Source organism: Triticum aestivum, chromosome 3B, assembly GCF_018294505.1.
Source record: "Triticum aestivum cultivar Chinese Spring chromosome 3B, IWGSC CS RefSeq v2.1, whole genome shotgun sequence".
NCBI classification, from domain to species: Eukaryota; Viridiplantae; Streptophyta; class Magnoliopsida; order Poales; family Poaceae; genus Triticum; species Triticum aestivum.
This window is the reverse complement of record NC_057801.1, coordinates 707,944,200-708,010,321: the sequence shown is the minus strand read 5'-3', so window position 1 is coordinate 708,010,321 and position 66,122 is coordinate 707,944,200. Positions and strand designations below refer to the sequence as shown.

The window sequence follows — 66,122 nt, the reverse complement described above, 5'->3', positions numbered from 1 at the left end:
AATCGAACCAACGATCTCTCAGTTGATAGAAAACTCGACGGACCCCTACACCACTGACATGACTCGTGAATAAAGCCTCCTTTCCATCTTTTTATACCCTTTCTTTTTTTCTGTATTTGTTCCCCTTTCTTTTTTGTTTCCTGTTTTTTTTTCTTAAATGCATGAAATGTTTACAAATAGACAATATCTGTTTTCTAATCGTGAACTTTTTCTTTATATCGATGAACTTCTTTTCAATTTCAGTGAACTTTTTCAAGTTCAATGATTGTTTTTCAAACTTGATTAACTTTTATTTGAAAGTGAATGAACTTTTTCACATTTTTCTGAACTTATTCTAAAAACTAATGAACTTTTCTAAAATCAGATGAACTATTTTTTCAAATCCAATGAACTTTTTCTGATTCGATGAACTTTTCTTCCAAATCCAATGAACTATTTTCAATTTGATGAACTTTTCTTAATCTGATGAACTTTTTTCAAAACCGATAAACTTTTTTTGAAAACCGATGAACTTTTTTCGGATCCGATAAACTTTTTTCAGATCCGATGAACTTTTTTTCTAATTAGTGAACTTTTTTCAAATCCGATGAACTTTTTTTCAAATTCCATCGTATTTAAAAAATTCATCGAAAAATGACAAAAGTTCACCAAGTTGAAAATAGTTCACGAAAGAAAGAAAAGAAAGAAAACAGGAAAAACGAAAAATATAAAAAGGAAAAAAAGAAAAAGGAAAAAGGGAAGAAGAAACAAACAAATATTTGAAAAGATTCATCTTATCAGGTATGCCTAAGTGGCCGAGTGGCTAGCGCAGCGTAATAGTCAACTAGAGGTCGCAGGTTTGATTCTCTCTCTCGGCATTTTTTTTTTCTCTTTTCCTTGCGGTCGCGTCTCCGTTCTGGGCCGGCCCAAGAGCGTGGCAACGTAGGCGCTGGAACTGCTAGTTGGCGCCGAAGGCGCTGACTAGGAGCTCCCGGTTCCAACATGCACTGTGCCAAATAGGAGCTCCGCCTTCAATCCACTGGGCGGCCTTGGATCTTTTTCAAGAGATTTGTGTTTTTTTTTGTCACTGTCTAGAGGGGATCTTGGTATTTTCAAATACGGCACTGTTAAAAATCAGTCGACTGAAACTTCGCGACTGGGCAGCTTTCCAATCTACAGCAGCTTCTAGATTTGCGCTGGGGCACTTTTGTCCCTTGTTTCGGCCTGTAAAGGCGTGAACCGGCCCGCTTCTGTTTTTCTGTGATGCCCTGTACGCGAGCGCTGCTGATGCGCTGGGGCTGGGCTGTGTTTCGGTGCGGGTTTTTTTCTGTGTTTGTTTTGGGGCTGCATTAAACTAAGGAAGGGGAAGCGACCACCCCGTGGTGATTAAGAAGAGGGGAACGCCAAGTTAACTGCACTTTTTAGTGTTTAATTTCAGTTAGATTCAGTTAGTTTTTTTGTTTTCTTCTGCTTCTTTATTCTGAAATAATTGTAGCGATGTGTGAGTCAGCAACATGAGGTCCGGAACTGATGCTAATTGCATGTCTGCTGCACTGTAGGAGTTTGTCACTGTGCCCATGTATCCAGTAGAGTAGTTGGAGTTTTGTATATCCATACTTTCCCCCCACGCCTTTCTTTTTTGTTTGTATCAAATATGTGATAATAGTTTCAAGCAGAGAATCGCCCCCATAGTTTAGACCTTTTTTTTAGGTTTGATTTTTGTTGTGCATTCATGCACAATCGTGTCTCTTGCTCATGTGTGTCTATCGGCAATGTCAGTGTGGTAGATTTTTTGACGATGAAACTGGTTTCTTTGCTTGTAGGTAGATTCACTTACCTCGATAAATAAAGCTCCGTTTTAATGTGCCACCGTCAAGTGTTATTCAGATTTTTTTTGCCTTTTTCTGTTTATTTTGAGGTTCTTTCCAGTAAAAATTGTTTTACAACTAGTAGTACTAAATTTCTTTTAGTAGGCCAAGAGACTGATGATGAAGTGTGTTTCTCCGCTGGATTGTACTTGAAGTAGTACTTTTATCAACATATTTTTTTATGCTTGTACTCCCTCCGTAAAGTAATATAAGAGCGTTTAGATTACTACTTTAGTTATCTAAACGCTCTTATATTAGTTTACAGAGGGAGTACATACTTATAGAGAAATTTTTACACCCCCTTTGTACATCCTCAGTACAGAGAGTATAGTGCATTTTTTACACCCTCTGTTCATGAGTAGGTGACAAGACAGATGTGTCTTTAGGGTTTTGCTAAGTTGACATTCTTTTTTGTTTTTTATTATATAAACCTCTGCTATTTTTTTACACATTTTTTTCTTTTTTTAATCTGGTGAGTGCTATAATTTATACTGTTCTTTACTAAGATATTCTTTGGTGTCTCAAGAAGTGCTTCTCTCATATCCCCTCATACACATTATTAAAGCCATTAGCAAGAGTGATTCAATTCACTTGTTTTGTTTTATTCTAGTCTGACATTAGTAGGTCGAAGAATATGATTTTGCTGAAACATTACTTTCGCCGAAATCATATCCATGTTTTTGAGGATTATCTCTGAACTCAAATCCCCTCATATGTATTACTAGGCCATAACTAGGAGTTGTATAGCCCTTTTGTTTGTTTTACTTGGTTTGCAACTCGACTTCCAGTTTTGTTGTGCGGGAAGAGGCGCCAGTTGCATGTCCCACAATGGGCACGCAACTGCATGTGTTCTAACTTGGTATCAACTAGGGGGCCTTTGTTTGGTCGGAGGGGGCTACGTCGAGAGAGATGGGGCCCAGTTGCATGTCTCACACTAGATGCGCAACTGCATGTCTTCTAACTTGGCCGCAACTGCATGTCTTATAACTTGGTTACAACTCGACTTCCATTTTTGTTGTACGGGGAGAGGCGCCAGTTGCATGTCCCACAATGGGCATGCAACTCCATGTCTTCTAACTTGGTCGCAACTGGAAGGACCTTTGTTTTGTTGGAGGGGGCGGCGTCGAGAGAGATGGAGCCCAGTTGCATGCCCCACACTAGGCACGCATGTCTTCTAACTTGGTCGCAACTGCATGTCTTATAACTTGGTCGCAAGTCAACATCCATTTTTGTTGTATGGGGAGAGGCGCCAGTTGCATGTCCCACAACAGGCACACAACTGCATGTTTTGAGCATGGTCGCAGCTACATGTCTTATAACTTGGTAACAACTCAACTTCCATTTTTTCTTGTATGGGGAGAGGCACCAGTTGCATGTCCCACACTAGGCACGCAACTGCATGTCTTCGTCCATGGTCGCAACTGCATGTCTTATAACTTGGTTGCAACTCGACTTCCATTTTTGTTGTGCGGGGGAGAGGCGCCAGTTGCATGTCCCACAATGGCCATGCAACTCCATGTCTTCTAACTTGGTCGCAATTGGGATGACCTTTGTTTTGTCAGAGGGGGCGGCGTCGAGAGAGATGGGGCCCAGTTGCATGCCCCACACTAGGCACACAACTGCATGTCTTATAACTTGGTCGCAACTGCATATCTTATAACTTGGTTGCAACTCGACTTTCATTTTTGTTATATGGGGAGGGGCACCGGTTGCATGTCCCACCACGGGAACGCAACTGCATGTCTTTGAGCATGGTCGCAAGTGCATGTCTTATAACTTGGTTGCAACTCAACTTCCCATTTTTGTTGTACGGGGAGAGGCACCACTTGCATGTCCCACACTAGGCACGCAACAGCATGTCTTCGACCATGGTCGCAACTGCATGTCTTATAACTTAGTTGCAACTCGACTTTCATTTTTATTGTGCGGGGAGAGGCGCCAGTTGCATGTCCCACAATGGTCACACAACTCCATGTCTTCTAACTTGTTCACAACTGGGAGGACATTTGTTTCGTTGGAGGGGGCGGTGTCGAGAGAGAGTGGACCCAGTTGCATGCCCCACACTAGGAATGCAATTGCATGTCTTTCTAACTTGGTGGCAACTGCATGTCTTATAACTTGGTTGCAACTCAACTTCCATTTTTGTTGTACGGGGAGGGGCGCCAGTTGCATGTTCCACAATCGCACGCAATAGTATGTCTTCTAACTTGGTCACAACTGCATGTCTTATAATTTGGTTGCAACTCAACTTCCATTTTTTGTTGTACGCGGAGAGGCACCAGTTGCATGTCCCACACTAGGCACGCAACTATATGTCTTCGACCATGGTCGCAACTGGGGCAGACCCTTGTTTTGTTGGAGGGGACGCCGTCGAGAGAGATGGAGCCAGTTGCATGTCCCACAACGGGCACACAACTGCATGTCTTCTAACTTGGTCGCAACTAGGAGGACCCTTGTTTTGTCGGAGGGGGCGGCAGCGAGAGAGAGGTGTCCAGCTGCATGTCCAACTATACTCATGCAACCGCATGTCTTCTAGCATGGTCGTAACTTAGTGTCTTCTAACTTAGTTGCAACTAGGCGCCTTTGTTTTGTCGGAGGGGCGGCAAGAAGAGAGAGGGGGGCAACTAGTCATGCAATTGCAAGCGTTGTCCCCTGGACTATAACTACATGTCTTTTTACAAACATTTTTTGCAACTAGAATTTTTTGCTTGGTCAGAAGGGGGCAGCTCCCCCGTGAATCCCCTACCCTCGCTATGTGTCACACGAGCACCATAAGACCCCCGTTTTCTGCCATGCCTGCAAACACAAATCAAGCACCCGATCTCACAACCAGTTTGTTTTTTTCTTATTTTTTGAAATCATACACATTTTTTTCCTTTTTTCTATTTGCATTTTTTTGTTTTTCCAAGGATGAAGAAAAAATTATTTTTTTGTTTTTTGTATCTGATTCTGACAGTAGAGCTCATTTTCTAAAAAAAAGAGCATATTAAAGGAGAGAATAGTTACTTGTCCAGATCCTCAGACACATTTTTAATGCTGTTGTGAAGGGAGTTTGCTAGTAGGCACACAACTGCAAGCTTCGCCGGGACTTCAATTGCATGTCTTCCAATAGTTACACAATTGCATGTACATCTCCTGATTGTAACTCCAACTTAGTACTGTTCTGTCCGCATAAAGAAAGGCAATTGCAGTTGCTACTATGCACGTAAGTGCAAGCATCGCCCGACTATAATTGCATGTCTTCAAAGAGAGTGCAACTCTTTATTGTTTTGTGAGAGATGAGGGAAAATTCAAATCCGTATTTTAAATATTTGCCAGCAAACTTGAATGTTTTTCTTTTTTTAATATTTGCCATCAGGTGGCACACACGTCGTCCAGATGAGTTGCTTGTCCATCTACCCAGTTGCATACATGTTAGCCGCATGCAATTGCATGTCCTCAATCAAACGCAATTACATGTCGCACACAATTACATGTCATTCACATGCAAATTACTTTTTTCCGTTCCAAAATAATATTGATACCCATTTGCACACTAGTCGGCCGCATATAGTTATTCGTCGGTCACAGACAATTAAATTGTCTTCTTCGTTATATATTTTTTCTTTTTTTTTCTTTGTTGCATTAAATATTTATTTATCATTTAAAAATACAAAAAATTAAGAAAAAAATTAAGAAAAACAAGATGACACAAAAAGAAGGAACAGAGCATTAGCGATGATAGCGTAAAAATTAAATGCTAGCTACATTGTGCTGTGCAGCAATACACCAACGGGACAATGTTCTAGCAATTCCAGTAAAAAGCACAAAGAAAAAAACACAGGCACAACCAATGGAGAATGTCAATACAGCCCAACAAGATCCCACGTGGTGAGCCAACAAAGGCCAACGCAGGCCAACACAAAACGAACAGGAAACAGAGTTAAACGTGCGATCAATGTATATATGATGTCAGTCGACTTAGACTTTGTGAAGTCTAAGTCAACTGAAATCTAGACAAACCCTTTCAAATAAAGTCATTCTTGGTCTTTTTTTGGCACTGCGATGGAGATAGAGGTTCGTGTCATCATAGATCTAATTATTCGGATATGATGAATTTATGTTATTGCGGCATGTTGTTTTTGTTTGTTTGATTTTTTGTGGTGTTGGAATCTTTCCGTGCGATCGTGGTGAAATTCTTGTGATTCAACAACCAACATTTCTAGGGGATCATCCTCGGTCCAAATATGTTCATCGCTCGAGGCTTCCCATAGATAGGTCATGGAAACCAAGATTATGCAAGTAAAATATTTTCTATGTTGTATCATGTCTTTTAATGCGTTTTCATCATAATACTTGTCTCTATCTTTTTATAGACTGAAATTTCTGGCCAAAGTTAGATCTCGGTAGCGGCGAGCACCTGATAACAATTCTTTAACTATTGCCAAACTCTGGTAGTTCTAGATTCATTCTTTTGGGAAACAAATTTCCTTTTTTATTAATAGTCAAAACAACGTAAGCAGCAGTAATTACAAAGGGGAAATGGAGTAAATAAAATAAAAGAAAGAAAAGTATTACAACAAGGTGTAGGTGCATTTTTGGGCTATGGGCTGGACATGATCAACCCCTCACATGCAATGCATCATTGCCTGAGGCCCATTGCAATGTCAGTAGTCTTAGGCCATGCGGCAACCCCTCAAAAAGAAAAAGGCCATGCAGCGAGGCATGCCTGGGAATCTACCCAGGTTTAGATAAAAGCGCCAAAAATCTGCCCAAATTTAGGTAAAGAATGGCTTGGCTTGTCGTTTTCTCAAATTTCTCCACCCCGCCCGACGCGAGGCAGTATTTAGGTAGGTTTCCTGATCTGAGGCCCAGTATTAGGCTGGTTTCATCCACCATGCCTGTGTGAGGCGGGGTACTAGTGCATGCATGTATGTTTGAGCAGAAGCAGCTCATGCCACCGTAGTTGTATGAAGCTATTTGCTTGGTGCTTTTCATGCTCCGACGTGACCAAATTTTTGTGCTCAAGCATGGCTGTAGGAAACGCCAGTGACCAGGATGGGCTAGCCACACACACGAATAAAGGAGCCTCCTGAGACCTTTTTCTCGAACATCCAGGTGTTCCCCATATAGCCAATATATGTGAGGCCACATGTGGACGACTCGAGTTGAGGTCATCAGTGGAAGCAGACACCTTGCTGTGGCGCTCGGTGCGACCAAATGCACATGGTAGGAAATGAGTGAGGAACTTCCCCTATATCCTAGAATCAGTGGTTATGCATTGTGTATAGATTTATCATGAATATATGTTTGCATATTTTAAAAATTATTTTCTATAATTTTAAAAAACGTTTCAAAGTGTATTTGAACAATCTTCAACACGTATTCAAAATAATGGCACCCATGGACAACTTGAGTTGGAGGTCGTCGGTCGAAGCAGACACCTTGTTATGGCGCTCAGGCGCGACCAAAGTTATAACCCACTCCACATGACTCGTGTCATGGTAGAAGTATTCTGGGGCACGAGCCTGAAATCCCAATTTCAGCCCTTGGAACATCTCATATGTTCTGCGACATTTCTAAAACGTCTTTAGCACCTCAATTCTAAACCGTTTAACATTACTGAACTATCACGTAGTCATCAAAACGTGTATGTCAGATGTTCACAACATCCACACACGATGTTCGAGGTTCAGCACACCGAGCGGTGCATTAATGACATAAGCCTTCTACGCAGCAATGAGGACAATCCTCAGTTTACGGACCCAGTCCGCATAATTGCTACTATCAACTTTCAACTAAATTTTTTCTAGGAACATATCTAAAACAGTAGAACTAAAGCGCGAGCTACGACATAATTTGCAAAAACCTTTTGACTATGTTCATGATAATTAATTTCATCTTATGAACTCCCACTCACATGCAATGCATCTTTGCCTGAGGCCCATTGCAATGCCAGTCTTAGGCCATGCAGCAGTAATGCATGCCTGGAATCAACCCAGGTTTAGGTAAAAGTGCCAAAAATCTACCCACATTTAGGTAAAAAATGGTTTGACTTGTCCTTTTCTTGAAATTCTCTAGCCCGCCCGACGTGAGGCAGAATTTAGGATGGTTTCCTGATCTGAGGCCCAGTTTTAGGCTGGGTTCACCCACCATGCCTGTGTGAGGCAGGTTCCTAGTGCATGCATATGTATGTTTGAGTAGAAACAGCTCATGAGTCGACGAACATTTGTTCAAATTCATGAAGATTTGTATGTTTTGATGAACCATTTTTTTAAATGCATGAAAATTTGAACCAATTAGCAGTTTTTGAATTGAGGATTTTTTTTACAAAAATTTGGGAACATTTATGAAATTTGCGAACATTTTTTGTGGATATTTTTTAAAAGATTGAACATTTTTGAATTTACAAAAAATAAGAAATTCATGAATATATTTTTTAATATGTGAACATTTTTTAGAAATTATGAATATTTTTTATTCCCAGAATATTTTCAAAATCATAAACATTTTTCAACTTCACGAATACAATTTTCTCAAGCATTTTTAAAAATCTGCAATTTTATTACCTGAATTATTTTAAACTAAAAATAGAAAAGAAAGAACAAACGTTTAAAAAATGAAATGAAAATACAGGGGGCTTCCCGCCCCGCAGACGGGCCGGCCCAAAAGGATGCGCGGGGGTACCCGTGGGTGCGCGTTGGCTGGTTTCCAACATGCACTGCCCAAATAGGAGCTCCCCCTTCAATCCCCTTGGGGCCTTTGGATCTTCAAGAGATTTGTTTTTTTTTTGTTAGTGTCTAGAGGGGATCTTGGTATTTTTCAAATAAAGTCATTCTTGGTCTTTTTTTGGCGCTGCGATGGAGATAGAGGTTCGTATCATCATAGATCTAATTATTCGGATATGATGAATTTATGTTATTGCGGCATGTTGTTTTTGTTTGTTTGATTTTTTGTGGTGTTGGAATCTTTCCGCGAGATCATGGTAAAATTCTTGTGATTCAACAACCAACATTTCTAGGGGATCATCCTCGGTCCAAGTATGTTCATCGCTCAAGGCTTCCCATATTTTTGGATGATTGACTGAAAGCGACTTTTAGAAACTTTTATTGGTAATCAAGTTTGTGTGGGCGAAAGAGTGACGGTATCGCCACTTCAGTCTAACAGCAACATCTTTACTGAACATTTGAGAATATTTCATCTTGTAGAGAATAATACCACGAAGAAGATTGACTACAAGTAATAAGTACAACTGCACAAGGAAGCTGAAAGCATTCAGCTGTACAAATCATATATAAAAAGGCAATCTTTCCCCATGTGTTTCGCCCATTCTGTTCATGATCGGACGTCCGTCCATATCACAGCCAGGGTGTGTTGTAGAGTGGAGTGACCACTGTCTTGGTGTGCATGTACTTTTCGAGCGCATCCGTGCCCATGTCTTTGCCGAAGCCGCTCATCTTGCAGCCGCCGAATGGGGCGTCGGGGTCGAAGGCGAAGTAGCAGTTAACCCAGACGACACCGGACCTGACTGACCGCGACACGGTGTTCATGGTGTCGATGTTCTTGGTCACCACGCCGGCGGCCAGGCCATACCGGGTGCTGTTCGCCTTCTGAATCACCTCCTCCACCGTCCTGAAGTAAAAACAGTGCACACCCAGTAGTTTCAGGCCGTCAGATCAGTTCCATCCGTGTGTCGACTCAACTGTCAAGTTGAAAATGTTCAGGCGGACAAAATGTAAAAACCTACTTGAATTTCATGAGAGCCATCACCGGGCCGAAGATTTCCTCTTGCGCAATCGACATGTCATCCGTCACGTCAGTGAAAATGGTGGGCTCGATGTAGTAACCTTTGTCGCTGCAGGGCTTCCCTCCGGTGAGGAGGGTGGCGCCTTCGCTCTTACCAACATCGATGTACTTGAGGACCTTCTCGTATTGGTCCTTGTCAACCTTTGATGGATTTATTTATATGCATATAAGTGGTCGTTAATAATTAGAGCCTTCTTCTCTGAAGAGCATAATAATATACAGAGATGCCGGCAGGTCGATGGATTAATACCTGAGGACCTTGATGTACGTTGGGGTTGAAAGGATCTCCGACCACCGATTTCTTGGCAAGCTCGACCGACTTCTTCACAAAGGCGTCGTAGATCCCTTCCTGCACGTATATGCGCGTGCCAGCGACGCAGATCTCGCCCTGTGATGCGACAGTAGCAGAAACCATGAATGCGTGAGAGTTTGATCGAGCCTGTTGCTTGAGCTAGATGACAGCAGAGCACAGTATATATATACCTTGTTCATGTAGGTGGCCATGTTGACGAGGTTGACGGCCATGTCAACGTCAGCGTCGTCGAACACGATGACCGGGGACTTGCCCCCCAGCTCCAGCGAGACGGGCTTGAGGTTGCTCAAGGCCGCCGCCTGCATGACCAGCCTCCCGACCTCCGTGGATCCCGTGAAGCTGATCTTGTCGACGTCCATGTGAGAGGCCATGGCCGCGCCGGCCGTCGGTCCAAATCCCGGCACGACGTTGAGGACGCCGTCGGGGACCCCGGCCTCCTTGGCGAGGTAGGCATAGAAGAGCGCGGAGAGGGGCGTCTGCTCGGCGGGCTTGACGACCATGGTGCACCCGGCGGCGAGCGCGGGGCTTACCTTGAAGAAGAACATGGTGGTGGGGTAGTTCCAGGGGACGATGTGGCCCACGACACCGACGGGCTCCTTGAGCGTGTAGCCGTGGAGCGGGCGCGCCATCTTGAGCGTCTCGCCGTGGATCTTGTCGGCGGCGCCGGCGTAGTAGCGGAGCAGGTTGGCGCCTCCGGGGATGTCCATCATCTTACCCATCATGAATAGCTTGCCGGCGTCCACCGTGTCCAGCGCCGCCAGCTCCTCCACGTGCTGGTCCACCAGGTCCGCGAACTTGTGCATGATCCGGGCCCTTGCCTGCCCACGCGCCAAACAAAGAGACGTTGTTAGATATAAGCCCAAAATATCTATCGATGGGCCGAATCATATTGAGTACGTACACATCCGGGCATTCTGGGCCAGGGGCCGTTGTCGAAGGCCTCGCGGGCGGCCTTCACGGCGAGGTCGATGTCGGCCTTGTCTCCCTCGGCGATCCTGGCGATCACCTCGCCGGTGCGCGGGTCCCGTGTCTCGAACGTCTTGCCTGTTTGCATATAAGCGTAGTACGTGTTCAACTAATGAAATGAAATACAGTCAAAAAAAGAAGGAAATGAAATATGAAAAGAGCAAATGGAGGACGGGCTCCATGGCGGACTTCATAAAAAAACATATTTCTACATCACAAAACAAATCGAGTTTTTTGTATGCACAAATACATATATACCACGTTCAGTGAAATTTTCATACGTGGTGTATACACAAAAAACATATACATACATGAAAATGGGCCATTTTTTTATTGTTGTTGGGTCGGAATTTTGTGTTTTTGTGTAGCTTGAAATCATAATATTTTTGAACGAAATTTTATGGATACATCCCGAATATGTATATTTTTTTCACAATTTTTAATTTTATTTTAACTTGAAAATACCATTTTTGAATCATTTGAAATAAAAGTCATCCAATGTACCCGTCCACCAAAACTTCACACTCAATTAAATCACCGTATGACTATTCACCTGGATGAATCACTGAAGTTAACTAAACTGCATTCTGCAAACTGAACTAAAGGCAGGCCTATTTTTCTCGAACAAGTAGTAAAAACAAGCAGATTCTTTGGGGCAGCATGTATTATGTGATCCTAATGCAGAGCTTCCATGTACTAGGCTAAGAAGGTACTGATAGTCAGTACATACTACTACCTCTGTATACGTAGTATAAGATGTTTTTGCAACTCAAATTGAACTGCAAAAATGTCTTACGTTACGTTACAGAGGGAGTATGCTATTGCTAAAGGTGTCAATTATTTATCTTCATCGTACAGTTAATTGCAAGAAGGAAAGTTTGTAGTTTGACATTTATGTATGTGAGATAGTGCTACTGTTTGATATGGCTATTGTGTGTCTGGTAGTTTACACGGTGAAACTATAGAAGCTTCGACCAAGTTTGAAGGAGAATGCCGGTACGGACAGGACGTGGAATTTTTGAACCCGAGATCACAGTAAAATCCTGAAGAATAGCAAAAGAAAATAAAATTCTGATTTTTATTTGTGGCGAATCGCACGTCGTTATCAGTCGGGTGAAAGTACCGGTAATTTTTATTTTGTGGTATTATACCATGATAATGACGGAGAAGTTAGTCTTTTCCCACTATAAAAAGATGTGGTGATATGGCTCGAGCTACTCCCTCCGTTCGGAATTACTTGTCGCAGAAATGGATGTATCTAGATGTATTTTAGTTCTAGATACATCCATATCCAAGACAAGTAATTCCGAACGGAGGGAGTACGTCCGTAGGTGTAACCATCAAGAATTCCATTAGAGCAACAACATGGTTACAAAAGGCTAGCGATCGACTCGAGGACAAGACAGCGCAAAGCAACAAAAAAAACTCCCGAGGACAGCGCAAGCAACAAAGATGAGGACGGGCGCAGAGGAGAAATTGGCGACATGGATGGGGGCCGGCATGCACACGCATGAGGATAGTTACTCGTCGGATCGGACACGCTCGATTATCCCGAATTGATCGGGCGTCCATCTGTCGTAATCTCGTTGATCATGCACTACTAGTCCTTGGCCACCGCGGCCGCTGTACGTGTGTGCCTACCTCACCAGTCACCACGGACCACGGTCACAGGTGTGCTTCTCCTCCGGGCGTCCTCTCTCCTGCGCCGTCGCCGCGTCGGGTCCTCCCCTCTGGGCGCACGTGTTTTACCCATCCATCCAAGAAGATCTACGCTGCGAGCTCGGCCACACGCTGCTCATCCTCCCCGCTTGCCGCCCGCTCGCCCTGCTCCACATCTACCGGCGCGCCGTCGTCATTGCCATGCGCCACTGCTACCTCCCTCTCGTCTCTCGGTCTTTCTCTCAGTGTCTCACGCAAGTAACACGACGCAGCACACAGCAACAGCCTCGCGCCTCCCACGAGCAGCGAGACGCCTCCTCTCCGACGCGCTCGCACTTCCTACCGCCGGCCGCCCTCCAGGGTGCAGGCGCGCGCACGCTCCTCTACGCGGGTGGCCACCTCTGCCACGGGCGCCCAGCTCTGCCTCCCCTGCTCCGGAGCTGCCGCGTCGGTACCATCTAGCGCCGGTGCGAGCGTCCCGGATGGGGCGGCGACCAGGGCGGTCACCGATTCCCCGATACACAGGGGACTTCGGGCTTCAGATCGGAGAGACCGGTAAAACGGCGAGGAAATCGGAGCGCTGCTAACAGAGTTCTTTCGCGTTTCTCCCCTAAGATAACGACCGGCGGAGAGTCAGGGTGCCGCTGGACTTGCCCTCAACTACGCGACCGCCGCGGGAAAAGAAGATGGAAGCTCTGCGTACCGGAAGCTGCGTCGACGAACTGGCCATTGATGAAGAGCTTGGTGAACTTGATGTCCAGTTCCGGCACCTCGAACCCCTTGGCGCCGTTCGCTGCCGCCATCGCCCCGTTCCGTTCGGTTCGTCCCTTCCCTTGGCCTCGGTGGAGAGAATGAGTGAGGACTCTTGTGTTTGTGTGCGCTACGGTGGAACGGGGTTTGGCCGTTTTATAAAGCGAAAAAGGGGGATGGGTGAGGGGAGGGAAACGATGTGGCAAAGAGCCAGATATGGCAGACTTGTTGACCGTGGACTCTGGGTGTGTTTGTGTACGAGCCATGGGTGTATATGCTTCCTCTTCTCCTCGAATTATTCTCTTATCTTCATTATTACACGATTGTAATGGCGTGTTTGGTTGATCGCAGGAGATTCTTGTAGACTCTCACGAAAAAGATTTTTTGCCTCGCTTTTATATCTATCTGTATCCCTATCTCTATCTCTATATCTATCTATCTATACTAATTTATATCTATACCAACTAATAAAGAGAGGTGGAATTATTGCTCCTGCTGGTTCCATCAGGAACTATTTCTATCTCTAGCTTTTGCTTCTGGTGCAAAAGAGGTTCGCCTTCCAATTAATAGTCCCACCTCGCTGTAGTACATAAAAATCCACCGATTTATATACGTCAGCGCATAGACAATTAACAAGTCCTTTTGTAAATAAATAGTAAGGTGTGCGATTATGAAAGAGACTAAAGATAAACGTAATGAGGGCATAAGTTTTGTCCAACGTAAGCGAAGCTGGACATGACCACAATGTGAACGGGAAAAAAAATAAGACAACGGACCATTGCGAGACAGAGATCGAGAATCTCTTGGCTGCAAGAAGGAGACGCTGAAGATGAGATTTGGGGGGTAATCAAGGATTTACCTTTGGACAAGGCGCCTGGGCCGGACGGGTTCATTGGCCTATTCTTTCAAAAGGCTTGGGAGATAATCAAGGAGGATATAGTTGCGGTGGTCCATAAACTTTTCCTTGGCAACGGGAGGGGGTTTGGAAGGCTTAACCAAGCTTTGATCACACTTATACCTAACTCCCCGGAAGCGAGTGTTGTGTTTGATTTCAGACCTATATGCCTTGTGCACAGTATGCCCAAGATAGCATTCAACCTGTTGACTGCCAGACTAAGGCCACGCATGGGAGAGCTTGTTCAGACAAACCAGTCCGCTTTCATCAAGGGCAGATGCTTACACGACGATTTCCTCTTGGTTCGGCAAATGGCGCGTTCGATGCATAGGAGGAAAGCCAAGGCAGTGTTGCGCAAGCTTGACATTTCGAAAGCCTTCAACTCTCTGGCGTGGTCGTTCTTGTTTGAGGTGTTAAGGGCTAAAGGCTTCTCGGAGCGTTGGATCTCTTGGATTGCGATTTTTCTTACTACTACCAGCTCGAGAGTTTTGGTGAATGGCTGCGCGGGCGACAAATTCATGCATGCAAAAGGGCTTAGGCAAGGGGACTCGATATCCCACTTGTTGTTTGTTATTGCCATGGACGTTTTAACGGCTATCATCAGCAAGGCGCATGAAGCCAGAGTGTTGAGTACAATCAATGGATGTAGCCCTATGCAGCGCTTGTCCCTGTACGCGGATGATGTGGTGCTCTTCATAAAGCCAACTTGGCCAGATCTCATGTTCGTCAAGGAAATTCTCACCATATTCGGAGTGGCATCATGACTCAAAGTAAACTATGCCAAATCTGCGGCGATCATGATCAGGGCTGAGAGTGAGGATGAGGACCTTGTCAAGTCTGCTCTGCCATGGAAGATTGACACCTTTCCGTGCAAATATCTAGGGCTCCAGCTAAGCATAAAACAACTAAAAGATCCGAGTGGCAGCCCATTGTTGATACAACACTACACATTTTGCCAGGATGGCAAAGGGGCCTGGTGACGAGACCTGGGAGGCTCATACTTGTTAACCAAGTTATGAGGGCGCGTGCTACACATCACCTCATGATAGCGGAGGCACCAAAAAGGGCTCTGGAAAGAGTGGACAAAGGTTGTAGGGCTTTCTTCTGGGCCGGGACTGAGGCGGTGAATGAGGGCAAATGTGTTGTCACATAGACTAAGATGTGCAGGCCAAAGCACATGGGAGGGCTTGGAGTCATTGAACTGACAAACACGACATCGCATTAAGATTGAGATGGGAATGGCTCCGACGCACGGATGAATCTAGGCCTTGGCAAGACCTCAATTTGACCGCGGACAAAAAAGTGGACCAAGCCTTTGGGAGCCTAGTTAAGTGACAAGTTGGATCCGGAGGCAAGACCTTATTTTGGAAAGACCGATGGATACATATGGTGCAACAATCAAAGAGATTGCCCCATTGGTGGTGGCAAAGGTGCGGACACAAGTAGCAAACAGGAGACTCGTGCGAGATGCGATGCACATGCATGCATGGATGGATGATCTTGTAGGAGACCTATGTACGGAGGGTCTCACTCAGTTCATCGGGCTTTGGGAGATACTCATGGAGGTCCAGCTGGATGATCAGATTGAGGACCGTCCCATCTGGGCTTGGAATGCATCGGGCGTATATACTGCATCCTCGTCGTACAAGATGTTGTGTGAGGGAGGAACTAGATTTCATTCCTTTGGGGCCATATGGAAGTGTTGGGAACCTCTTGCGTGCAAGATTTTCATGTGGCTAGCTGTGCAATATCGCCTCTGGACATCAGACATGAGAGCCAGGCACGGTTTACAGGACCAAATCTCACAATGCTACATGTGTGACCAAGAGGACGACACGGTTGATCATATATTGCTGCAATGCGTCTTCTCGCGGCAAGTGTGGTTCCGTTGCATCGTCAGGATGGGGTTGACGGCAGACCTATGCCCAACTAACTGTTGGGGAACGTTGCAGAAAATTAAAATTTTTCCTACAGTTTCACCAAGATCCATCTATGAGTTCATCTAAGCAACGAGTCTAGGGAGAGAGTTTGCATCTACATACCACTTGTAGATCGCGTGCGGAAGCTTGCAAGGTGATGATGTAGTCGTACTCGACGTGATCCAAATCACCGATGACCAGCGCCGAAAAGACGGCACCTCCGCGTTCAACACACGTACGGGACGGGAGACGTCTCCTCCTTCTTGATCCAGCAAGGGGGAAGGAGAGGTTGATGAAGATCCAGCAGCACGACGACGTGGTGGTGGATGCAGGGCGTCACAGCAGCAGGGCTTCGCCGAGACTACGAGGGAGAGATGTAACGCGGGGAGGTGGAGGCGCCAGGGGCTGGTGTATGAAGTCCCTCCTCTCCCCCACTATATATAGGGGTGCCAAGGGGGGGCGCCGGCCCTAGTAGATGAGATCTACTAGGGGGGGCGGCGGCCTAGGGGAGGTTTCCCTCCCCCCCAAGGCACCTAGGGGTGCCTTCCACCACTAGGACTCCTCCTAAGGGGAAACCCTAGGCGCATGGGCCTATAGGGGCTGGTGCCCTTGGCCCATGATGGCCAAGGCGCACCCCCTACAGCCTATGTGGCCCCCCGGGACAGGTGGCCCCACCCGGTGGACCCCCGGGACCCTTCCGGTGGTCCCGGTACAATACCGATAACCCCGAAACTTGTCCCGATGCCCGAAACAGCACTTCCTATATATAATTCTTTACCTCCGGACCATTTCGGAACTCCTCGTGACGTCCGGGATCTCATCCGGGACTCCGAACAACATTCGAGTTTCTGCATATACATATCTTCATAACCCTAGCGTCACCGAACCTTAAGTGTGTAGACCCTACGGGTTCGGGAGACATGCAGACATGACCGAGACGCTCTCAGTCAATAACCATCGGCGGGATCTGGATACCCATGATGGCTCCCACATGCTCCTCGATGTTGTCATCGGATGAACCACGATGTCGAGGATTCGATCAAACCCTGTATGCAATTCCCTTTGTCAATCGGTACGTTACTTGCCCGAGACTCGATCGTCCGTATCCCAATACCTTGTTCAGTCTCGTTACCGGCAAGTCACTTTACTCGTACCATAATGCATGATCCCGTGTCCAACACCTTGGTCACGTTGAGCTCAATATGATGATGCATTACCGAGTGGGCCCAGAGATACCTCTCCGTCATACGGAGTGACAAATCCCAGTCTCGATCTGTGTCAACCCAACAGCTACTTTCGGAGATACCTGTAATGCACCTTTATAGTCACCCAGTTATGTTGTGACGTTTGATACACCCAAGGCACTCTTACGGTATCCGGGAGTTACACGATCTCATGGTCGAAGGAAGAGATACTTGACACTTGCAAAGCTCTAGCAAAACGAACTACACGATCTTTTATGCTATGCTTAGGATTGGGTCTTGTCCATCACATCATTCTCCTAATGATGTGATCCCGTTATCAACGACATCCAATGTCCATAGTCAGGAAACCATGACCATCTGTTGATCACAACGAGCTGGTCAACTAGAGGCTTACCAGGGACATAGTGTGGTCTAAGTATTCACACGTGTATTACGATTTCCGGATAATACAGTTATAGCATGAATAAAAGACAATTATCATGAACAATGAAATATAATAATACTTTTATTATTGCCTCTAGGGCATATTTCCAACAGTCTCCCACTTGCACTAGAGTCACTAATCTAGTTACATTGTGATGAATCGAACACCCATAGAGTTCTGGTGTTGATCATGTTTTGCACGCGAGAGAGGTTTAGTCAGCGGATCTGCGACATTCAGATCCGTGTGCACTTTGCAAATCTCTATGTCTCCATCTTGAACATTTTCACGGATGGAGTTGAAACGACGCTTGATGTGCCTGGTCTTCTTGTGAAACCTGGGCTCCTTTGCGAGGGCAATAGCTCCAGTGTTGTCACAGAAGAGTTTGATCGGCCCCGACGCATTGGGTATGACTCCTAGGTCGGTGATGAACTCCTTCACCCAAATCGCTTCATGTGCTGCCTCCGAGGCTGCCATGTACTCCGCTTCACACGTAGATCCCGCCACGACGCTCTGCTTGCAGCTGCACAAGCTTACTGCTCCACCATTCAACATATACACGTATCCGGTTTGTGACTGTTCCAACTCCGAGATGCTTGCACCAGTCCATAAATGGATCGCTGGAGCTTGCATACTTTGTTAGCGTTCCGAGGATCGACAAAACCTTTGATCATCTCATCAAAGCGAATGTTCCAACTCCGAGATGCTTGCACCAGTCCATAAATGGATCGCTGGAGCTTGCATACTTTGTTAGCGTTCCGAGGATCGACAAAACCTTCCGGCTGCATCATATACAGTTCTTCCTTAAGATGCCCGTTAAGGAATGCTGTTTTGACGTCCATCTGCCATATCTCATAATCATAGTATGCGGCTATTGCTAACATGATTCGGACGGACTTTAGCTTCGCTACGGGAGAGAATGTCTCGTCGTAGTCAATCCCTTGAACCCGTCGATAACCCTTAGCGACAAGTCGAGCTTTATAGATGGTAACATTACCATCCGCGTCCGTCTTCTTCTTAAAGATCCATTTGTTTTCTATCGCTCGCCGATCATCGGGCAAGTCTGTCAAAGTCCATACTTTGTTTTCATACATGGATTCTATCTCGGATTTCATGGCTTCAAGCCATTTGTTGGAATTCGGGCCCGCCATTGCTTCTTCATAGTTCGAAGGTTCATTGTTGTCTAACAACATGATTTCCAGGACAGGGTTGCCGTACCACTCTGGTGCGCAACGTGTCCTTGTGGACCTACGAAGTTCAACAGTAACTTGATCCGAAGTACCTTGATCATTATCATGGTTTTCCTCTTCAGTTGGTGTGGGCATCACAGGAACGGTTTCCTGTGCTGCGTCACTATCCCGCTCAAGAGGTAGTACTTCATCGAGTTCTACTTTCCTCCCACTTACTTCTTTCGAGAGAAACTCTTTTTCCAGAAAGCATCCGTTCTTGGCAACAAAGATCTTGCCTTCGGATCTTAAGTAGAAGGTGTACCCTACAGTTTCCTTAGGGTATCCTATGAATACGCATTTTTCCGACTTGGGTTCGAGCTTTTCAGGTTGAAGTTTCTTGACATAAGCTTCGCATCCCCAAACTTTTAGAAACGACAGCTTAGGTTTCTTCCCAAACCATAATTCATACGGTGTCGTCTCAACAGATTTAGACGGTGCCCTATTTAAAGTGAATGTAGCTGTCTCTAGAGCGTATCCCCAAAATGATAGCGGTAAATCGGTAAGGGACATCATAGACCGCACCATATCCAATAGGGTGCGATTACGACGTTTGGACACACCGTTTCGCTGAGGTGTTCCAGGCGGCGTGAGATTTGAAACGATTCCACATTTCTTTAAGTGTGTACCAAATTCGTGACTTAAGTATTCTCCTCCACGATCTGATCGTAAGAATTTTATCTTTCGGTCACGTTGATTCTCCACCTCATTCTGAAATTCCTTGAACTTTTCAAAGGTCTCAGACTTGTGTTTCATTAAGTAGACATACCCATATCTACTCAAGTCATCTGTGAGAGTGAGAACATAACGATATCCTCCGCGAGCCTCAACGCTCATTGGACCGCACACATCGGTATGTATGATTTCCAACAAGTTGGTTGCTCGCTCCATTGTTCCGGAGAACGGAGTCTTGGTCATTTTGCCCAAGAGGCATGGTTCGCACGTGTCAAACGATTCATAATCAAGAGACTCTAAAAGTCCATCGGCATGGAGCTTCTTCATGCGCTTGACACCAATGTGACCAAGGCGGCAGTGCCATAAGTATGTGGGACTATCGTTATCAACTTTAAATCTTTTGGTATCTACACTATGAACATGTGTAATATTACGCTCGAGATTCATTAAGAATAAACCATTGACCATCGGAGCATGACCATAAAACATATCTCTCATATAAATCGAACAACCATTATTCTCAGACTTAAATGAGTAGCCATCTCGTATTAAACGAGATCCTGATACAATGTTCATGCTCAAACTTGGCACTAAATAACAATTATTAAGGTTCAAAACTAATCCCGTAGGTAAATGTAGAGGCAGCGTGCCGACGGCGATCACATCGACTCTGGAACCATTCCCGACGCGCATCGTCACCTCGTCCTTTGCCAGTCTCCGTTTATTCCGCAGCTCCTGCTGTGAGTTACAAATATGAGCAACGACACTGGTATCAAATACCCAGGAGTTACTACGATTACTGGTAAGGTACACATCAATCACATGTATATCAAATATACCTTTGGTGTTGCCGGCCTTCTTATCCGCTAAGTATTTGGGGCAGTTCCGCTTCCAGTGACCCTTCCCCTTGCAATAAAAGCACTCAGTCTCAGGCTTGGGTCCATTCTTTGACTTCTTCCCGGTAACTGGCTTACCAGGCGCGGCAACATCTTTGCCGTCCTTCTTGAAGTTCTTCTTACCCTTGCCCTTCTTGAACTTAGTGGTCTTATTGACCATCAACACTTGATGTTCTTTCTTGATTTCAGCCTCTGCTGACTTCAGCATCGAGAACACTTCAGGAATGGTCTTTTCCATTCCCTGCATGTTGTAGTTCATCACAAAGCTCTTGTAGCTTGGTGGGAGCGACTGGAGGATTCTGTCAATGACCGCCTCATCTGGGATGTTAATGTTCAGCTGGGTCATACGGTTGTGCAACCCAGACATCTTCAGGATGTGCTCACTGACAGAACTGTTCTCCTCCATCTTACAACTGTAGAACTTGTCGGAGACATCATATCTCTCGACCCGGGCATGAGCTTGGAAAACTAGTTTCAGCTCTTCGAACATCTCATATGCTCCATGATGCTCAAAACGCTTTTGGAGCCCCGGTTCTAAGCTGTAAAGCATGCCGCACTGAACGAGGGAGTAATCATCAGCGCGAGACTGCCAAGCATTCATAATGTCTTGGTTCTCTAGGACGGGAGCGTCACCTAGCGGTCCTTCTAGGACATATTGTTTCCTGGCAGCTATGAGGATGATCCTCAGGTTCCGGACCCAGTCCGTATAGTTGCTGCCATCATCTTTCAGCTTGGTTTTCTCCAGGAACGCGTTGAAGTTCATGTTGACATTAGCGTTGGCCATTGATCTACAAGACATATTTGCAAAGGTTCTAGACTAAGTTCATGATAATAAAGTTCTAATCAAATTATGAACTCCCACTTAGATTAGACATCCCTTTAGTCATCTAAGTGTTACACGATCCGAGTCGACTAGCCCGTGTCCGATCATCACGTGAGACGGACTAGTCATCGTCGGTGAACATTTTCATGTTGATCGTATCTTCCATACGACTCGTGTTCGACCTTTCGCTCTCCGTGTTCCGAGGCCATGTCTGCACATGCTAGGCTTGTCAAGTTAACCCTAAGTGTTTTCGCTGTGTAAAACTGTCTTACACCCGTTGTATGTGAACGTAAGAATCCATCACACCCGATCATCACGTGGTGCTTAGAAACGACGAACTGTAGCAACGGTGCACAGTTAGGGGAGAACACTTCTTGAAATTTTATAAGGGATCATCTTATTTACTACCGTCGTCCTAAGTAAACAAGATGCATAATACATAATAAACATCACATGCAATTATATAGTTGTGACATGATATGGCCAATATCATATAGCTCCATTGATCTTCATCTTCGGGGCTCCATGATCATCTTGTCACCGGCTTGACACCATGATCTCCATCATCATGATCTCCATCATCGTGTCTTCATGAAGTTGTCACGCCAACAACTACTTCTACTTCTATGACTAACGTTTAGCAATAAAGTAAAGTAGTTTACATGACGTTATTCAATGACACGCAGGTCATACAAAAAATAATGACAACTCCTATGGCTCCTGCCGGTTGTCATACTCATCGACATGCAAGTCGTGAATCCTATTACAAAGAACATGATCTCATACATCACAATTCATCATTCATCACAACTTCTGGCCATATCACATCACATGATCAATCGCTGCAAAAACAAGTTAGACGTCCTCTAATTGTTGTTGCATCTTTTACGTGGCTGCAATTGGGTTCTAGCAAGAACGTTTTCTTACCTACGAATCACCACAACGTGATTTTGTCAACTTCTATTTACCCTTCATAAGGGCCCTGTTCATCGATTCCTCTCCAACTAAGGTGGGAGAGACAGACACCCGCCAGCCACCTTATGCAACTTGTGCATGTTAGTCGGTGGAACCGGTCTCACGTAAGCGTACGTGTAAGGTTGGTCCGGGCCGCTTCATCCCACAATACCGTTGAGCAAGAAAAGACTAGTAGAGGCAAGTAAGATGACAAAATCCACGCCCACAACAAAGTTGTGTTCTACTCGTGCAAAGAGAACTACGCATAGACCTAGCTCATGATGCCACTGTTGGGGAACGTTGCAGAAAATTAAAATTTTTCCTACGGTTTCACCAAGATCCATCTATGAGTTCATCTAAGCAACGAGTCTAGGGAGAGAGTTTGCATCTACATACCACTTGTAGATCGCGTGCGGAAGCTTGCAAGGTGATGATGTAGTCGTACTCGACGTGATCCAAATCACCGATGACCAGCGCCGAACAGACGGCACCTCCGCGTTCAACACACGTACGGGACGGGAGACGTCTCCTCCTTCTTGATCCAGCAAGGGGGAAGGAGAGGTTGATGAAGATCCAGCAGCACGACGGCGTGGTGGTGGATGCAGGGCGTCACAGCAGCAGGGCTTCGCCGAGACTACGAGGGAGAGACGTAACGGGGGGAGGTGGAGGCGCCAGGGGCTGGTGTATGAAGTCCCTCCTCTCCCCCACTATATATAGGGGTGCCAAGGGGGGGCGCCGGCCCTAGTAGATGATATCTACTAGGGGGGGGCGGCGGCCTAGGGGAGGTTTCCCTCCCCCCCAAGGCACCTAGGGGTGCCTTCCACCACTAGGACTCCTCCTAGGGGGAAACCCTAGGCGCATGGGCCTATAGGGGCTGGTGCCCTTGGCCCATGATGGCCAAGGCGCACCCCCTACAGCCCATGTGGCCCCCCGGGACAGGTGGCCCCACCCGGTGGACCCCCGGGACCCTTCCGGTGGTCCCGGTACAATACCGATAACCCCGAAACTTGTCCCGATGCCCGAAACAGCACTTCCTATATATAATTCTTTACCTCCGGACCATTCCGGAACTCCTCGTGACGTCCGGGATCTCATCCGGGACTCCGAACAACATTCAGGTTTCTGCATATACATATATAACCCTAGCGTCACCGAACCTTAAGTGTGTAGACCCTACGGGTTCGGGAGACATGCAGACATGACCGAGACGCTCTCAGTCAATAACCATCAGCGGGATCTGGATACCCATGATGGCTCCCACATGCTCCTCGATGTTGTCATCGGATGAACCACGATGTCGAGGATTCGATCAAACCCTGTATGCAATTCCCTTTGCCAATCGGTACGTTACTTGCCCGAGACTCGATCGTCGGTATCCCAATACCTTGTTCAGTCTCGTTACCGGCAAGTCACTTTACTCGTACCGTAATGCATGATCCCATGTCCAACACCTTGGTCACATTGAGCTCAATATGATGATGCATTACCGAGTGGGCCCAGAGATACCTCTCCGTCATACGGAGTGACAAATCCCAGTCTCGATCCGTGTCAACCCAACAGCTACTTTCGGAGATACCTGTAATGCACCTTTATAGTCACCCAGTTACGTTGTGACGTTTGATACACCCAAGGCACTCTTACGGTATCCGGGAGTTACACGATCTCATGGTCGAAGGAAGAGATACTTGACACTTGCAAAGCTCTAGCAAAACGAACTACACGATCTTTTATGCTATGCTTAGGATTGGGTCTTGTCCATCACATCATTCTCCTAATGATGTGATCCCGTTATCAACGACATCCAATGTCCATAGTCAGGAAACCATGACCATCTGTTGATCACAACGAGCTGGTCAACTAGAGGCTTACCAGGGACATAGTGTGGTCTAAGTATTCACACGTGTATTACGATTTCCGGATAATACAGTTATAGCATGAATAAAAGACAATTATCATGAACAATGAAATATAATAATACTTTTATTATTGCCTCTAGGGCATATTTCCAACACTAACAACTCGAGGCTGGTGCAGTGGTGGACGGAAGGTAGAAAACGAATAGATAAGCAATCCCGGAAAGGCTTTGACACTTTCGTGATGCTAATTTGTTGGACGTTATGGAAGCAAAGGACGCGAGGGTTTTTGGCACCGGAATGATCAAGAACGAATGGGATACGGTGGACATGATCTTCGATGATCTCAGGACATGGGCAAGAGCAGGAGCACTTGGAGGACATCTAGATATAGAGTAGTCAAGTAGACTTAGGGAGTGGTGTGGAGGGTTGGTTAGGGTCGACTTGTGACCCCTAACTAGCACATGTGTAATCTCTTGTACATATTTTTCTCCCTTCTATAAAGCTAAGGTATGCCATTGGCGTACCCTCGAAAAAAGATAAAAACGCATAGGAGAAGACAAATTGTGGCCAGCGCGCGGGAGAAAACAACCAATTTATTTGCATGATTTCTCTTGTGTTCGTAATTTTTTTTGCATGGAATTTAGTTTCCACGAAAGAAATTATTTTACCACTTGGTCTTGTCTAAACTGATACCATTTGGTCTTTAGATACATACATAGAGTAGATTAAATATATATACTTAGCGGAGTCTTCATATTTCGGGAGATAACAAAAATAGTTGGCACATACTGTATTTGGTCAAGAGAATAGTTGTCTCTTTATGCACAACTTAGAATTTCAAATTCTAAATTTCACTTTGTTTATATCTATATCTATCTCTATCTCTATTTCTATCTCTACCTTTATTTATATCTCTATATCTATCTATCTATACCGATTTATTTATATCTATACCAACTAATACAGAGAGGTGGAATTATTGCTCCTGCTGGTTGCAACAGGAATTATTTCTATCTCTAGCTTTCGCTTCTGTTGCAAAAGAGGGTTCACCTTTGAATTAGTAGTCCCACCTTGTTGTAGTACATAAAAATCCACCGATTTATATACGTCAGCGCCTAGACAATTAACAAGCCCTTTTTAAAATAAACTACTTCCTCCGTTCCTAAATATAAGTCTTTTTAGATATTTCAAATCGACTACAACATACGGATGTATGTAGACATATTTTTGAGTATAGATTCACTCATTTTACTCCGTATGTAGTCACTAGTTGGAATCTCTAAAAAGACTTACATCTGAGAACAGAGGGAGTAGAACAATGCCCGTGCGTTGCAACGAAATATAAATATTTTAGTACATTAGCTTGTGATTTATCTGGCAATAATAATGCGATTGTGTAAATAAATGTTCATCAAATTCTGTCCGTGAATTAACTTTTATTTTGATTAGAAGTTTGTAAGTAAATTAAAACGGAATTGGTTCAGAAGGTAAGTAATTAAGATGATTGATTATCATATACATGGAAGGTCTCACGAAGGGCTGGTAGAAAGAAAGATGAAATGGAAACCTTGTGTTCTTTTTTAGTAGTAGAGATTAAGTAGTAAAGATACTGAGGTGTGGGATTATGGAAGAACCTAAAGATAAATGTAATGAGGTCATAAGTTACGTCCAACGTCAGCGAAGCTGGACATTTCCACATAGTGAACGAGGAAAAAAAAGTAAGACGGCGGCCAGCTTACACAACATGCATTCTTATCGGGCGTGGCCGGATGGAGGTGGGAGCGGGCTTGTTCGCCTATGTACAAGGGCAAGTCACAAAACAATCAGGTTGGTAAAAAAACGCACATGAGAAGACAAATTGTGGCCAACGCGCGGGAGAAAACAATCAATTTTTTTGCATGATTTCTCTTGTGGTCGTATTTCTTTTACATGGACATTAGTTTCCATGAAAGAAATGGTTTACCATTTGGTGTTTTTTTTTAAATGGATACCATTTGGTCTTCAGATAAATACGTACTCCCTCCGTTCCTAAATATAAGTTTTTGTAGAGATTTCACTATGAACTACATACGGATGTATGTAGATGCATTTTAAATGTGGATTCATTCATTTTGCTCCGTATGTAGTCCACCTAGTGGAATCTCTGCAAAGACTTACATTTAGGAACGGAGGGAGTAGAAGATTAAATATATATACTTCGCAGAGTATTCATATTTAAGGAGGTAACAAAAATAGTTGGCGCATATTTGGTAAAGAGAATAGTTGCCTCTTTGTGCACAACTTAGAATTTAAAATTCTAAATTTCACTTTGGCAAGGAAAACCATTTTCAAAATTTTAAATAATCTAAGTACGCCACTGTTGCACAATTAAGCATAGATATTTATACTGTGAAAAAGTTTAATTTGTGTTGCGAACGATTGAACAATAAACAATTGTGTTACAAAAAAAGGGAGCACAAAAGAAGGACGACTGGGCTATGAGCTCGTGATATTTTTTTCCTTCCATTGCAACGCGCGTGCTTGTTTGTTAGTTTATAAATAAAACATGAATCACAAGTACACACTCGACGGTGATATATGGTGATGAGAATTACAGAAGGAGAACACAGAAAAACAGACAACATAGATTGAACAATGATGCGGCCGAGCAAGAATACAGGAGGACCTGGATACTACAGCACAACACGACCAACGACATCTGGGTTCCACGATCACACCCTTAAGAGAGAAATGGCGAAAAGTGTTGTCGTCGTCGCATATGAGGAACGAATAAAGGTTTTCACCTGAAACCATGTCAGGGGAAGCGAAACCGCGACAACATCGCCAAGCGGAGAGCGGCACCCATGGGTGTTGTCAACGTCAGCACCGAAGCATAGAGCTTTCCCCCGGTTGCATCCCTGTGCTATAAAGGAGCATCACATTCATCTGCCACACTGAAGTCGGGATCTCCAGAACCAAATTTGGGCCCCTCCCCTACAACAATAGCAACAGAGAAGGCGGCAGGGCCACCCACCGCGATGTAGGGGAACGTTGCATGGAACATAAAAAAATTCTACGCACACGCAAGATATATCCATGGAGATGCATAGCTACGAGAGGGGGAGAGCATCTTCATACCCTTGAAGATCGCTAAGCGGAAGCGTTTATCAACACAGTTGATGTAGTCGTACACCTCACGATCCGTCCCGATCAAGTACCGAATGTACACCACCTCCACGTTCAACACACGTTCAGCTCGATGACGTCCTCGCCTTTTTGACCCAGTAAGAGGGGCGAAGTAGTAGATGAGTTCCAGCAGCACGACGTCGTAGTGACGGTGGTGGTGAAGAACAATCTCCGCAGGGCTTCGCCAAGCACTACGGAAACTATTACAGAGGATAAACTAGAGGGTCGGGGTTGCCGACACACGGCTTGGTGTATCTTGATGTGTTCCGGGTACTAGCCCTGCCCCTATATTTATATGTTGAGCCCTGGGGTCGAAACTTGGAGAAAGAGCCTCCTCAAAGTCGGTTTTTTCCACAAGGAAGGGTCCTTCTCGGACTTCCAGGACCAGGCGCCACAGTCCTTGGTGTCTAGCCCAGATGTCATGGCATCGGTGTCTGGCACATGGCCAGACGCCAAGGTCTCCGGCGTTTAGTCCCTGACCTCTGCAAAACATCCTTTTGCACCGACCTAAAGCCCCGTGGGCCTTACCCCTTGGCCTAACCATATCATCCTATATATCAATCTTTACCCTCGGACCATTCTAGAGCTCCTCGTAATGTCCATGATCTCATCCGGGACTCCGAACAACATTCAGTCACCAACATACATAACTCATATAATACTATATCGTCAACGATCGTTAAGCGTGCGGACCCTACAGGTTCGAGAATGATGTAGACATGACCGATACGGTTCTCCCATCAATAACTAATAGTGGGACCTGGATGCCCATATTGGTTTCTACATATTTCACGAAGATCTTTATCAGTCAAACCTTTATGACAACATATGTAGTTCTGTTTGTCTATCGGTATGTTACTTGCCCGAGATTCGATTGTCGGTATCTCCATACCTAGTTCAATCTCATTACCAGCAGTTCTCTTTACTCATTCCGTAATACATCATCCCATAATTAACTCCTTAGTCACTTTTCTTGCAAGCTTCTTGTGATGTTGTATTACCAAGAGGGCCCAGAGATACCTCTCTGTCATACGGAGTGACAAATCCTAGTCTCGATCCATGCCAACTCAACAGACACCTACGGAGATACCTGTAGAGAACCTTTATGATCACCCAGTTACGGTGACGTTGGATGGCACACAAGGCATTCCTCTAGAGTCTGAGAGTTGCATGATCTCATGGCCGAAGAAACATTTATTTGACATTAAGAAAGCAGTAGCAATAAACTGAACGATCATATGCTATGCTAACGGTTGGGCCTTGTCCATCACATCATTCTCCTAATGACGTGAGACCGTTATCAAATGACAACTCATGCCTATGGCTAGGAAACCTTAACCATCTTTTGATCAACGAGCTAGTCTAGTAGAGGCTCACTAGGGACATGGTATTTGTTTATGTATCCACACATGTATTTAAGTTTCTGGTCAATATAATTCTAGCATGAATAATAAAGCTTTATCATGAATAAGGAAATGTGATAATAACAACTTTATTAATGCCTCTAGGGCATATTTCCATCAGTCTCCCACTTGAAGTAGAGTCAGTAATCTAGATTACATTGTAATGAATCTAACACCCATGTAGTCTTGGTGTTGATCATGTTTTGCTTGTGGAAGAGGCTTAGTCAATGGGTTTGCTACATTCAGATCCATGTGCAATTTACAAATTTCTATGTCTCCATCCTCAACATATTCGCGAATGGAGTTGAGGCGTCGGTTGATGTGTTTTGTTCTCTTGTGAAACCTGGGTTCCTTCGCTAAGACAATTGCTTTAGTGTTGTCACAAAAGATTGCCATTGGACCCGATGCATTGGGTATTACCCCTAGATCAGAAATGAACTCCTTCATCTAGACTCCTTCATGCGCTGCTTCTGAAGCATCTATGTACTCCGCTTCACATGTAGATCCCGCCACGACGCTCTGCTTACAACTGCACCAACTGACAGCTCCACCATTTAATATAAACACGTATCCAGTTTGCGACTAAGAGTCATCCGGATATGTGTTGAAGCTAGCATCGACGTAACCCTTTACGATGAGCTCTTCGTCACCTCCATAAATGAGAAACATATCCTTGGTCCTTTTCATGTACTTCAGAATATTCTTGACCGCTGTCCAGTAATCCACTCCTGGATTACTTTGGTACCCCCTGCCATACTTATGACAAGTCACACATCAGGTTTGGTACACAGCATGGCATACATTGTAGAACCTATGGCTGATGCATAGGGAATGACTTTCATTCTCTCTCTATCTTCTACCGTGGTCGGGCTTGGAGTCTTACTCAATTTCACACCTTGCAAAATAGGCAAGAACCCCTTCTTGGACTGATCCATTTTGAACTTCTTCAAATTCTTATCAAGGTATGTGCTTTGTGGAAGTCCTATTAAGCGTCTTGATCTATCCCTATAAATCTTGATGCCCAATATGTAAGCAGCTTCACCTAGGTCTTTCATTGAAAAAAAAATCTTATTCAAGTATCCTTTTATACTATCCAGAAATTCTATATCATTTCCAATCACATATAATATTAGAAATGCTACAGAGCTCCCACTCACTTCTTGTAAATGCAGGCTTCACCATAAGTCTATATAAAACCAAATTCTTTGATCACCTCATCAAAGCGCTTATTCCAACTCCGAGATGCTTGCACTGGTCCATAGATGGATCGCTGGAGCTTGCATACTTTGTTAGCACCTTTAGGATCGACGAAACCTTCCGGTTGCATCATATACAACTCTTCCTGAAGAAACCCATTAAGGAATGCAGTTTTGACTTCCATTTTCCAGATTTCATAATCATAAAATGCGGCAATTGCTAACATGATTCAGACAGACTTAAGCATCTCTACGGGTGAGAAAGTCTCATCTTAGTCAACCCCTTGAACTTGTCAAAAACCTTTTGCAACAAGTCGACCTTTGTAGACAGTGATATTACCATCAACGTCTGTCTTCTTCTTAAATATCCATTTATTCACAATGTCTTGCCGATCATCGGGCAAATCCACCAAAGTCCACACTTTGTTCTCATACATGGATCCTATCTTAGATTCCATGGCCTCAAGACATTTTTCAGAATCTGGGCTCATAATAGCTTCTTCATAGTTCGTAGGTTTGTCATTGTCTAACAACATGACTTCCAGGACAAGATTGTCGTACCACTCTAGTGCGGAACATGCTCTGGTCGACCTACAATGTCCAGTAGCAACTTGATCTAAAGTTTTATGATGATCATCATTTGCTTCCTCTCTGGTTGGTGTAGGCCTCACAGGAACAGTTTTCTCTGATGTACTACTTTCCAATTCGAGTGCAGGTACAATTACCTCATCAAGTCCTACTTTTCTCCCACTCACTTCTTTTGAGAGAAACTCCTTCTCTAGAAAGGACCCATTCTTAGCAACAAAGATTTTGCCTTCGGATCTATGGTAGAAGGTATACCCAATAGTTTCTTTCGGGTATCCTATGAAGACGCACTTCTCCGCTTTGGGTTCGAGCTTATCAGGCTGAAGCCTTTTGAAATATGCATCGCATCCCCAAACTTAAGAAACGACAGCTTAGGTTTCTTGCCAAACCACAGTTCATACGTGTCATCTCAACGGATTTAGATGGTGCACTATTTAATGTGAATGCAGCTGTCTCTAATGCTTAACCCCAAAACAATAGTGGTAAATCGGTAAGAGACATCATAGAATGCACCATGTCTAATAAAATTATGGTTACGATGTTTGGACACACCATTCGGATGTGGTGTTCTAGGAGGCGTGAGTTGTGAAACTATTCCACATTGTTTTAAATGAAGGCCAAACTCATAACTCAAATATTCTCCTCCGCGATCAGATCGTAGAAACTTTATTTTCTTGTTATGATGATTTTCCACTTCATTCTGAAATTCTTTGAACTTTTCAAGTGTTTCGGACTTATGTTTCATCAAATAGACGTACCCATACCTACTCAAATCATCCGTGAAGGTTAGAAAATAACGATACCCGCCGCATGCTTCAACACTCATCGGACGGCATACATCGGTATGTATTATTTTCAGTTAGTCATTAGCTCGCTCCATTGTTCCAGAGAACGGAGTTTTAGTCATCTTGCCCGTGAGGCATGGTTCACAAGTATCAAATGATTCCAAAATTCCTTCCGCATGGAGTTTCTTCATGCGCTTTACACCAATATGACCTAAACGGCAGTGCCACAAGTATGTCGCACTATCATTATCAACTTTGCGTCTTTTGGATTCAATATTATGAATATGTGTATCACTACAATCAAGAATCAACAAGATGTTACTCATATAAATAGAACAACCATTATTCTCTGACTTAAATGAATAACCTTCTTGCAATAAACAATATCCAGATATAATGTTCATGCTCAACGATGGCACCAAATAACAATTATTGAGGTCTAAAACTAATCCCCAAGGTAGATGTAGAGGTAGCGTGCCGACGGCGATCACATCAACCTTGGAACCATGTTCGACGTGCTTCGTCACCTCATCCTTAGCCAATCTTTATCTATTCCGCAGCTCCTGTTTCGAGTTACAAATATGAGAAACCAAACCAGTATCAAATACCCAGGTGCTACTACGAGCATTAGCAAGGAACACATCAATAACATGTATATCAAATATACCTTTGTTCACTTTGCCATCCTTCTTATCCGCCAAATATTTGGGACAGTTCCGCTTCCAGTGACCATTACCCTTGCAATAGGAGCACTCAGTCTCAGGCTTGGGTCCAACTTTGGGTTTCTTCATGGGAGCGACAACTTGCTTGCCATTCTTCTTGAAGTTCCCTTTTTCCCATGCCCTTTTTCTTGAAACTGGTGGTCTTGTTAACCATCAACACTTGATGCTCTTTCTTGATTTCTACCTCCGCCGATTTCAGCATTGCAAAGAGCTCGAGAATTTCTTTTGTTATCCCTTGCATATTATAGTTCATCACGAAGCCTTTACAGCTTGGTGGCAGTGATTGAAGAACTCTATCAATAACACACTCATCTGGGAGCTCAATTCCCAGCTGAGTCAAGTGGTTATGATACCCAGACATTTTGAGTATGTGTTCACTGACAAAACTGTTCTCCTTCATCTTACAGCTAAAGAACTTGTTGGAGACTTCATACCTCTCAACCCGGGCATTAGCTTGAAATATAAATTTCAGCTCTTGGAACATCTCATATGCTCCGTGGCGTTCAAAACGCTTTTGAAGTCCCGGTTCTAAGCCATAAAGCATGGCACACTGAACTATCGAGTAGTCATCAGATCTAGCTTGCCAGACATTCACAACATCTGCATCAGCTCCTGCAGCAGGTCTGTCACCTAGAGGTGCATCAAGGACATAATTCTTTTATGCAGGAATGAGGATAATCCTCAAGTTGCGGACCCAGTCCGTGTAATTGCTACCATCATATTTCAACTTAGCTTTCTCTAGGGACGCATTAAAATTCAACGGAACAGTAGCACATGTCATTTATCGACAACATAGATATGCAAATATAATCAGGACTAAGTTAATGATAAATTAAGTTCAATTAATAAAATTACTAATGAACTCCCACTTAAATTAACATCCCTCAAGTTATCTAAGTGATACATGATCCAAATCAACTAACCCATGACCGATCATCACGTGAGATGGGGTAGTCATCAATGGGAACATCTCTATGTTGATCATATCTACTATATGACTCATGTTCGACCTTTCGGTCTCTAGTGTTCCGAGACCATGTCTGTAGATGCTAGGCTCGTCAAGTTTAACCCAAGTATTCTGCTTGTGCAAAACTGGCTTACACCCGTTGCATGTGAACATAGAATCTATCACACCTGATCATCACGAGGTGCTTCGCAATGATGAACTTTAGCAATGGTGCATACTCGGGGAGAACACTTTTATCTTGAAATTAAGTGAAGGGATCATCTTATAATGCTACCATCGTTCTAAGCAAAATAAGATGCATAAAGGATAAACGTCACATGCAATCAAAATATATGTGACATGATATGGCTAGCATCATCTTGTGCTTTTGATCTTCATCTCCAAATCAACATCATGATCTCCATCGTCACCGGCTCGACATCTTGATCTCCATCCTTGCGCCGGGGTCGTCTCGCCAACTGTTACTTCTACAACTATTGCTAACACATAGCGATATAGTAAAGCAATTACATGGCGCTTGCACTTCATACAACAACGTATATCACATCACGTCTTGACCATATCACATCACAACATGCCCTGCAAAAACAAGTTAGACTTCCTCTACTTTGTTGTTGCAAGTTTTACGTGGCTGCTATGGGCTTCTAGCAAGAACCGTTCTTACCTACGCAAAACCACGACGGTGATTTATCAAGTTTGTTATTTTAACCTTCTTCAAGGATCAGCCATAGTAAAATTCGATTCAACTAAAGTAGGAGAAATAGACACCTGCCAACCACCTTATGCAAACCAAGTTGCATCAGTTGGTGGAACCGCTCTCATGTACGTGGACATGTAAGGTTGGTCCAGGCCGCTTCATCCTACAATACCACCAAATCAAATAAGACGTCGGTGGTAAGCAGTATGAATATCACTGCCCACAACTCTTTTGTGTTCTACTCGTGCATATCATCTACGCATAGACCTGGCTCATGATGCCACTGTTGGAGAATGTTGCATGGGAAACAAAAAAATTCTATGCACACGCAAGATCTATCCATGGAGATGCCTAGCTACGAGAGGGGGAGAGCATCTTCATACCCTTGAAGATCACTAAATGGAAGCGTTTATCAATGCGCTTGATGTAGTCATACACCTTCAAGATCCGTCCTGATAGAGTACCGAATGTATGGCACCTCCATGTTCAGCACACGTTCAGCTCGATGACGTCCTCGCCTTCTTGACCCAGCAAGAGGGGCGAAGTACTAGATGAGTTCCGACAGCATGATGGCGTGGTGACGGTAGTGGTGAAGAACAATCTCCGCAGGGCTTCGCCAAGCTCTGTGGAAACTATGACGGAGGATAAACTAGAGGGCCGGGCTTGCCGGCACACGGCTTGGTGTATCTTGATGTGTTCCGGGGGCTAGCCCTGCCCCTCTATTTATATGTTGAGCCCTGGGGTCGAAACATGGAGAAAGAGCCTCCTAAAAGTCGGTTTTCCCCGCAAGGAAGAGTCCTTCTCAGACTTCCAGGACCAGAAGCCACAGTCCTTGGCGTCTGTTCCAGACACCATGGGCCTCGCCGTTTGGCCCAGGGCCAGACGCCAAGGTCTCCGGCGTTTGGTTCCAAACCTCTGCAAAACATCCTTTTGCACCGACCTAAAGCTTCGTGGGCCTTACTCCTTGGCCTAACCATATCATCCTATATATCAATCTTTACTTCTGGACCATTCCAGAGCTCCTCGTCATGGCCGTGATCTCATTCGGGCTCCGAACAACATTCGGTCACCAACATACATAACTCATATAATACTATATTGTCAACAAGCATTAAGCATGTGGACCCTATGGATTCGAGAATGATGTATACATGACCGAGACGCGTCTCCGGTCAATAACCAATAGCGGGACTTGGATGCCCATATTGGTTCCTACATATTCCACGAAGATCTTTATCGGTCGAACCTTTATGACAACATACGTAGTTCCCTTTGTCTGTCGGTATGTTACTTGCCCGAGATTCGATCGTCGGTATCTCCATACCTAGTTCAATCTCTTTATAGGCAAGTCTCTTTACTCGTTCCGTAATAAATCATCCCACAACTAACTCCTTAGTCACTTTGCTTGCAAACTTCTTGTGATGTTGTATTACCGAGAGGGCCCAAAGATACCTCTCCGTCATACGGAGTGACAAATCCCAGTCTCGATCCATGCCAACTCAACAGACACCTTCGGAGATACCTGTAGAGCAACTTTATGATCACCCAGTTACGTTGTGATGTTTGACGGCACACAAGGCATTCCTCTGGAGTCCGGGAGTTGCATGATCTCATGGTCGAAGAAACATGTATTTGACATTAAGAAATCCGTATAAATAAACTGAACAATCATATGCTATGCTAACGGTTGGGTCTTGTCCATCACATCATTCTCCTAATGATGTGATCCTGTTATCAAATGACAACTCATGCCTATGGTTAGGAAACCTTAACCATATTTTGATCAACGAGCTAGTCTAGTAGAGGCTCACTAGGGACACGGTATTTTTTATGTATCCACACATGTATTTAAGTTTTCGATCAATACAATTCTAGCATGAATAATAAACCTTTATCATGAATAAGGAAATATGATAATAACAACTTTATTATTGCCTCTAGGGTATATTTCCATTATGCGACACCTCTCACCGCCCACATCAAGAAGGACAACCACCACCACATGAAAGACACGGCAGAGAGGCTGCCGAGTAGCTCGACCGCTGAGGCCACCACCCCAACATTACACTCTGAACCTCTCACCGGTGCCAAAATACGTGAACGCCACTGGTCATAGAGAAGGTAGATACCTCCCCACCTCCGCTCGGGGTGCCACCACTTGGTTGACCGGAGGGGACGGTGTATGATATCCGGGCAAGGCGAGAAAGCTAGCGAACAAGCAAGAACTAGACCGCGCGTGGGGAAATGTGACACCCGGATAATTAAGCTATAGCCACCCTCTGCTAATGATGCCACGTCACTTTGATTACTGTTGCTAATCTCGCGTTAGTTCGAAACCGGGGTCAAATTCGAATTCCAAAAACAAGTCAAATTATAATTTCTTCAAACTGACAAGCAAAAAAGTTTGTTGGGTTGCAAAAATTCACTAACTAATTATCATGTAGAAACCAACATTTTATATAGTAACCTAATTAAAACAGGGCCAAAACAATGATTTAAAATGCTTTTCTAATTATATAAAATTCAAACCTTTTAAAATGTCTCCCAAACCATTTTATGGCAGTGCCTAAATTTACATTGTAATTTTGGGCCAAATCTCATAATTAGTAAAGTTCATTTGCTATTAAATATAAGTGGTACTCGACACTTAGGCCCAGCCACCCCCGCTCTAACCCTAGCCTCACCTCTCGATCCCCTCATTCCCTCCTGTGCGCCGCCACACACACACACGCGCGACGCACAAAACGCCTCTGCTCGATCTCCATCTCCCTCACTCGCCTTTCTCTTTCTCTCTCTCTCTCTCTCCTAAGCTCAACAGAGCATGCTCGTCACCGAGGTGCCCTCTCCACCATGGCCACTGGCCACCCCAAGCCTCACCGGGCTATCTAGGAGAGCCGTCGCCTTCACCTACATCTGTTGCGCCACTCGATGGAGGCGGGGAAGCCTCATCGCCGGCACCCGCATTCGTTCCCCCTCGCAGGCGTCCGCCCCGTCAACCGCGTCGATCCCCTCGCCCTCGGGCTTCCTCGGCCCCGTCGAACCCTCCTAGCTCCATTGTGAGTTGCCGCTCCTTTCCCACATATTTCTCTTACGCATGCATCGTCGTAGCCATGCCTATTCGCCTCGGTCGCCCTGACTCGAAGCTCTGTTCCCGCTCGTGCTCACCCGTACCTTGTCGCGCCCTTTGCCTCCAGTGCGTGCGCTAGGCTGATGTCGCTCCAGCCCGCGTGCGTTGCCGCCGCAGCTGCTCTTGCTGTGCGCTGCCGCTGCTGCTCCGCCGCCGCCGTACTGCGACTGTAGCCGCTAGGCCCCTCGGACCGCCTATCACCGCCGTCTTCTGCCACTTCTCCTGCTTGCTGGCCGCCGCGCCGCTCGTTGATGTCGCCTTTGCCGCGCCCGGTGTCGTGCCCCTGCTATCACCAGCGTCGCCGCCTTCCGCTGACGCCCGACCACCCCCGCTGCTCTCTGCCGCGCACACGGGCCGCTCGCGCCTCCCGCCCGTGCAGGCCACCGCTCGCCGAAGCCTCCTCCCCCGTCGTGCGCGCCCGAGCCCCAACCCCCGCACGCTGCTACCACACGCTAGCGCCCAGGCACGCCCGCACACCCGTGGCCGTTCGGGCGCCCGCCCGCCCTGTTAACCATCGCCCATTAGGCCCCTACGCCTATGACATGTGGGGCCCAACCCCTATAAAAAATAATAACAACTTAATGAATTAATTGAGTTAATCATGTTAATTAACCTAACCTAATTAGTCCAATTAATTAGCTAATTAACTATTAATTACATAAGCACACAATTACATTTGGGCCCCACTGCCCCTTTGACCAGTCAATCCGGTCAGAGTTGACTATTGACCCTACTGACGTTATGATGACATCATGCTGATGCAATTACTCCATTTCTATTTAATATTAATTTTAGAATATGTTTAAATCTTTGAAAATTAATTTTAAATAATCCGTAGCTCGGATGAAACTACTTTGTACATGAAAGTTGGTTAGAACGACGAGACAAATCTGAATACGCAGTCCGTTCGTCCGCCACACGTCCCTACCATAGCGAACGTGCAACTGTTTTCCTTTGTTCCATCGGCCCGAAAACGTCAAACACCGGGAATACTTTCCTGGATGTTTTCCCCCTTTGCCAGTAACATCTACTACCGCGTTAGAGCACTACTAGCACCGCTATTTGCTTTGTCATGCATCGTCATGCATCTGTTTGCATTGTATTCATTGTTTCTTCCCCCTCTTCTTTCCGATAGACTACGAGACTGACGCCTCTGCTGCTGCCCCGATCGACTACGGTGTTGACGACCCCTCCTTCTTGCCAGAGCAACCAGGCAAGCAAACCCCCTTTGATCAAGCAGATATCGCCCACTCTCTTCTCTCTTATTCTTGCATTAGATTTGCTATTGTTGTTGATTCAATATCCTATTCTGTTGCATAGCCTGTCATTGTTGCTACAATTGTTGATACCTTTACCTGCTATCCTAAATGCTTAGTATAGGATGCTAGTTTATCATCAGTGGCCCTACATTCTTGTCCGTCTGCCATGCTATACTATCGGGTCGTGATCACTCGGGAGGTGATCACGGGTATATACTATACATATTGCACATGATAATGAAGTGACTAAAGTCGGGCCGGCTCGAAGAGTACCCGCGAGTGATTCATGGATTGGGGGCTGAAAGGACATTTGTCCCGACGACCCTCTGAGTGGATCTTTGTGGCAGAGCGACAAGGCATGTTGAGGCCACCTAGGTGAGAGGTGGGCCTGGTCCCTGGTCGGCATCCGCGGTTACATCAATTAACACGCTTAACGAGATCTTGGTACTTGATCTGAGTTGGGTCGATGACCTTATACACACTAACCACCACCTGGGACAAGATATGGGCAACCGACGTCGTGGTATCACCCGAAGCCTTCTAGACATTAGCGACTGAGCGGCGCGGCCGGGTTGGACCGCGTAACACAACTTCCTTTGTAATGGAGGTTGCTATCTGCTCACCGGCCGTGTACTGATAACCCACAAGTGTAGGGGATCGCAACAGCTTTCGAGGGTAGAGTATTCAACCCAAATTTATTGATTCGACACAAGGGGAGCCAAAGAATATTCTTAAGTATTAGCAGTTGAGTTGTCAATTCAACTACACCTGGATAACTTAGTATATGCAGCAAAGTATTTAGTAGCAAAGTAGTATGATAGTAATGGTAACAGTGGCAAAAGTAACGATAGCAGTTTTGTAGTAATTGTAACAGTAGCAACGGAAAAGTAAATAAGCGAAACACAATATGTGAAAAGCTCGTAGGCATTTGATCAATGGTGGATAATTATGGCGGATGCGATTCCTCATGTAATAGCTATAACATAGGGTGACACAGAACTAGCTCTAGTTCATCAATGTAATGTTGGCATGTATTCCAAATATAGTCATACGTGCTTATGGAAAAGAACTTGCATGACATCTTTTGTCCTACCCTCCCGTGGCAGCGGGGTCCTAGTGGAAACTAAGGGATATTAAGGCCTCCTTTTAATAGAGAACCCGAACAAAGCATTAGCACATAGTGAATACATGAACTCCTCAAACTACGGTCATCACCGAGACGTATCCCGATTATTGTCACTTCGGGGTTGTCGGATCATAACACATAATAGGTGACTATAGATTTGCAAGATAGGATGAAGAACTCACATATATTCATGAAAACATAATAGGTTCAGATCTGAAATCATGGCACTCGGGCCCTAGTAACAAGCATTAAGCATAGCAAAGTCATAGCAACATCAATCTCAGAACATAGTGGATACTAGGGATCAAACCCTAACAAAACCAACTTGATTACATGGTAAATCTCATCCAACCCATCACCGTCCAGCAAGCCTACAATGGAATTACTCATGCACGGCGGTGAGCATCATGAAATTGGTGATGGAGGATGGTTGATGATGACGACGATGATGAACCCCCCTCTCCGGAGCCCCGAACGGACTCCAGATCAGCCCTCCCGAGAGAGATTAGGGCTTGGCGGCGGCTGTATGGTAAAACGCGATGAAACTTTTCCTCTGATTTTTTTCTCCGCGAAACAGAATATATGGAGTTGGAGTTGAGGTCGGTGGAGCATTAGGGGGGCCATGAGACAGGGGGCGCGCCCAGGGGAAGGGCGCGCCCCCACCCTCGTGGACAGGGTGTGGGCCCCTGGCCTTGATTCTTTCACCAGTATTTTTTATATTTTCCAAAAGTTATCTCCGTGAATTTTCAGGTCATTCCGAGAACTTTTTTTTGCACAATAAACAACACCATGGCAGTTCTGATGAAAACAGCGTCAGTCCGGGTTAGTTTCATTCAAATCATGCAAATTAGAGTCCAAAACAACGGCAAAAGTGTTTGGAAAAGTAGATACATCAAAGACGTATCACGTATGCAGCATGCATGTGTGCAATGGGCGATGTGCCCAAACCCTTGCGTGCATAGGATTTAGATCGGCGTGCTAAACTCTTTGTTAGGCCTAGGTAGGGTTGCGACGTGTTGATTTCCCGAGGCCGGACATGACCCAGGAAAGTGTGCCCGACCAGAGGGATCGAGCGTGTCGGGTAATGTGGTGCACCCCTGCGGGGAAGATTGATCTATTCGAATAACCGTGTCCACGGTAACAGGATGACCCAGAGTTGTACTTTGACCTTATGACAACTAGAACCGGGTACTTCATAAAACACACCCTTTCAAGTGCCAGATACAACCCGGTGATCGCTCTCTCACAGGGAGACGAGGAGAGGATCGCTGGGTAGGATTATGCTATACGTTGATACTTGGTGAACTTACCAGCTACTCTTTTCTACATGCTTCAAGATGGAGGCTGCCAGAAGCGTAGTCCTCAATAGTACTAGCTATCCCCTCTTATTCTGGCTTTCTGCAGTTTAGTCCAACGATATTACCCCTTTATACATATACCTATGCATATGTAGTGTAGATCCTTGCTTGCGAGTACTTTGGATGAGTACTCACGGTTGCTTTGCTCTCGCTTTCCCCCCTTTTCCATTATTCTTGGATGTCGCAACCAGATGCTGGAGCCCAGGAGCCAGACATACTGTGGACGACGACCCCTACTACACCGAGGGTGCCTACTACTACATTTAGGCCACCGACGACCATAAGTAGTTTAGGAGGATCTCAGGCAGGAGGCCTGCTCCTCTTTCGATCTGTATCCCAGTTTGTGCTAGCCATCTTATGGCAACTTGTTTAACTTATGTCTGTACTCAGATATTGTTGCGTCCGCTGACTCGTTTATGTACGAGCACTTGTATTCGAGCCCTCGAGCCCCCTGGCTTGTAATATGATACTTGTATGACTTATTTTACTTTTAGAGTTGTGTTGTGATATCTTCCTGTGAGTTCTGATCTTGATCGTACACGTTTGCGTGTATGATTAGTGTATGATTGAATCAGGGGCGTCACAAGTTGGTATTAGAGCCAACTGCCTGTAGGAATCCCCCTTCCAAACTCCTTGGCCGAAGTCGAGTCTAGTCATTGCAAAACTTTTACTAACATGGTTGTGTGGCTTACGAGCCCACGTCGCCATTGGGTGGAATTAGGATCTTTTATTCCTCATCTATACTCTAGGATTCTGATCTCTCTTCTATTCGGGTTAAATGATTTTACTAACTTTGACTCTAGGCTGTCGTAATTATTTCCTCCCAGAGAGTCCCTCACTCCAGATGATTGCTTGGTGCACCAGAAGATTCCGAAGATACTCTTCGATGTTCTCTCGAGACTTTGTGCCATCGCTATTGCAATTCCCTTCCATCGATAAACCCCTATGAATAACCATGTGCACTTGCCATTGATACAATCATTCCTCATTGATCTTTTTATTGCAAGATACTCTGAAAATTCTCGCTATTGTCCCGAGAATACTTGCCATGAATACCCTCTACGGATAATTCTGCACTTACCGAGTATCTCTTCTTTCCCCGTTGTTCATATGATTCACAAGATACATGGAAATACTATCTAATCTTCCAATAATCCTCTGCCCGCTATTGCTCTGCAAATACTTGTCTACTAGCATTATGGTTGCGTTCCATATGACTAGCAATATTCATTAGTATCCTTTGTCATTATCATTTTGAGTCCCTTGATTCAATATGTTGCGGATGCTCAAAATCCTCAATCAGATCCTAGAATTCACCCTTCCTGCTCAAATGTCATTTTAAACATGAGCTGGATCTCGACCAATCAAATTGCCATCGATTGTACCCCTAAGCCTACCCGACTTATCCAACCTTAATCAGAGCATTTGCTTATGATCCCTTGATTTGGAAATCATAATTCATTTACATTTGAGCTTTGAATTAGTCAGTTGTTTCTATAATCCAATGCATTTGCATGGGTTCTTCCTCTAGTTGTTTGCCGATGCTCACATCAGCTCCGTTATGGACCATCAGATCCTTTATTGAATCATCATCCGACAGTGTCCTTTGTATACAAAAACCTCGAGAAGTTCTTTCCCTGATATATAATGCCTTTGGTAAAATTGTATCCTCTGCCTTGTCGAACATGTTCTGCTTTCGAGCTTGTGTTATTTACTCCTGAAGATTGTGGTATATGTTTCTAAAGATGCTCTGACGTGTTGAACCTATGCCTTCCTTAATTTGTGTGAACCCGAAATTTTTTACGGGTCATACTCTTCTGGTAGTTCACCAGGTAGGTTGCACACTCAAATCATTTTTTTCTTTGAGCAGTGGATGAAAGATTGTGCATTGGAGAGGTGGGAGTCGACCTTGAACTTTGTGTTCATGCCCTTGGAAACGATGTAGATCTTATCATTAAAGCTTCTCTTAAATATATTATTCCCTTGGTATAAGTTCATCTTTTATTCTGGTATCTGGCCTTTTGCAATCGTGGTTCCGACCATGTTCTCCTTTAAATACCATTTCTCGTGCAAGTTTAAGCACTTGTCTCCTGCAGAGCAATAGCCTAGTCCAATCTCTACTTTGATCTGTCGTCGAGTATTACCCCCTGGTATCTCGAGATTATCACGAAACTGCATAACTTCTTACGAGTTCTTCATCAAGTACTACATTCCCACTGATTCAGATTTTTCACGGGCTCTGAGTTATTGAACACTCAAAGACACCGACAACTGAATCGAGTCCACACCACGATTAAACAACTCTTGGTAACCTTCATTACTTACAAGTTTGAACTTGATCACGTCACTCTAGCCTGCTCGGCTATATCATTATCGTGCTGATTTTAACTGTACTACCTCGTCCTTAATCCCGGAGCACAACTTTCGATGATGAGATAAGCTTACGTCGATCTTTCTCATCATATCATTTCTCCTTGAACAACAAGCTTGAATTCAACTTTGTGTCATACTCATGGTTCCAATAACCTTTCGCTTCATCATTTTGACTTGATGTCATCGCCGATCAATTACATCTTCATGAAATCTCTCGACAAATGTGTCATGGTCATCATCAACATTCTGAGATCTTTCAGGATATCAATCAAATTCATAATGATAAATAACATCCTTGCCCCTCGCTGATTTGTGATATCATCGACAACATTATTGTCTTCCCTCCAACACAAACTTGTTCATGTTATGGAACTCCTTCCTATCTAACTTATGTTAAGTTCTACCTTGGAGTGTTACCTTCCTTTATGTCAAGAATGTTGTGAGAATTTCACTACATCTTGAGAATTCTTGATACAAGTGATACTTATCACCATAACCATTATTTTCTTGGTCCCCGTGTGTTTCTAACCGAGATACCGACAAATGGACTGTGATGTGTAATTTCAAAACTTCTAGCAACCCTATTGCTTGAAGTTATTTGTTGATAGCTTGATTCTTAGTATATTGGTTATGGAATCACCATTCTAACACCGACCGTGCCATTTAGTCCATCCTTCCAGTTGCACGTTTCGATCAATGTTTACTCGTGGATGGTCTCCTCGAACATACTTCTTTATCTACTTCGGTATGTCCAATATTATCTCCTTGTTCACATGATTGTGGAAATCCATCTTTTTGGAAACCTTTGAAAGTGCGTTATATCGACTAGAGGGGGGGGGGTGAATAGGCGATTTTTATGAATTCTTCACTAAGGAATTTGCTAGTGAGGAAATTCCTAAATGAAGAACTACTTGTAGTGGAATAAGTACTCAAAATTAAACATTGCAGAACACACGCATAGTCATCATGATGAAATGAAGACAAGCACAGAGTACAGAAAGCATAAACACAGGATAACACAAGATGAAGACGGATAGACTGAAGAAATTGAACTGAGGAAATTGAGAAAGTCTTCAATCAAAGTCTTCAAACAGATATGAACAAGCACATAACAACAGAGATGAGAAAATTAAAGAGTTGAGGAAATAGAACCAGTAAGCTTAGTGAAGACACTGATTTGGTAGACCAGTTCCAACTGCTGTCTCAGTTGTACATCTGGTTGGAGCAGCTGAGTATTTAAACTCGAGGACACCCAGTCCCGGACACACAGTTCTCACCGTATTCTCCTTGAGCTAAGGTCACACAGACCTCGCCCAATCACTCGTGGTAAGTCTTCAGGTGACTTCTGAACCTTCACAAACTCGGTCACTCGGCGATCCACAATTCCTCTTGGATGCTCTAGACCTTGATGCCTAATCGTCAGGAAGAAGCACCATCTTCAAAGGAAACAAGCGTCGGATCCATGCAGGATCAATCTCTTCAGTGATGCTCAATCACTTGGGGGTTTGTAGGTTTGGGTTTGGGTTTTCCTCACTTGATGATTTTTGCTCAAAGTCCTCAGAGGATGGGTTGCTCCCAATTAACAAGTGTCAGTTTTTCTCAGAGCAGCCAACCAGCTAGTGGTTGTAGGGGGCGGCTATTTATAGCCTAGGGAACAGCCCGACATGATAAGATATAAATGCCCTTGTCTGATATGACCGTTAGGTGGGTCGATATTTTGGGACAACTGGCGCGTAGCACAACAACGGTCGGAATATTTGACTCTCAAATACCTCAGGGCTATCATGTTCCTCACAGTGTTGGAAATCCGCACTGGCGAATTCCTAACTCCCCAGTCAGAACAAATTCCTCAGAGACCAGAAGAACTTCGTCTCTATCACTGAAGAATATGACCGAACTGTATGAGATTTCCAATGGCTTCACTCGAAGGGATTGGTAGGTGTAGGATTTTGAGTTGAGCATCACATGGAAATTTTTCCTTAGTATTTCCTCGACCCCCTTTAACAGTACGGTGTTTCCTATGACTCAAGAAAGAGAAAATGAAACTATAAAAACAAAAGTCTTCACGCTTCATGTTCCTCGAATGATTGCCAAGTCTTCAAGGTCACACCAATTTCTTCACTTTCAAAGTCTTCAGAAAGTCTTCAGAAATCCAAAGTCTTCAGTTGAAGAACTTCATTTTTAGGGGTCGACTTTCTCTGTAAATATCAAACTCCTCATAGACTTATAGACCTGTGTACATTCACAAACTCATCAGTCCCTTAACCTATAAGTCTTCAATACACCAAAATCACTAAGGGGCACTAGATGCACTTACAATCTCCCCCTTTTTGGTGATTGATGACAATATAGGTTAAGTTTTTAACGGGGATAAACATATGAAGTGTAAACACTGATATTGAGGAATTTGATTGCAAGATATAGAAGAACTCCCCTGAAGATGTGCATAGTGAGGAATTTGCTTTTGAAGCACTGCACACTTGAAGAGTATAATCATGGAGATCTCCCCCTATATCTTGTAGTTCATACACGCATTTGACATATAATATGAAGAATTTGAAATGCATGATGAAATATGATGACAAATGTAATTCAGCATGCGTGCATTAACATTAAAGAGGAATAAGCATGCAAAAGAACAAGGCAAAAGTATCAGGCCACCATAGAGTTTAAAATTACAACTCGATTCAGCAAACTCATCAGAAGAACGAGAGTTGTAACTTAGCAAAAAAAATGCCCATATAGTATAGACCCGCTTGAAGACTAACTCAAATTTCTCCCCCTTTGTCATCGAATGACCAAAAGGGTTGAAAATGAGAACTAACGCCCCTGAAGAATATCATGAAGATGGAGGAGCGCCAGCGTTGTTGGGGTCTTGAGTCGATGTAGGGCATGCTGCAGTGTCGTCCACGTCTTCATACTCGTCCGTGTCGCGCGATGAAGAATATGAACTTGCCACCAAAGAAGGAACCTTGACCTTCTTGAATTTCTTCGGTGGTGGAGCAGACCAGTCAAAATCTTCCTTGAAGCCCATTTGCTTAAAATCTTCTTCACCACATAGATGTGCTAGAATAGCCCAGGTGCGATCAAATACTTCATGGAGGTAGTAATGGTTTTTCTTCACTACATTATGTGTAGAGGTCATGTTGTGAAGAATAGAACCAAACTGACGCTTAACCCATTTGTGGTTTCGATCCACCTTCTGGTGAAGACTTATAAGCAGTTCACGGTCAGTCATCACACGAGGAGCAGTAGCTTGAGGACTTGACTTGGGAGCATTGGCAGCAGAATCATGAGTGGCAGAGTCGTCATTGGTGGAGTAAGATGCAGCTTTGCGGAACTGACCATCCAATGGATGAATGCCTTCATCGATAACGGCTGGTGACTTGCCCTTCTAAACAGATGAGGAAATTGTCTGCTTGAGGACTTCAATGGGGGAAAAATAGTTGAGGTGATTCTGAAAATCAGCCTTGTAGTTGAGTGAAGACCTTGATCTGAGGAATCTCATGATCCACGACGCGTAAGGCTTCATCTCAAATGGTGAAAGTGCAACATTTGCGAGAGTCCTCATGAAGAAATCATGATAGTTTATGGGGATGCCATGCATTATGTTGAAAAGCATATTCTTCATCTTCCCGATAACTTCTTCATCAGATGAGTCATGGCCTTTGATAGGACTCATAGTCTTCGTCATTATGCGATAGATGGTTCTTGGCACATAGAGCAATTCCTTCACGAGGAATTTGGTCCTTGGGGCTTGACCAGGCTTCAGCGACTTCATGAGCACTTGCATATAGTGAGCAGTGAGTTCAGGCTCATCATACAGACAACGAGCACCTTCAGGTGGAGGACTGAGTGGCAAGGCACGAAGCAATTCAGTAGCTGGTGCCTTGTAGTGAGTGTTTTCGGTCATCCAGTCCAACACCCAAGTGTTGATGTCATTTGCTTCACCAGTGATATGCAGCATCGCATAGAACTGAAGAATTAGCTCTTCATTCCAGTCAACGATGTGAGAGCAGAAGTTGAGCAAGCCTGCATCGTGAATCATGATGAGGACTTGTGTGAAGCAAGGCATGGATTCCATGTCTACGTGAGGAATGTGCTCATGGTCGAAGACTTTGTCCTTGTTGAAGAGTATTGAGGAATAGAAGTTGGCCTGGCTGGCAGTCCAGAAGCGCTTCCTTCTAAGACGAGCATTGTCATATGGATTGAATTCAGTGAAGAATACATGCTTGCTGAAGAAATCATCATCCTTGAATTTTTGCTTCTTTGAGAAGGGATCCTTTGGCTTGGGCTGAGGAGTGTCAGTCAATTGCATCACCACCTTAGGAATCGCAATCTCAGGTTCCTCCAGCTGAGGAATTTCAGGCTCGTCTACAGCTTCAGCTTGGGTCTTCAATTCTTCATTTACATTTTCTTCAGCACTAGTGGCTGGAGTTTCTTCATGGACGGACGAGGTTGCATGAGGTTCTTTAGATCCCATTTGCACTTCAGTAGCAGCGGGGGACTGAGGAATTGCTTGGAGTGGAGTGAACAACGGAGAGTTGGGGTGCTGACTTTCCCAAAAGTCATCATTGAGCATGGGTGTGGTACAGCCGATGTCCACATCCTCATCTTCCATTTCTTTAACACCCGCCTCTTCAGCAGTGAACAGAGGCATAGGTGAGGATATGACTGGGGTTGAAGGGATTCTATCCACTTTAATTTCTTCATCCAACTACTCTGTTAAAGCAGCAGAAGGAGTTTCTTCATTTGATTCCTCGGGAATCATATAATCTTCACCAAACAGAACAAGGTCCTTTGATGGCATGAAAGAGACAGGAATGGCATCAATTGGATTTTCAGTTGAACTAGTCAAAGGCTTCATTTTCTTCGGAGCTGAAGAATCTGATGAAGCTAATGCCTTCCTTTTCTTCACAGCTGCACACTCTGCAGCCTTGGTCTTCTTCGCATCTAATGCAGATGGAAGGATCGGAGTTGGGGTAGGAGCAGGAGGTGCAGAGGACTTTGGATCATTTTCCTCAGGCGCAACTGTTGCAGTTGCCCTGATTTCTTCATTTTCTTCAGGCGCACCACTAGTGGATGCCCTGGGAATATCTTCAGCGGCTGGAATGGAGTCATCAGCCCTGGCACTCTCATTTTCTTCAGCAGCCTGATTGTCATCAGCGGTGCTGGCATGTTCTTCAGTAGGCTGAGCAGATGCTTCAGCCGGTGAAACTTCAATGTGCATAGGAGGAGCAACACTTGAAGTGAATTTCTTCGTCAGATTGACGAACCGAACCTTGGCTCCCTTCCAATCAGCGTAGTAGCGATCGAATTCATCACTCAATTGCTTGATTTCATCTTGCAAGGCAATGAGATGATCAGGGGTGAGAGTGAGGACATTGTCCTTGCGGTAGCACTGTTTCTTGTATTGTGCTTTCTTCAGCTTTCTGCCTTCTTAAAATTTCCACTTTTCTTCCTCAATGAAGGCAGTCAGAACATGACTTTGACCAGGAGTGAGGTTCATCTCCGGCAAAGGCGTGTTAGGGTACTTGTGCCATAAGTCAATGAAGTCGAGTATCAACTTTGGATCCAACAGTAGTGGCACATTGCTACCTTTGGCTCCTGCGGCCCTGGCTTGCCTGTCTCTAATGATTTCAGCGAGTTCTTCATCATCTGCCTCATCTTCATCAGAGGGAACTTGGAAGGCGAGCTGCCTTTTGTGAGGACTTGGTCGAAGGCCTCGTCCAACAGTGGCCTTTTTCTTCAGCAAAGAGGGGCCAGCTGAGGAATGTGGTGCAGCTGAGGAACTTGCAGATACTCCTGAGGCAATAGAGATGCCAGTTTTCCTTTGGCATGTGGCGAGATGCACAACTGTCGAGGATTTGGTCGGAGCAGCTGAAGACTTTGTCGGAGGAGCTGAGGACTTTGGAGGAGGGGGAGCAGACTGAGGAATTTGCCGTGAGGGCTTTGAAGATTCTGGCCTTGAGGGCATTGCCGAGGAGCTTGGCCGTGAGGGCATTGAAGAAGAAGCGCTTGACTTGTGAGCAGGCTTCTTTGGCATCGCCTTCTTGGGCTGACTAGTAGAGGCCTCAGCAGCGGTAGCAGCAGCAGCAGAGTCTGCATTGAATTTCTTCACTACTTCCTTTGCTTACTTGGTCAGTTTAGCTTGGCGCTTTGCCCATTTATCATCATAGTCCTCAACGCGCTTGAGGCTAGTGGGATCTGCCAGTTGGCCAGGTGCCAATGGAGGTCTTGAGCATGGAGGGTTGAGCGCGAATTTCTTCATGTACTTGGGAGTAACATACCTGTACTCCCTCCATTCTCGTGCCCATCTCCTTTCTATCTTTTGAATGCGCACCTTGCGCTGATTTCTATCTTCCTCAGGGGGTGTGCAGTACCTAGCATAGATGCCCTCAGGGATTTCAAACACAATATTTACCTTAGGCCTCTTTCCTCCCTTCTGTGGCTTCTTACCATCGCCCATTTTTTCTTCAGCCGAGGAATATGGACAACTGAAGTTTCTGAAGAGGTATGCAACTTTTCTTCGAGGAACGCTGCAAATGAGTTAAGTTGATGAGAACCTAGTGATTCAGCAGCGGACATTTGTACCTGTGAACAGAGTATAGTTGCGAGGAATTTGGAGAGGTCATATGCGTTCTGAGAAGATTTTCATAAAGAATAGGTTTGAGGAATTTGACTAGACGAGTCTTGAAGAATTTCACTAAGCGTTCTTTATCTTAGGTTCCAGAGTTGTATAGATTTGAGAATCCACACAATTGAGGAATCTTGAAGAAAATCATTGCTTAGAGAAACGAATCAAGAACACATAATATGTGAGGTGTTTAGTGTGTTAAGATTTGAAGAATAAAACACCTTTGAAGATTTTCAAGAAAAACACATGAATCAAAGCGGGTAGTAAAAGTAACATTTAATTACCCAAAGTGAAGAACACAACGAACTGGGAAGAGTAGGAGTGAAGTTCCTCCGTTCAGATCTTCCATGCCCTAACTCGGCAGAGGAAGACGGCTACGGTGGCGGCGGAGTGAGGAAATCCGCAACCAGTGCGAGTACGACGGCGACGAGGTCGAGGCAGTGAAGATCTTACTCACTGGCGACAATGAAGTAGCGGCGGCGCTAGGGTTTCGGGAAGCTCGAGCAAGAGAGGTCGATCAGAGTAAAAGTGAAGTGAGTAAGAGGCAGGGGTATTTATAGCGGAGGTGAAAAACCTGTATGCCCGAAGATTTCGGGCGAACGTGCCCCTGGCCCTTCTCATTCACGTGACATGTGTCACCCACGTACCGTGAGGTGGCGATCTTGTAGGATCGTGGGTGAGTAGATAAGTATGTCATGGGATGCGGAATGGTTTGAGCGGCAAAGCTGAAAATTTAGATAAGATTGTTTTAAGTTTCCGTTTGCAATTTCTTCAGCTGTCAAGGAAACAGTGAATATTTTGAACGAGTTTCAAATTAGAACGCACATGAAGAATTTGTGAATAGAGTGGGTTGAGTTTAGCATAGAGGGGGAAGGGTCCGATCACATTCACTTAGCAGAAGAAATCAACTTGAAGAAATAGCAATAAGTGAATGCTGTAGAGGACATAAAACTCATTTATATATTCAAATGAAGAACAACACCGGAAAGAGTGAAGACAATGCAAAGTTGAAGAATTTGAAAAACTGAGGAATTTCAAACACGAAGAAAAACTCAAATTGAAGATTTTCAACTTTAGTTGGTGGCGTGACCCACCGTATAAGAAAGCTGATTTCAGACGCGGCGTACAATTGTCGTAGGGCTCTGAGAATCAATTTCTTCATTAATTTCTTCACACTTAGAGGGTTGAAAAATGTTACTTCGTGTGTTGCGCATCTAAGTTATCAAGTCAACATAAGTGTTAGGATGTGTGTCCATTTCAGAGAACATTTGAAGATTTTAGGATATTTAGCTCACACCGCAACTTGCTAAATCTCTTCTCATCCAAGGGTTTCGTGAAGATATCGGCCAGTTGATCTTCGGTGCTGACATGGTCGATGGAGATGTCGCCCTTTAACACATGATCACAAAGAAAATGATGACGAATCTGGATGTGCTTTGTCTTCGAGTGCTGAACTGGGTTATGAGCAATCTTGATAGCGCTCTCATTGTCACAGTAGAGAGGCACATTCTTCATGGTGATGTCATAGTCCTTGAGTGTTTGCCTCATCCATAGTAATTGAGCACAGCATGATCCAGCAGCAATGTACTCAGCTTCTGCAGTAGAGAGTGATACACAGTTCTGTTTCTTCGAGGACCAAGAGACCAAAGATCGTCTGAGGAAATGGCATGTGCCTGATGTTGACTTGCGGTCCATGCGATCGCCAGCATAGTCAGAGTCTGAATATCCAATGAGATGAAATGAAGAGCCCTTGGGATATCATAATCCAAGTATTGGTGTGTGAGCTAGATATCGAAGAATATGCTTCACAGCTGTAACGCCCCGGATACAACTTTCCATATTCGTAACTCCAACTCTTGCCTTTTCCGGAGATGCGATATGATATTTCTTTCATGGTTGGGTTTTTGTCTTTTGTTTTGCATTTTGTTCATGTCATGCATTTCATCATCGCATCATCCGCATTGCATCCGCATGTTCTCATAAAACCTCGTAGCCGTTCGTAGTTACTGTTTCTATCTTAGTCTTTGTTGACCTGTTGTCAGACCACCTGTCCTTGTTGACCTTCTCTCAGACCAATTGGACCCCTCTCTTCTCTCTTTCTCCGAGTCCAACAAAACCCCCTTGTCCCCGTGGCCTTTCGTCGGACCCCATTGTCTTTGTTTTCCCCTCTCGTCTAAATGCCCACCCTCTCTACACAGCCACCAACCCTTCTTGCCGTGTCTGAAATTCTCCCGGACCCGACCCAGGCAGTCGTGACCAATGGATCCGGATCATCCCTAAACATCCGTAAAATATCTTCGTTTTATTTATTGGACTCCCTAGCCTATTTTATTCTCGACCGCCCATTACAATCGGACGGACCGAATAGCCCCTAATCTAACCCACCTGCTATATAACCAGACGAAACCCTAAAATCTAGGGAGATGTCCCATCCATTCCATCACTGCGCCGCCACTCCACCCGGTCTCTCCTTCCACCTCGGGATCTTCCCAGATCCAAATCCTCCCCTCCTCGATTTCAGCCACCAGCCAACCATCGCTCTCCACTGCTCCTCCTCGATCCAGAGCTCGCGCCTCCGATCCAAATTCTTCTCGGCCTCCACCCGTGCAGCCTCCTCCCTCCTGCTCGTGCCCGAGGGTTTGTCTCGAGCGCCGTCACAAGCAGCAGCGCCCGAGCGCTCCTCCACCTCGCGACCTCGTCGTCGGTGACCCGTGGACCAGGCCGCCCCCCGTGACCCTGCTCTTTCTCTTCCTCCCTTCTTCTTCCCGTGCCTCATATCTCTCTGTTCCCTCTCGCTCTCTCTCCCGCAGGAGCCCATGGCGGGCCTGACCGAGCTCTTCATCAGCCCCGCGTCATCCGAGTCAAGCCGCCGGCGAGCCTCCAGCTCCTCCAGAGCAAGGGCCTCGCGCTCCTGGAGCCCCTGCATCCTCTCGTTCCAGAAGGAGAGGAGCCTTCCCAAGCTCCTCCTCGACCCCGCCGCGGCCTTGACTCCTCTGCTCCGTCCGTCTTCGCCGTTGACTAGGCAAAAACCAGCTAATCCGGTGCCCCTGCTCCCTTCTCCTCGCTGATGGCTTCGCCCGCGCCGGGGCACACGAGCAGCCGCAGACAAAGCCACCTCCCGCATGGTCGCTGACCACCTCTCCGGCAAGGCCCGTTCCCTTCTCCTTCCTCCAATTCTCTCGCTCTCTATCTGATTTGAGTTGCGCCGTCGTTCTTTTGCAGGAGCCACCTCCGCCGCCCTTGCCCGTTCCTGGCCGGATCCCGCCGCCTGAGCCCCGTCCCTGGCCCCCGGTGCCCTCGCCGGAGACCATCCGAGCCATGCCCGGCCACTCAAGCCCCGTGCCGCGGCCTCTGCTTTCGCTACAACGAGCGGTACCCGCGTTGACTTCCTCCGCATTGACCGAGCGGCCTCCCCTGCTCGCGTGTGGGCTGCGCCCCTCTTCCGGGCCTTGGCCCAGGGTAAGCAGCGCCCGCCCCCTCTCCTGTGCACCTTTCGGGCCAGCCAGATTCGGCCCAGCTCCTGTTTTTTTCCTTTTGCGAATTTAGACTTTATCCAGTGATTTTTTATTTTATAGAAAAACCCTCATGCTTCATACATTTAATAACTCATAAACCGTGCATCGGATTAAAATGATTTAAACATGTCAAATGCTTAGAATTTTGTGTAGATTAATAATATGCCACTTTCATCCATGTTTAAAATGTTTAAATTGATGTTTGATTGAATTTGCTTAAATGCCATGTTAAAATGATTTATTTCATAACTAAATAACCGTAGCTCCGAATTTAATAAACTTCATATGTAAATGGGGTGGAAAAATGCCTAGTTTAACATGGTGCACTTTATTTTACTGTTTAACAACTCTAAAAATATGTTTAGGGCAGAACAGTACCGAATCTAAAATATGCATATGGGGATTTTCCGGACTTGTTGTTTGTTATTCCGGCCTCATTTAAACTTGTCTAGATAGGTAGTTTTTCATATGCTTCACCCCTTGCCATGTTTAATAACATTTAACATTGTTGGGTACAAAAACGAGATTAAACTAAATATGTCAATATGGTGTTTTGTCAATATGCAACTCGTTGCATATTGATCTCCACTTAACTTGTAGTATTGTTTGTTGCACTTGCCATGTCATGCCTCATCAAACTGGACATGCATCATACTTTTTTGTGCATCATGCCATGTTTATGCTTGTGCATTTACCATGTTGTTTGTTTCTTTCCGGTGTTGCTTCTTAGTTCCGGTAATGTTGTGATTGTGAGGATTCGTTCGATTACTCCCGTTCGTCTTCTTCATGGACTCGTTCTTCTTCCTAGCAGGATTTCAGGCAAGATGACCGCTACCTTGGATCTCACTACTATCATTGATATGCTAGTTGCTTCGTTCTATCGCTTTGTTGTGCTACCTATCGCTTGCTCTTCAAGCCTCCCTATTTGCCATGTCAGCCTCTAACCTTTGTCACCCTTCCTAGCAAACCATTGCTTGGCTATGTTACCGCTTTGCTCAGCCCCTCTTATAGCGTTGTTAGTTGCAGGTGAAGTTGAAGATTGCCCCGTGATGGACAGGATTATGTTGGGATATCACAATATCTCTTATTTAATTAATGCATCTATATAATTGGTAAAGGGTGGAAGACTCGGCCTTATGCCTGGTGTTTTGTTCCACTCTTGCCGCCCTAGTTTCCGTCATACCGGTGTTATGTTCTCGGATTTTGCGTTCCTTACGCGGTTGGGTGATTTATGGGACCCCCTTGACAGTTTGCTTTGAATAAAACTCCTCCAGCAAGGCCCAACCTTGGTTTTACCATTTGCCTCACCTAGTCCTTTTTCCCTTGGGTTTCCGGAGCCCAAGGGTCATCTTTATTTTAACCCCCCCGGGCCAGTGCTCCTTCGAGTGTTGGTCCAAACTAGAGCCACTTGCAGCGCCACCTCGGGGCAACTTGAGGGCTGGTTTTAGTTGTACATAGTGTTCATCCGGTGTGCCCTGAGAACGAGATATGTGCAGCTCCTATCGGGATTTGTTAGCACATCGAGTGGCTTTGCTGGTCTTGTTTTACCATTGTTGAAATGTCTTGTAAACCAGGATTCCGAGTCTGATCGGGTCTTCCTGGGAGAAGGTATATCCTTCGTTGATCGCGAGGGCTTATCATGGGCTAAGTTGGGACACCCCTGCAGGGTATAAACTTTCGAAAGCCGTGCCCGCGGTTATGTGGCAGATGCGAATTTGTTAATGTCCGGTTGTAGATAACTTGACACCAGATCCGAATTAAAACGCATCAACCGAGTGTGTAGCCATGATGGTCTCTTCTCGGCGGAGTCCGGGAAGTGAACACGGTTTTGAGTTATGTTTGACGTAAGTAGGAGTTCAGGATCACTTCTTGATCATTTCTAGATTCACGACCGTTTCGTTTGCTCTCTTCTCGCTCTTATTTGTGTATGTTAGCCACCATACCATGCTTAGTTGTTGTTGCAACCTCACCACTTTAGCCCTTCCTTTCCCATTAAGCTTTGCTCGTCTTGATACCCATGGTAATGGGATTGCTGAGTCCTTGTGGATGACAGATTACTACAACAACAGTTGCAGGTACAGGTTATGCGCTGATCTTGATGCGAGCGCGATGCTTGCTTGCTTTGGAGTTCTTCTTCTGATTCTTCTCCGATCAGGGATAGGTTCCAGGTCGGCAGCCTGGGCTAGCAGGGTGGATGTCGATTGAGTTTCTGTTTGTGTTTCATCCGTAGTTGGATGGTGCTCTTATGTAAGAGGATGTTGTATTCGTGTGGCATTGTATGCCTTTTGTATGTATCCCCATCTATTATGTAATGTTGATGTAATGATATCCTCCTTGCAAAAGCGTCTTCAAGATGCGCTTCTATCCTTGGTGGGACCTTCGAGTTCCTTTAGGATAGGGTCGCATCTTGGGCGTGACAAGTTGGTAATCAGAGCCTCGACCGACCATAGGAGCCCCCTTGATTGTTGGCCGTTGTTGAGTCTAGAAGAAAACTATTTTGAGTCTTAGGATTATATATATCGGAGAGTAGGATTCTTTTTACTCCTCAGCCCCCTTCGTCACTCTGGTGAGGTCTCCTGAAGTAGATGTTTTGACTTTCCTCTCCTCAAATTTCACTAAAATGTTTTTTTAGGATCACGCGGGTATCTTGGAATCGTTCCGATGGTTTTGTGACGAGAACATTGTTCTTGGTGCCTCCTGTCTTTTATGTGGCAGTGACCCGGGGAGTTGAGCTCCGAGGTGTTGTCGTCACAATTTTATCGTTGCAGTTCTGGAATACCTGAGTTTTGCCGACATCGAATATCTCTTTTATGCAGTTGTTGGTGAGATATGAAGAAAATATGCCCTAGAGGCAATAATAAAGTTATTATTTATTTCCTCATATCATGATAAATGTTTATTATTCATGCTAGAATTGTATTAACCGGAAACATGATACATGTGTGAATACATAGACAAACTTAATGTCACTAGTATGCCTCTACTTGACTAGCTCATTAATCAAAGATGGTTATGTTTCCTAACCATAGACATGTGTTGTCATTTGATTAAAGAGATCACATCATTAGGAGAATGATGTGATTGACTTGACCCATTCCGTTAGCCTAGCACTTGATCGTTTAGTATGTTGCTATTGCTTTCTTCATGACTTATACAAAGTTCCTAAAACTATGAGATTATGCAACTCCCGTTTATCGGAGGAACACTTTGTGTGCTACCAAACGTCACAACGTAACTGGGTGATTATAAAGGAGCTCTACTGGTGTCTCCAAAGGTAGATGTTGAGTTGGCGTATTTCGAGATTAGGTTTTGTCACTCCGATTGTCGGAGAGGTATCTCTGGGCCTTCTCGGTAATGCACATCACTATAAGCCTTGCAAGCAATGTGGCCAATGAGTTGGTTATGGAATGATGCATTACGTAACGAGTAAAGAGACTTGCCGATAACGAGATTGAACTAAGTACTAGATACCGACGATCGAACCTCGGGTAAGTAACATACTGATGACAAAGGGAACAACGTATGTTGTTATGCGGTTTGACCGATAAAGATCTTCGTAGAATATGTAGGAGCCAATATGAGCATCCAGGTTCCGCTATTGGTTATTATCCGGAAACAGTTCTAGGTCATGTCTACATAGTTGTCGAACCCGTAGGGTCCGCACGCTTAAAGTTACGATAACAGTTTTATTATGGGTTCATATGTTTTGATGTACCGAAGGTTGTTCGGAGTCCCGGATGTGATCACGGACATGACGAGGAGTCTCGGAATGGTCGAGACATAAAGATTGATATATTGGAAGCCTATATTTGGATAACGGAATCGTTCCGGGAGAAATCGGGATTTTTCCGGAGTACCGGGTGGGTACCGGAACCCCCCGGGGGTTAATGGGCCTACATGGGCCATGAGGGAGAAGAGGAAGGGCCGGCCAGGGCAGGCCGCGCGCCCCCTCTCCCTCCTAGTCATAATAGGACAAGGAGGGGGGGGGGAGCGCCCCCCTTTCCTCTTTCCCCTCCCCCCTTTCCTTCTCCACCAAGGCAAGAGGGGGGAGTCCTACTCCCGGTGGGAGTAGGACTCCTCCAGGCGCACCCCTAGGGGGCCGTCCGCACCTCCCCCTCCCTCCTTTATATACGGGGGCAGGGGGGCACCTCTAGACACACAAGTTGATCTTCGTGATCGTTCCTTAGCCGTGTGCGGTGCCCCCCTCCACCATATTCCACCTCAGTCATATTGTTGCAGTGTTTTGGCGAAGCCCTGCGTCGGTAGAACATCATCATCGTCACGATGCCGTCATGCTGACGGAACTCATCCCCGACACCCTGCTGGATCGGAGTCCGGGGATCGTCATCGAGCTGAACGTGTGCTGAACACGGAGGTGCCATACGTTCGGTGCTTGGATCGGTCGGATCATGAAGACGTACGACTACATCAACCGCGTTGTCATAACGCTTCCGCTTTCGGTCTACGAGGGTACGTGGACACACTCTCCCCTCTCGTTGATATGCATCAGCATGATCTTGCGTGTGCGTAGGAATTTTTTTGAAATTACTACGTTCCCCAACAGTGGCATCCGAGCCTAGGTTTTATGCGTTGATGTTATTTACACGAGTAGAACACAAGTGAGTTGTGGGCGATACAAGTCATACTGCTTACCAGCATGTCATACTTTGGTTCAGCGGTATTGTTGGATGAAGCGGCCTGGACCGACATTACGCGTACGCTTACGCGAGACTGGTTTTACCGCCGTGCTTTGCACACAGGTGACTAACGGGTGTCTGTTTCTCCAACTTTAGTTGAACCGAGTGTGGCTACGCCCGGTCCTTGCTAAGGTTAAAACAACACTAACTTGACAAACTATCGTTGTGGTTTTGATGCGTAGGTAAGAACGGTTCTTGCTCAGCCCGTAGCAGCCACGTAAAATTTGCAAACAACAAAGTAGAGGACGTCTAACTTGTTTTTGCAGGGCATGTTGTGATGTGATATGGTCAAGACGTGATGCTATATTTTATTGTATGAGATGATCATGTTTTGTAACTGAAGTTATCGGCAACTGGCAGGAGCCATATGGTTGTTGCTTTATTGTATGAAATGCAAACGCCATGTAATTGCTTTACTTCATCACTAAGTGGTAGCGATAGTCATAGAAGCAATATATGGCGTAACGACAATGATGCTACGATGGAGAACAAGGTGTCGCGCCGGTGACGATGGTGATCACGGCGGTGCTTCGGAGATGGAGATCACAAGCACAAGATGATGATGGCCATATCATATCACTTATATTGATTGCATGTGATGTTTATCCTTTATGCATCTTATCTTGCTTTGATTGACGGTAGCATTTTAAGATGATCTCTCACTAAAATTTTTCAAGAAGTGTTCTCCCTGAGTATGCACCGTTGTGAAAGTTCTTCGTGCTGAGACACCACGTGATGATCGGGTGTGATAGGCTCTACGTTCAAATACAACGGGTGCAAAACAGTTGCACACGCGAAATACTCAGGTTAAACTTGACGAGCCTAGCATATACAGATATGGCCTCGGAACACGGAGACCGAAAGGTCGAACGTGAATCATATAGTAGATATGATCAACATAGTGATGTTCACCATTGAAACTACTCCATCTCACGTGATGATCGGACATGGTTTAGTTGATTTGGATCACGTGATCACTTAGATGACTAGAGAGATGTCTGTCTAAGTGGGAGTTCTTAAGTAATATGATTAATTGAACTTAAATTTATCATGAACTTAGTACCTGATAGTATTTTGCTTGTCTATGTTTGTTGTAGATAGATGGCTCGTGCTGTTGTTCCGTTGAATTTTAATGCGTTCCTTGAGAAAGCTAAGTTGAAAGATGATGGTAGCAATTACACGGACTGGGTCCGTAACCTGAGGATTATCCTCATTGCTGCACAGAAGAATTACGTCCTGGAAGCACCACTGGGTGCCAGGCCTGCTGCAGATGCAACTGACGATGTTAAGAACGTCTGGCAGAGCAAAGCTGATGACTACTCGATAGTTCAGTGTGCCATGCTTTACGGCTTAGAACCAGGTCTTCAACGACATTTTGAACGTCATGAAGCATATGAGATGTTCTAGGAGTTGAAGTTAATATTTCAAGCAAATGCCCGGATTGAGAGATATGAAGTCTCCAATAAGTTCTATAGCTGTAAGATGGAGGAGAATAGTTCTGTCAGTGAACACATACTCAGAATGTCTGGGTATAATAATCACTTGATTCAACTGGAAGTTAATCTTCCTGATGATAGTGTCATCGACAGAATTCTTCAATCACTGCCACCAAGCTACAAGAGCTTCGTAATGAACTATAATATGCAAGGGATGGACAAGACTATACATGAGCTCTTCGCAACGCTTAAAGCTGCGGAGGTAGAAATCAAGAAGGAGCATCAAGTGTTGATGGTCAATAAGACCAGCAGTTTCAAGAAAAAGGGCAAAGGGAAGAAGAAGGGGAACTTCAAGAAGAACAGCAAACAAGTTGCTGCTCAAGAGAAGAAACCCAAATCTGGACCTAAGCCTGAGACTGAGTGCTTCTACTGCAAAAAGACTGGACACTTGAAGCGGAACTGCCCCAAGTATTTGGCGGATAAGAAGGATGGCAAAGTGAACAAAGGTATATGTGATATACATGTTATTGATGTGTACCTTACTAATGCTCGTAGTAGCACCTGGGTATTTGATATTGGTTCTGTTGCTAATATTTGCAACTCGAAACAGGGACTACGGAATAGGCGAAGATTGGCTAAGGACGAGGTGACGATGCGGGTGGGAAATGGTCCCAAAGTCGATGTGATCGCGGTCGGCACGCTACCTCTACATCTACCATCGGGATTAGTTTTAGACCTAAATAATTGTTATTTTGTGCCAGCGTTGAGCATGAACATTATATCTGGATCTTGTTTGATGCGAGATGGTTATTCATTTAAATCAGAGAATAATGGCTGTTCTATTTATATGAGTAATATCTTTTATGGTCATGCACACTTACAGAGTGGTCTATTTTTATTAAATCTCGATAGTAGTGATACACATATTCATAATGTTGAAGCTAAAAGATGCAGAGTTAATAATGATAGTGCAACTTATTTGTGGCACTGCCGTTTAGGTCATATCGGTGTAAAGCGCATGAAGAAACTCCATACTGATGGACTTTTGGAATCACTTGATTATGAATCACTTGGTACTTGTGAACCGTGCCTCATGGGCAAGATGACTAAAACGCCGTTCTCCGGAACTATGGAGCGAGCAACTGATTTGTTAGAAATCATACATACCAATGTATGCGGTCCAATGAATGTCGAATCTCGCGGCGGCTATCGTTATTTTCTCACCTTCATAGATGATTTGAGCAGATATGGGTATATCTACTTGATGAAACACAAGTCTGAAACATTTGAAAAGTTTAAAGAGTTTCAGAGTGAAGTAGAAAATCATCGTAACAAGAAAATAAAATTTCTACGATCTAATTGTGGAGGAGAATATTTGAGTTACGAGTTTGGTTTACATTTGAAACAATGCGGAATAGTTTCGCAACTCACGCCACCCGGAACACCACAACGAAATGGTGTGTCCGAACATCGTAATCGTAGTTTACTGGATATGGTGCGATCTATGATGTCTCTTACTGATTACCGCTATCGTTTTGGGGTTATGCTTTAGGGACGACCACATTCACGTTAAATAGGGCACCATCAAAATCCGTTAAGACGGCGCCTTATGAACTGTGGTTTGGCAAGAAACCAAAGATGTCGTTTCTTAAAGTTTAGGGCTGTGATGCTTATGTGAAGAAACTTCAACCAGATAAGCTCGAACCCAAATCGGAGAAATGTGTCTTCATAGGATACCCAAAAGAGACAATTGGGTACACCTTCTATCACAGATCTGGGGGCAAGATTTTCGTTGCTAAATTCGGATCCTTTCTAGAAAAGGAGTTTCTCTCGAAAGAAGTGAGTGGGAGGAAAGTAGAACTTGATGAGGTAACTGTACCTTCTCCCTTATTGGAAAGTAGTTCATCACAAGAACCGGTTCTTGTGACAACTACACCAATTAGTGACAAAGCTAATGATATTGATCATGAATCTTCAGATCAAGTTTCTACTGAACTTCGTAGGTCTACCAGAGTAAAATCTGCACCAGAGTGGTACGGTAATCCTGTTCTAAAAGTCATGTTACTTGACCATGGCGAACCTGCGAACTATGAGGAAGTGATGATGAGCCCAGATTACGCAAAATGGCTTGAAGCCATGAAATCTGAGATAGGATCCATGTATGAGAACAAAGTATGGACTTTGGTTGACTTGCCCGATGATCGACAAGCTATTGAGAATAAATGTATCTTCAAGAAGAAGATTGACGCTGATGGTAATATAACTGTCTACAAAGCTCGACTTGTTGCAAAAGGTTTTCGACAAGTTCAAGGGGTTGACTATGATTAGACTTTCTCACCCGTAGCGATGTTTAAGTCTGTCCGAATCATGTTAGCAATTGCTGCATTTTATGATTATGAAATTTGGTAAATGGATGTAAAAACTGCATTCCTGAATAGATTTCTGGAAGAAGAGTTGTATATGATGCAACCGGAAGGTTTTGTCGATCCAAAAGATGCTAACAAAGTGTGCAAGCTCCAGCGATCCATTTACGGACTGGTGCAAGCATCTCGGAGTTGGAATAAACACTTTGATAGTGTGATCAAAGCATATGGTTTTATACAGACTTTTGGAGAAGCCTGTATTTACAAGAAAGTGAGTGGGAGCTCTGTAGCATTTCTGATATTATATGTAGATGACATATTGTTAATTGGAAATGATATAGAATTTCTGGATAGCATAAAGGGATACTTGAATAAAAGCTTTCAATGAAAGACCTCGGTGAAGCTGCTTACATATTGGGCATCAAGATCTATAGAGATAGATCAAGACGTTTAATTGGACTTTCACAAAGCACATACCTTGATAAAGTTTTGAAAAAGTTCAAAATGGATCAGGCAAAGAAAGGGTCCTTGCCTGTATTACAAGGTGTGAAGTTGAGTCAGACTCAATGCCCGACCACAGCAGAAGATAGAGAGAAAATGAAAGATGTTCCCTATGCTTCAGCCATAAGCTCTATCATGTATGCAATGTTGTGTACCAGACCTGATGTATGCTTAGCAATAAGTTTAGCAGGGAGGTACCAAAGTAATCCAGGAGTGGATCACTGGACAGCGGTCAAGAACATCCTGAAATACCTGAAAAGGACTAAGGATATGTTTCTCGTTTATGGAGGTGACAAAGAGCTAGTCGTAAATGGTTACATCGATGCAAGTTTTGACACTGATCCGAACGATTCTAAATCGCAAACCGGATACGTGTGTTTATTAAACGGTGGAGCTGTAAGTTGGTGCAGTTCTAAACAAAGCGTCATGGCGGGATCTACATGCGAAGCGGAGTACATATCTGCTTCGGAAGCAGCAAATGAAGGAGTCTGGATGAAGGAGTTCATTTCCGATCTAGGTGTCATACCTAGTGCATCGGGACCAATGAAGATCTTCTGTGACAATAATGGTGCAATTGCCTTGGCAAAGGAATCCAGATTTCACAAGAGGACCAAGCACATCAAGAGACGCTTCAATTCCATCCGAGACCAAGTCCAGGTGGGAGACATAGAGATTTGCAAGATACATACGGATCTGAATGTAGCAGACCCGTTGACTAAGCCTCTTCCACGAGCAAAACATGATCAGCACCAAGACTCCATGGGTGTTAGAATCATTACTGTGTAATCTAGATTATTGACTCTAGTGCAAGTGGGAGACCGAAGGAAATATGCCCTAGAGGCAATAATAAAGTTATTATTTATTTCCTCATATCATGATAAATGTTTATTATTCATGCTAGAATTGTATTAACCGGAAACATGATACATGTGTGAATACATAGACAAACTTAATGTCACTAGTATGCCTCTACTTGACTAGCTCATTAATCAAAGATGGTTATGTTTCCTAACCATAGACATGTGTTGTCATTTGATTAAAGAGATCACATCATTAGGAGAATGATGTGATTGACTTGACCCATTCCGTTAGCCTAGCACTTGATCGTTTAGTATGTTGCTATTGCTTTCTTCATGACTTATACAAAGTTCCTAAAACTATGAGATTATGCAACTCCCGTTTATCGGAGGAACACTTTGTGTGCTACCAAACGCCACAACGTAACTGGGTGATTATAAAGGAGCTCTACTGGTGTCTCCAAAGGTAGATGTTGAGTTGGCGTATTTCGAGATTAGGTTTTGTCACTCCGATTGTCGGAGAGGTATCTCTGGGCCTTCTCGATAATGCACATCACTATAAGCCTTGCAAGCAATGTGGCCAATGAGTTGGTTACGGAATGATGCATTACGTAACGAGTAAAGAGACTTGCCGATAACGAGATTGAACTAAGTACTAGATACCGACGATCGAACCTCGGGTAAGTAACATACTGATGACAAAGGGAACAACGTATGTTGTTATGCGGTTTGACCGGTAAAGATCTTCGTAGAATATGTAGGAGCCAATATGAGCATCCAGGTTCCGCTATTGCTTATTGACTGGAAACAGTTCTAGGTCATGTCTACATAGTTCTCGAACCCGTAGGGTCCGCACGCTTAAAGTTACGATGACAGTTTTATTATGGGTTTATATGTTTTGATGTACCGATGGTTGTTCAGAGTCCCGGATGTGATCACGGACATGACGAGGAGTCTCGAAATGGTCGAGACATAAAGATTGATATATTGGAAGCCTATATTTGGATAACGCAATCGTTCCGAGAGAAATCGGGATTTTTCCGGAGTACTGGGGGTTTACCGGAACCCCCCCCCCCGAGGGTTAATGGGCCTACATGGGCCATGAGGGAGAAGAGGAAGGGCCGGCCAGGGCAGGCCGCGTCCCCCCTCTCCCCCTAGTCCGAATAGGACAAGGAGGGGGGGAGGCGGCGCCCCCCTTTCCTCTTTCCCCTCCCCCCTTTCCTTCTCCACCAAGGCAAGAGGGGGGAGTCCTACTCCCGGTGGGAGTAGGACTCCTCCAGGCGCACCCCTAGGGGGCCAGCTGCACCTCCCCCTCCTTCCTTTATATACGGGGGCAGGGGGGCACCTCTAGACACACAAGTTGATCTTCGTGATCGTTCCTTAGCCGTGTGCGGTGCCCCCCTCCACCATATTCCACCTCAATCATATCGTTGCAGTGTTTAGGCGAAGCCCTGCGTCGGTAGAACATCATCATCGTCACCACGCCGTCGTGCTGACGGAACTCATCCCCGACACCCTGCTGTATCGGAGTCCGGGGATCGTCATCGAGCTGAACGTGTGCTGAACACGGAGGTGCCGTACGTTCGGTGCTTGGATCGGTCGGATCATGAAGACGTACGACTACATCAACCGCGTTGTCATAACGCTTCCGCTTTCGGTCTATGAGGGTACGTGGACACATTCTCCCCTCTCGTTGCTATGCATCACCATGATCTTGCGTGTGCGTAGGATTTTTTTTGAAATTACTACGTTCCCCAACAAGATAACCTCGACGTTACCCAGTACTGGGGAGTTCGGGAGTATTGCCATAGCTCGTATAACGGATGCTTTTCGAAGGTTGAGGTACACGATTTCCGAAGTTTTCTTGGTTATGTGTTGATGGATGGATACAGCTGGATGTAGGGATTGTTAGTTTGGGTGAGATATATTGCTTCCCCTGTATCCCCAACACCAGATTGCATAACCAGAAAGTTTCGGGAGTTTATAGGTGGGAATTCAAGTAGCTCCTAGAATATCTTTCCGACAGATGCATGATATGGGATTGGGTAAATCTCTATCATATGTATTTGTTCCGGCTTATTCTGCAAGCCAAATCCTTTGTTTTGTTTTATTTGTGGTATTCGAGTTGCTTCAAAGTCAAGTGTTGATTCCATACCTTTCAAGCGGTGTTCTCATATTTCTATGGGAGTACTAATCCTTCTTGATCACTGAGGTTGTCATGTCAACTCTTTTCCAACCGGTGTGCTTCTCTTCAAGTGGGTCCGATCATTTTCAACATCCGCTAGATCAATTTTAAGTTTTCTTCAACGGTATCCATTCCATCTGCCCCAAGTTGCCTTTGTTTTCCTGCCCTCCCACCCTTTTTCTTCAAGGACTCAGATTTCTTAATCATGTATCCTTTTATTTGTGGGAAGTCTCTTCATTCTTTTCTTTCAATGTTCTTATCTGGTGATTTCCCATGAAGATGCTCAACAGTTTCAAGTTCATCATCCTTCATTGTTGTTTCTTCTCCGGTGGATACAATTCAAGCTTTCGATATTCATCATATTCCTTTCCTCGTTTCTAATGCTTTCTCATGCCGATGCACCTCTTAATCATTCACTTCTTCCTATTTATTTGTCCTGGAGTGCCGAAGATATTTCACAAGACTTGTGTTTCCATTCTCAATCCGTTCAAGATATTTCGAGGTTGTTATCTCATTCAAGTCATTTAATTCAACCGGTGTAATTTCCCTTTCAAGTAATTTTTCGAAGGTGTATCTTTTGAGTGGGCCCTAACCCACAGGTCTTTTCCTAGGATCCTACCTGACTCTTCTTATTTTCCCGGAGCTATTCCCAAATTCTTTTCCAAGTTTGATGTAAGAATGAATTATCATCAGTCATATTCCTTCTTCAAGATCACTTTTAAAACATTTTCATCGTTGGTTCAACATTTCTATTCTTGTTTGCTCCGGAGTGTCTCATAAATTGTCATGGTGGTTCTCATCTTCATTCTCAACATTTGAAGACTGAAGAAGTGTTTCCTCTAAATCTTGTCCCTTCTCTCGAAGATTCATGGCTCTCTTAAATTCTTTTCACCCATCCGGAGCAATTCAAGAGTCTTTTCAGATTGATTCTCCATAGCCCATCATCTCAGAATTATTCATTCTCAGCTTTCAACTCTCGTTCTCGAATTCTTCCGATGCATCGTTCAAATACCCTCTAATCAGTTCATGATCTCTTCG

The 66,122-nt window shown here is 44.8% G+C and overlaps 1 protein-coding gene across 1 annotated transcript; it reads right to left on the bottom strand.

The window, feature by feature from the left end:
• Positions 1-8,905: 8,905 nt before the first annotated feature.
• LOC123071905 (aldehyde dehydrogenase family 2 member C4) lies at positions 8,906-13,511 on the bottom strand. Its single transcript, XM_044495481.1, has 6 exons — positions 13,274-13,511; positions 10,847-10,989; positions 10,116-10,763; positions 9,883-10,020; positions 9,574-9,773; positions 8,906-9,458 (listed from the first exon to the last, which is right to left on the bottom strand). Exons 1-6 carry the CDS (start codon positions 13,371-13,373, stop codon positions 9,185-9,187), a joined length of 1,503 nt encoding a protein of 500 aa, XP_044351416.1. The 5' UTR covers positions 13,374-13,511; the 3' UTR covers positions 8,906-9,184.
• Between the last annotated feature and the right edge of the window lie 52,611 nt (positions 13,512-66,122).

Excerpts from the sequence above, each read along its gene's own strand:
- LOC123071905 (XM_044495481.1), bottom strand. The coding sequence starts at position 13,373 with ATGGCGGCAGCGAACGGCGCCAAGGGGTTCGAGGTGCCGGAACTGGAC. Across the intron at positions 10,990-13,273 it reads GTTCGTCGACGCAGCTTCCG|GCAAGACGTTCGAGACACGG; the intron begins GTACGCAGAGCT and ends ATATGCAAACAG. Across the intron at positions 9,459-9,573 it reads ATGGCTCTCATGAAATTCAA|GACGGTGGAGGAGGTGATTC; the intron begins GTAGGTTTTTAC and ends TTTTTACTTCAG.